General features: G+C 37.2%; 1 protein-coding gene across 4 annotated transcripts; it reads right to left on the reverse strand.

The window, feature by feature from the left end:
• Positions 1 to 2,825: 2,825 nt before the first annotated feature.
• On the reverse strand, positions 2,826 to 60,680 carry CPLANE1 (ciliogenesis and planar polarity effector 1). Of its 4 annotated transcripts, none has more exons than XM_015653608.3 (55): positions 60,258 to 60,680; positions 59,972 to 60,123; positions 59,036 to 59,171; positions 58,732 to 58,851; positions 57,710 to 57,936; positions 57,261 to 57,367; positions 55,429 to 55,585; positions 54,596 to 54,699; positions 54,272 to 54,454; positions 52,094 to 52,343; positions 50,952 to 51,104; positions 48,904 to 49,661; positions 46,391 to 46,575; positions 45,459 to 45,539; positions 44,632 to 44,796; positions 43,738 to 43,911; positions 40,646 to 40,874; positions 40,273 to 40,406; positions 38,492 to 38,709; positions 38,067 to 38,231; positions 36,902 to 37,040; positions 36,446 to 36,555; positions 35,149 to 35,310; positions 34,872 to 34,980; positions 34,210 to 34,516; positions 32,836 to 33,763; positions 31,492 to 31,655; positions 30,395 to 30,528; positions 29,816 to 29,898; positions 28,919 to 28,987; positions 26,641 to 26,723; positions 25,705 to 25,773; positions 24,037 to 24,226; positions 23,183 to 23,437; positions 22,264 to 23,010; positions 21,251 to 21,417; positions 19,921 to 20,050; positions 18,938 to 18,992; positions 17,731 to 17,835; positions 17,155 to 17,247; positions 16,376 to 16,488; positions 15,915 to 16,113; positions 15,390 to 15,631; positions 13,874 to 13,967; positions 13,075 to 13,224; positions 12,043 to 12,153; positions 11,636 to 11,666; positions 10,320 to 10,451; positions 9,381 to 9,546; positions 7,665 to 7,726; positions 7,085 to 7,240; positions 5,712 to 5,824; positions 5,294 to 5,377; positions 3,807 to 3,976; positions 2,826 to 3,401 (listed from the first exon to the last, which is right to left on the reverse strand). In XM_015653608.3, the coding sequence occupies exons 2-55, from the start codon at positions 60,050 to 60,052 to the stop codon at positions 3,261 to 3,263; spliced, it is 9,690 nt and encodes a 3,229-aa protein (XP_015509094.1). In that variant the 5' UTR covers positions 60,053 to 60,123; positions 60,258 to 60,680; the 3' UTR covers positions 2,826 to 3,260. The 4 variants fall into 4 exon arrangements, with proteins under 4 accessions (XP_015509094.1, XP_015509093.1, XP_015509091.1 ...); XM_015653607.3 differs by having other exon boundaries at positions 26,641 to 26,720; positions 34,210 to 34,519; XM_015653605.3 differs by having other exon boundaries at positions 34,210 to 34,519.
• Positions 60,681 to 62,489: the final 1,809 nt, after the last annotated feature.

A 62,489-nucleotide genomic window follows, 5' to 3' on the forward strand; every position in this document is an offset into this window, starting at 1 on the left:
GGGCTCTGGGATGGGGTTTGTGCTCAGGGCTCTGGGATGGGGTTTGTGCTCAGAGCTCTGGGATGGGGTTTGTGCTCGGTGCTCTGGGATGGGCTTGTCCTCGGGGCTGCCCAGGCACTGCTGAGCCACACTGAGCCCAGCACCAGCCAGCCCCACCTACCTCTGCAGCTGTCCCACCACTCCTCTCCCACTTTACCCCTGTGCCTGGTGTTACTCCATCCCAGGTGCAGAATACAGCACCTGGACTTGTTAAATTTCACCCCATTTAAGACTGCCCAGTGCTCCAACCTATCTAAATCCCTCTGCAAAGGCCTCTTGTCCCTCAAAAGAATCCACAGCACCTCCCAGTCTGGATCATCAGCAAATTTGCTACTGGTGCATTTACCTGCTGCATCCAGACTATTGACAAATACATTGAGCAGAACAGACACTGTAACTGAACAATGAGGATTTTGTCTGCGTCTGGCAATGTTATTCTTCACTTTTCTGATTATTTTCCCAAAGAGGCAACTTGGAAGATTTCCCACAGTGGCCACTAATCCAAAGTTAAAACAAAGTTATGTTTCTAAACATTTATTCTATGGTAAGTGTAAACAAACATTTGCTTGGGAATGTTAAGCATTTTTAGGAATCAAGGAAACCCCCGGAAAAGAAAGCCAAACGTGTCCTGGGCTGCATCCAGAGCCCCGTGGGCAGCAGGGGAGGGAGGGGATTCTGCCCCTCTGCTCTGCTCTGCTGAGACCCAGCTGGAGCATCCAGAGCTGGGGTCCCTGCACAGGAGGGACAGGGACCTGCTGGAGCCAGCACAGAGGAGGCCATAAGGATGAAGGATGGAGCACCTCTGCTCTAAGGACAGACTCAGAGAATTGGGATTGTCCAGCCTGGACAAGAGAAAACTCTAGGGAGACCTTTAGCTCCTTCCAGTACCTGAAGGGGCCCCACAAGAAAGCTGAAGAGGGATTTTTTACAAGGTTAAGTAGTGTCAGGACAAGGAGGAATGGTTTTAAACTGAAAGATAATCAACTCTGGCTAGATATAGAGAAGAAATTATTTTCTGTTCAAAGTGGTGAGTCACTGGAACAGGTGAGAGACTGTGATCAAAAGAACACCAGAAACTAACAAAAAAACCCCAAGAGATAGCAAAAATGAGGCAAGGCTGGATAAAGAAGGAAAATTTACAATTTCTTCCTTTACCAATGTTTCAAGTTCTGCAATTTGGTGCTTGAGGAAAAATCTTAAACTTCAAACTTGAACATAAGTATTAATTTCTCTTTCAGCTTTGCAAGGGAAACTTTGGCCCTCAAAAGTTAAGCAAGTAGTAAGGCAATTAAACTGTAAACCAGTTCAGATTAATAAATACATATACAGTTGTATTTCAACTACCTTTACCAGGACATTAGAGAAAACGAGCTTTTTAAAATTCGTTTCTAAAAGGTTGCAATGGCTTAACATATTTTTATTTGTTTGATCTTCATAACTTCTGTGACAGCAGACCTCCTCAAGGGTTTTTTAATGTCTATTTCAAGATTTCATCAACTTCAAATGACTATCTGCTTCTCTCAAAAAACACTCTAAATACTCTCCTGCTCTTCAGCCCTAACAGGGGCATCACAGAAAGAAATTGCAAAAAAAATTTTGTGAGTCCATGGAAGCAGTTTGGTTAAAAGATCACTCTTGATGATCCTCCCATGTGCCCCCAAGTGCATTTTCTCACTGCTGTGGCTCTGAAGGAGCAGCTCTGCCTGCCCAGGCTCTGCTGCTGCCATAGCTCAAGGCATAGTGTGAGTTCAGCACTGACATCCTGACTGGGAGGTCTTTGAACTGCCCCTCTGCCCTTGTGTTAATGATTTGTGATGCTGTGGATCTGAAGGCACGTCAAGGAAGTATTTCCTTTACCACTGTTGAAATGAAATGGACTGACAGCTTTCTCCTCCTTCTCACACATGGCTGTGGGCATAATGAGATTTCCATACTTGGCTAAACCAGTATTTTCACAGTATTTTCCCACCAGGAACAGAAAGTACTTCCTGATTATTTGTTTGCTGCAACTCAGAAGAAACACAGTTTACACTTTGGGTAAAATCACAGTTTAATGCTAGGACTAGCTCCTCACTGGCCCCTTTCATTTGAAGATGATCAAATCCAGTCCTGAGTTTTGCACTCTGATGAATCCTGTGAGAAAAGCTGATGCAGATTCTGAGGACTGCTAAAAAAAAAACATGGAAAATCTGGACCTCTGAGCCTACAAGAACTGTCAGTTCTATCCTGGCATGTGTGTAATCCTGTAACAGTCTCCCTCTGAAGCTTATTTTCTGATGTTTGCCAAGATGCATCTTCACTTGGAAACATGAAATTTTTAGGGTTTTTAACTATTACAATTTGAGGTGGGAGTAATTACCCACTGGAAATTAGTACACCTTTGACTTGCAGGAAAAATTCAGATTTCTTCACTACAAAATAAAAACTACAGCTTTTGGGAAAAAGTCACCACAGCTGCATCTGTTCAGACATAACAACTACATGATGGTCACTGAGCAGATGGAAGATTTTTCTGCAAGCCTCTGGGAGTTGCTGGAGATCTAAACAGCAGCATCCTGCAGACAGATGAACAGCAATATTGCCTTTGTTTCTCACACTGTTGCCTGACTTTCCTAACAAAAGTCTATTTTTCATTTTCATTTCTGACTATTTGTACCTCTTTCTATCAATTACTCAAACTCTTCTAAGATTTTTCCACAAGTAGGATGGGTTTAAAATATGAGAGTAGTGCACATGTACACATAGTCCTAGTGGTATACAGCAATAATTAATAGTGCTACATGTGTAAATGATTTATAGCAGAAACTAATAAAATCACTTTTATTAAACCAGTTTATCACAACACTTACATTACAAAAATAACTTCATAATAGTGTTAAATATTCAGTACAAAAGTAAAACAGTTGTACATTGCTCTTAAAATAAAGTAACATTTTTTGTGTTTAGATCTGTTTTTATGTAAAGCAGCTGACCCAGACCTGTTTAAAGACTTGGGTCTGCCTTTACCAGTGATATTTAGTTCTTCTTGACCTGAAGACATATGGAAGAAAAACTACATTTTAAGGAATTCAGCTTCATGTATGCAAGGCTGGAAACAGTCTCCATGCATTAAGAAGGAAACCAATGCAGGCCTAAAACCATTTTAAGTATAACCATTACTATTTTTAAAAAACAAAACCCAACCAGCAACTGTTTGAAAGAGCACAGTGGCTGAGAACTATTCACTTGTCTTCCACATCTGCTATCATAGCTTCAACTGCATTCCAGTCCAGCTTGCTGAGGATGCTCCCTGTGCTTTCAGAAGCATTGTCAGTGATGATGCTGCTGAGAGGAGAGAAACTCATGCCACGCACTGCAGAGGCCTGTTGGGGGAAGAGAAGATGGACTGATCATTGTGCTTCATTTGTGGACAGCAGAAGTGATCCCACTCCTTTAAAACATGTCCAAATCAAGTTATGTGCCTGATTATTCTGCAACAAATGCAATCTATTTTCCTGTTTAGGCCCTCCTTCTGGTGTCTGTTGCCTGGGCAGGCCACGTGCCTATATAGTTGTTAAAAAGAACATTCAATTTCAAGGCTCACAAGAATGACTTTGCTTAAAAAAAAAAAAATAAAATTAAACATTGGTTCTGCTGCCATTTATGTCCCTCTGGATCTATCTCACCCACATGTTTTGAATAGAGAATCACATTTCAAATAAAGTAGAAGTAAGCAAAGTGTTAAGTGGCAAGTATCAAATAGTTTATAGAATAAGTAGGTACTCTACCTGAAACATGGAGTCATCAGTTTCTTGAAGTATTCTTTGGATGTCATCAGGCACAGTCCAAGGACTCACCACGTCTCGATCAGTGTCAAGGTCAACACCTTCTGTCTGAACTGCAGTGGCAACTTGAGGAGGCTTTTGTGTTGAGCTTCTGCTGACTCTGCACTCAGCAGCTGAGGAGAAAACAGGCCAACCACAGCACTGTAATACTTATTGCACTTTTCATCTCAATCTCTTGAAATTCCTTCAAGAACAGAAGCTCCAGGTTCTAGGAACTGAAGCTGTGTGCAAATCCATGTGAAAACAGCAAGCTTTGTTATCTGTAACTGATGTGGGGTTATGGTGAGGAAAGACTTCTGGTTACTTCCAGACTCATGCTCTGGACAGCCTTCCCAGGGCAGAACACAAACTGCAACAGGACTTTATGCATGGTGCCTACAGCATCCAGGTTCTGGGATGCAGGCCCCCACAAAGAGCACATTGCTTGATTATTTGGCAGAGGACTAAACTAAATAAATTCTGAGTTTGTGCCTCTTTAGAAGACACAGAACTTTGATGAAACCCTTAGTAATGATGTGATACACTGGGAAAACAGATACCAAAAAGTGCCAGAAAATCAGAGGAAGATCAATTTGAATATAGAGTTTAAAAAAGTAAATATATGGAATGGAGAAAAATTACTTTTCCACATGAATAGAGGAGAGTCAAGAAAAGTGCCTTTCTGTTTATTATTGCTTCTCTCAATTTCCTACACTGCCAAGTGAAATATATTGACCTTTGACTGTCCAAATTATGCCAACAGTATAACTCTTGTGTAAGGCAGATTAGAATCAGGCCACAGTATTTCCTAAGTCTCAGACTGATTCACTCCTCATTCCTTGATCAGAAATTCTGCTGCTGTTAACAACTACTGTATCTGTTAAAGAATTTGATTAGGAGCAATCTTTTGTGTATCCAGACCATGGACATGGACATGTCCAGAGACAGGCATGGAAAAAAGTACCAATAAAATCTAAAAGGGGTTTATTTGTTAAGACTAGTAAAATTGTTCCAGGCTAACACTATGACAAAACGATATCTTGAATGGATATTGTACAGTGGGATAACAAAGATAACTCCTATTTTAAGGAGCTTGGAGAGTAAGCAGTAGAGAAAGGTAAGGGAGGGGCATAATTCTCATGTCCTAGTCTGCTAATTAACTTTCTCTCTGTGAGCTTGAATTTAAAGATAAAACTCAAAGCCTCTGTCCCTCATGATTTCATAGCATGTATTTCAGGAATTCACTATAATCTAGCACACTTTTTTCAGTAATCTTGAAACTGTTTAGAAGGTAAACGGAGACGATTAAATTATTTCACAAGTTTCTAATTAAAAGGATTTTTACGTGCAGAAGAAATTACGAGTTTTATTCTTCTAAACAAGTGCTGCTTCTGCATCTAATTTCCTGCCCTGTATTATGTAGCACTGTGCTATTGTTCTGTGTAACTTACAGTGTTTAGAAATAACAGGACAGTTTGTAGCATTTCTCAGCCTTCTTCTGGAGGTACTTTTCTGAAGGAGCATACAGGCATTTCCTGGAAAGACAAAATAAGCATTTCCATTTTCAAATGCAGATCAAATATACTCAAAGATGCTGAGAAATCTACAGGTTTGCTGCCTGGATTACACAGTACACTTGCTATTGCAATTTAAGCTACTTGGGATGTAAAGCGAAGTGGTAAGAAAAGGTAACTCTCATCATTTAGCAGGCCAGTGGCAGCAGAACTGCAAAAGCCTCAGGACAGGAAAGAACCTAGGATTATAAATCTGATTTTTTAGAGATATCAAAGCTCCTTCCCCCCAGAAATCCAGCAGTCAGCTGATGATCCTCTTCAGTATGTGGCTTTATTAAATACATTCTGTTCTTACCCCTGGACTGCGTTAAACCAAGAGCTGGAGTGAAACGTTGTACTTTTTGACCAAAGCCAGGTTTGGCAGCAATTCTGCTCCTTTCTGCCAAAACAGGACTGTTCAGATGCCCTCTATATTGAGACAAAAAAAACAACACAACAAAGCTTAAATATTTGCTATAGTGTACCATATACCATTTCTCCACACAAGTCAGACCTCACATGGCATATTCAGAAAAGACATAAAAGCCAGAGAAATCACATTCAACCCTTAGCTTGACTGAACCATTCAATCACTTAGCTGAGGATCAGCATCACACACTGCTTGTGGGGACAATAAGCCTCACCAGAATCCGAACTGTTTCAATCACAGTGAAGATACATCAAACAGGCTTTACAGAGAGACACTTTAGGTCCAACAAAACTCATTAGTTAGTAGTTCTTGCCACTCCTAAATGGAATCCTGCCTGATGTTCTTCAGCATGTCTGATTCTGGCTGAGCTGATGCACTTAAACTTCCCTTGGACACCACCAGCAAGCTCTGCAAGCAGTCAAGCACTGACTACATTCAGTTTAATGCTGTATCCTGCAACTGTACCTAAAAAGGTACTGTAATGAAAAAGAGAAGCAGAAATACTGAATTACAGGATTACCTGAAGTATAAAGTTCTCTCTATAAGTCTGAAAAGCATAAAATATATGTAAGAAGAAAAACTACAATGCAATATACTCCTGGACTACACATATACACACACACACGTAACATTAATGCCATCAAACTGAGTAAATATATCAATTTATAATACTCAGATGCTCTCACCTCCTCAAAAGGCAGTAAGCAAAGTGCTAAAGAAAAAAACAAGTAAAATCCTAAGTAATGAAAAAATTAGCAAGAAAGAGAACAAGTCTAGAGTTTGCACAGCAGAATAAGAACAAGCTTATTGCTTGTTGTTAGATGCTCTTCAGGTCTGTATTGCTGGTTATAGTCCAGTGAAACTCATGGAATCATTAAGGTTGCAGAGAGTCTCCAGTATCATCAAGTACAGCCTTTGATGGGATCACAACCCTGTCAACTAGATCCTGGCCCTGAGTGCTGTGTCCAGGCACACCTCCAGAGATGGTGACTCCACCACCTCCCTGGGCAGCCTGTTCCAGTGCTTAACCACCCTTTCTGTAAAGCAACTGATGTTAAAGGCTCCCTCCAAGATTTGCAGTACTGGTTTTAACAAGCCTGGAACAGGAACCCAAAAGTCCTCTGATCCCAACAAATTGTATCTTTGATTCTGCCAGCATATGACTTTTCTCTCAAGCTAATTCTGTCTAAACTTGCTACGAGATTTGGTGTGGTAAAGACATGAGTAGAACAGAGCAAGTTTAATGCTTATAGTGTTACCCTGTACTAGAGGCCACATTCCTCCTTCTGTAAGCTTGAGGCGATCTTGTGCTGGACAGTGTCCTGTGATCACCTGCCACTGTTTCAGACAACATTTCATTCATCAGGGAAAGTGCCTGTGATATTCTGATTCTGTGATGCTCAGACAACAGGGCTCTGTGGAGAAATAATATTACACATTACACTTCATGCTGTCACTCATTTCACCACAGCTGGCTTGTGAGTCCCCTAGGGGTACATGAAGAACATTTTTTTTACAAGATTTCACAGAAAACATACTCAGCCTTTTAAGAGATCATCAGCAAAATGTTAGAACATTTCTTACCAAAGGGTTTGAAAGAATGAATGAGTAAATGCTGGGGGAAGAAAACAAATGACATTTGGAAAGCAACAAATACAGTCAAAGGAAGAAAAATGTTCAGGGTTTTCCTAAATGGTAAAGCAAACATGAATTATTTATGCTTTTGCTTGAAATTTCATTAATATCTGAAGTTTCAAAAGCAATATAGTTAAAACTATCTCTACCTGTTTCTCAGGACTGGAAAACTATTTTACAAATAAGGATTTTATAGCAACTTACTTGTCTTTTTCTTCTTTCTTCTTCTGGAAGACTCTAATATCCTTTGAAGTAGGATTATGATGCTGTTTAAGAAAGTGTCAAAATCATTAATTAATTATGTACTGTGGTCTCATTCCAGTCTCTCACTCTCAAAATGTACTTACTTGACTTGAAAGTTACTGCTTAAGAAACTCGTTAGAAAAAAACAATATGAAAGCATATGGCCTACCAGGAAATTCAAGTAAGATTGCCTCTATAAGTTTTCAGTCTCAAAAATATACTGAAATCCTGTAGTCACATCTCCCATACCTCATATGCTTAAAATATTAATATTCCTAAGGAGATGACCTCATAGTCAAGCCCAAAGTTTCAAATAGCCTTGCCTCCAGTTCCCTAAAAATCAGTGATCTTCTTAATAAGTAATTTAAAAAACAGGGCAAGGTTGCACTTTGAGTTTGCTAGAGTATAATTTGAAGTCTTTAATTTTTCTTAAAAAAATATCCAAAGCAGTCCAAACCAAACGCAAACCATCCACTGAAATCTGAGAATCCCTCCTCTAATGATTTCAGGAGAAAAGCCCATAGTGAAAGCACCAAGTGTATATGGGCTCCCAGGAAAGGGGAGAAGCAAGACTCATTTTTCTTAAATCACTTCTCTTCACACGAGTGCAGAAGAGCAAACCAGTCCAGTTTGCAAAGTTTGTTTAAAACTGGGGGAAATACTTTATTTCCCACAGATCTGTTACTCCTTCTGAAAGTGAATACAGTTGAATTATTTAGTAACAGGGAGATTGTATATGTTACAGATTTTCTGCTTGGGAGTTAAATAGAGGTTCAACCTGGAAGTATTTACAGCATATATTTACAATATATGTTGAATTCAACAAGGAGAAAGTACAGGGATATATTTGGTATTGTTAGGTCTCATCTTCTGTAACTCCAGAGCTTCCTGTGACTTGGCAGGGTCTTTCCAGGTCCTGAATGCATCCAGATGGAAAATGTGCATTTTAAGACTTAATACTAATTGGAAAGTTCTTTCTGAACTGCTTTTGAATGGGTTTTTTAAAATTTCCTAGTATTTCCAACAGAAAAAATTCCAGTTCAGGTCATAAATATGTTTTTACTAATTAAATTTAAAATGTAAAAAATTCTGGGAGTAGACTGTTCACTGAAATCAGCCTTCAACAAAAAATTTTGTAAGATACTTGACATATATGGCATATTCTAGCATGTCTGCTGACCCCTTCTGATTTTTGCATGCACCTCTGTGTGGGTGAATGATAGTGACAGCTGCCCCCAGTATCCTGCCATGTTTATGAAGGATGCTGGCATCTGAACTCTGCTTTTTCAATTCTCTGGGGGTTTTTGGGAGGCATCTGGGAAGATGAAACAAGGCATAAAGACATCTTAACAACTGCTGTAGCTATCACTCCCTGAAAAACCCATCAGTGAATGCTGCAGCTGTATCCATTACAGTCAAGGACCACCTGCATTACTTTGTAATGGCCACCTGCAGCCAATGGTCCCCACTGCAGCCTGCAAAGAACACTGGTTAATTTACTTACCTGACACAACTATGGCCAGTTCCAGTAAAAAAAAAAAAAAATCATACATGTAGAAACCCAACATTACAATAGGAAAAAACCCCAACTACTCCCAGCCTCTACATTATCTAACCTGAATAATTAACACTTGTATAATAAGTACCAGTTATATTCAAGAGATCTGTTATTCTTACCGCATTCTTTCTCAGGTTGAATGGATGACGTTCTTTCTGTCTTTGTTCATCCAGTTTCTTCAAATATTCTCTCATTCTTTCCTTCTGCTTTCTTTTCATCCATGTTTGTATCTCCTTCCTCTCCTTTTCTGTTCTTTGAGAATGTCCAGAAGCAGAATCAAGAACCCTGAGGGCAGATGTAAACATGAAATAATCTAGCACATCCTGTAAATTTCAAACAATAGCAACTACATGATATAACAAAAATGTTACTAACCCTTTAAAATTCTGCAAAATTTTGCAGAATTTTACTACATAAAATCCTGGTAAACAAGTAATCCCAACGACATCTCCTAAAATTTTTCTTTTACTTGTCAGCTACATTCAGGTAATAAAACTAGAGCTTAAACTGGTGGGAACTGCATCACCAATGCAGCAGACTGGTGACCTGAACAGCTGATATCACAAATTGGAGTAGGAAACAATTGTCAGTTTGACATCTCCCAGGAAAGAACACAGCTGATTTTGTAACAGACAATCAGGAAGGTGCAGAAATCTCCAGCAAGGAGAAGAGCATGACAAGCTGGAATCTGGGGCTGGAAGTTTCTGATCTGTGCTGTGCCACTGGCAGAAATTTCTGTTCTTTCAGAACTGTTTTAGAAGATTTGAAGGTCTGAACAGAATCTGCTGTGTAACAGCAGCTGTGTTCCAGCCTATACCTAGCAGAAGATGGAGCAACCAAATGGGAAGAAAAGAATTTCAAAACCAGAATACTAGAAAACAATTAGAGCATTTGACAATAACGACCAGTAGATTTGTGGTGATTAAAAGCTCTAATACTAGTCCCATTAACATCAAACCACATACTTGCTTACGTTGTTTACAGGGTGTGAACTATGAGAATAACCAGGGTTATTAATGATTTAAGCAACACACAACAAAAAACAGCCATGGTATTACCTAGATATTTTCTTAGCCCGTGCTCTCGCAAAGCCCAGCTCCAACAGAGAGGCGTCACTTTCTCCCACATGATCATTCACAATGTCAGTAACATCACTCGGACTGGTAATCTGCAGGGGATCTTCTAAAGAGCTTGATGTTAGGTAGGGGAAAAAAAGCTGTTACTAAATTAATGTAGAATATTCCTGTAAGAACAACCCCTTTCTTTTATACTTAAAACAACAATATCCAGGCTGTTTTACATAAAGCCTTTGAACTGAATATTCTTTCTCTACATCTCCACTGGGTCAGTACACTTGAGTCAGCTTTGATGAGGACAGAAGGAGCAAGACCTGATTAACATCAGAGGGATGATCCAGAACTCAAATGCCTGAGCTCTGCTGCAGTGTGTGGACATGGCTGGCCCACATGAGGCTGAGCCTGGCAGCCAGGGGCACCCACAGGGTTTGTATTGCTGCCCTGAGGAGATCAAGTTATGGGGTGCTACCAGTTTCAATGGTATCCAGAGCTCAATGACCTTCTGAGCAAGAATCAGTGACAGCACAGCTTTACCTAAATTCTCCCCACTTCTTCCCTCTCTTCTCATCAGTTGCTCCCAGTAAAAAACAAATCTCATAGTTTAGGACTACAAGCTATCAGTGTCTGCTGAAGTTTAATACCTCACACCCATAACCCACCTTATGTAATCACACCCTAACATACTTCAGGCACAATCAGTTCCACATAAAATACTAGAACAATAGGATAATCCATTCAGTTTACTGCTATATTTCAAGCAAAGCAATAAAGATGGATATTGGAGCAGAATGGCCAGGAGGAAAGGAAACCAGCTACTCTTTTCTACAGGATCCAGAAGACTACCAGTAGCTAAAACTAAAAATATCTATGTTAGACCATTCTCTTTAATGCATAGACTCTTTCCAGTTTTGAAATCTTCAGTCTGTTGCTTTACACTTTTCATACAGTAAGACTTTAAAAACCTTCTGGTGATAGGTGGCCTTCATAGAAAACTACCTGCAGCAGCTGCATGTACTTTGCTGAAAAAGTGGCTTGCAAATAGGAGAAATAACAAATGCACACAGAGCACCATCTACATAAACAGCTCCAATACTTGTGACTAGAAAAGAGCTTTGAAAGCTTCTGCAGATTTTACACAAAGTAAATCTAAGAGGCACCACCAAAGTCAGAGCAAATGCCTGAAATTAGCTAACAAAAGGGCTTTTATTCAGTTTGAAAAGAAATGCCTCAATTTTTATTCCACCCTTACAGTCCCCTTTTTGGTAAACTGTCAATAAAACCAGTCTCAAAATACATACCTAGGACGTAGATCTCTGCATAGGTGAGAACCTGAAATAGAAACAATCCTTGTTAATAATATCTTTGCACTTGTACACACACTAATCATACATACATTAAACAGTCTGTGGGATAAAATACAGAAACACTTCAACCTCAATATGTTGACATTAAAATAAATGTTGACATTAAAAATAAATTAATATTGTACATAAGCTTAACAGCCTGTGAGACAACATGTCATTAACTGCCAGATGAGCACAGAGGCTCCAGAGAGGATTAATTAACTGTTCCTGGCTTTTGTGGGTAGTTTTTCTAGGAAGATATCGTCGCTGTTGACAGTTTTCTGCCATGACCAACTAAATGGAAATTATCTGTTTCAATTAATTATACAGTGTTTCATGGAAAATTAATGACTGACACTTACTTGAGGAATCCAGGTACTCAGAAGAAGCTTGGAACTCAGATGCAACTGAAGAGCAGTATGGTTGTCCTGGAAGGAAGAGCACTGCTTCCTCTCCTAAACTAATCTCTCCAACTCAAAAAATTATAATTGTAACTTAGTATCACCTATAGTTTTCTTAGCTTGCAAATAACAAGTTTATACTTAGAAAACTCTATTACTGTTTTCAAAATTTAACTGGGTGTGTGTACTATTTGAGATTTATTTATGCTGTATGCAGACACAGGAACAGTTTTAGAAAAACGGATTGCTGTAAGTGTGGCCATAAAATGCACATTCACATGTTTAAAGTATGTAACATTTTTGGGAGCCTGACTGCATGCAATGCAGGCAATATGCAGAGAAAACAATATAACTGCACTTTTAATCTCAGGCTACAGGTTGTTTGCAGAATGGTTTTTCCTCCTCCTTTCAATGTCACTGCAGTCTTCATAATTGCAAAAATCCATTTACCCTCAGTCTTTAAAATGATTACACCTCATTAAATAATCTTTTAGGACATGAGCAGCAGTTTCTGTACAGAGAAATAAATCAACTGATTTTGCTGATGTAGGCTGGATTTAACAGAAATGTCACCTCTCTAGACAGAGAAGGATTACAGAGATGATGAAGACATTTCAGAGGAAGCTTTGAGTGTTCTGTGATACCATAGCCATTTATATTCACTTAAGTAAGTAAATACAAGTCAGCACACTGATGAAACAGACCCAATATTGACTATTTTCTTTCAGTAACAGTGAATTTGAGTCCAAGTATAATTCACTGCTAAACTGTTTTCAAAGCTTAGTGATATGTCATGTAATAAACTTATCAGAGCTTATCAATGAAGCTACTCTAAATAATGCAATCTATAAAGACTCATGCTTGACTTTAATGAGCTCACTGGCATTACATAACATTCTGTGTAACAGCCATGACGACGTATTACAGCATGAAGAAAAGGTTTACTTATTTTTAAAAGATGCAAAGGAAAAAAATATATAACAAACATTATACCAGAACGTATAGAAGAAGCCAAGGCTGCAGAGGCAGGAGAGTGTGCATCCACTGTAGCAGATCTGGGCATAGGATATTCCAAGTTTAGGCTCTCCTTTTGATCATCTATAACATCTTCAAAAACCATGTGTGTCAAATGATGTTCTGATTCTGTGAAAAAAATAAAAATATTGTGTGGTTAGTGTAGACCAATGGAGAACCCTCACAATCCATAAACTATCACTCATACATCTTGGTTAGCTGCATTTTTAATTTATCTGTCACCTACAACAGCCTGGACCTGGATCAGCTGTGCCTCCCTACAGAAGGGCACTTCCAGGGCTGCGCTGTTTGAACCAGTCCTGCACACACAAAGAAAATGACTGGACCAGGAGCTGCTCCATGTGAGCCTAAAGGACATCCTAAATATCGTCTTACGGATGGATACAGATATAGCCATGACTTGGTTCCACCACCTGGCTTTGTATTAACTCCATAAGTGGATTAGACTATGTTCCTGGCACAGTACAGCAGCTTTAAGTAGGTACTACGTGGCTATTTGTTAAATACACAATAAATCATTCAATACATCTGCTCTGGTAAACTGTTAAACTGATGAAAGATCTTAATAAAACCAGTAGATATTACAAGTCAATATTCAGATTGGATACCTTTCATTTTATTTGTTTCTCTGGTATTTTTGGTTCATATTTCAGTAACACCTTTAAGGATTACATTAAATTGTCAGTGGTAAGTAAAAGTTATTTAAGAAGCATACTCCATGGCAAATTTATTACTCTTCTGTTAACTGGACACATACCAGCACCAATGACTCCAGCAGCTTCAGAGACTGCAGGATGAGCACCAAGGTCTGAATCAGCAGCCATTTCAAAATCTTCTATCAGCTTCACTAACTGTAAGTGAAACCCAAGAACTAGGTAATGATACTTTGATATATTTTTGAGACTTACATCACACACATTTATGCAAAGTCCACTTTAAATATATTTTTCTTGTTAGAATCTTACAAACATTTTAATGCAGTTTTCTGACTGAAAACAAAAAGGTTCAGAAATCAAAGTAGCTCAACTAGATTAATTTCTCAAGTAGACGAATTTCAATCTTCTGGATACTTACTTTAAGAAAAATACATATAAACTCTATTATTTGTTTGAATAGTTTTACTCCTACTGATAACATTATATATTAAAGTAGCTGAAGTTTTTCCTATATGTATTTTATCTAAAACCCACACATATTAAAATACTTCCATCACTTTCATAAGTCTGAAGATTCAAAGTGGAAAATGAAAACTAAAACTTAGTAACCCAGCGTTAGTCAAATTTTTTTTTTGTGTTTTACATAATTTTACTGAGTCTTAGTCTCAAAAAGAACAAATCTCCTAACTGATATGTAATACATGAGAAATTGTTATAAAAGGAATGACCAACTAGTATGAACTCAAAAAAAAAGGAAAGAAAAAAAAAAAGCCATTTTCTTCATGATTTGGCTAGATACCCACAAGTTTTAAAACCCCAGTGCTATGAAATGCTGAAACAAGTACAGGATATGTCAAGACTTTTTTCCCCTCCGGGCTTTAAAAAAATCTGACTTAAATAACAACCTTGATGAAGAATGTAAATGATTAAATAATCCACCTGAGTGTAATAACTGTGTTTAAGTGACACAATGAGGTCTTTACATTTCTGTGAATCACAGATTACCCTGAGTTAGAAGAAACCTCAGATTAGAAGACCCTTAGATTAGAAGAGATAAGATCCATCAAAGCCCAATTTTATTTTACTTCCATATAAGGATTTATAAAGATGGCAAAAATGCAAATATTTTATGAAACAAACTGGATCAGGTTCCAGAAACAGTCACACAATATTTTGCAGAGGCACAACCACTGAAGTCTTTGCCAAAAAGATCTCCTGCTACAAAAATGAAATATGTTCTGCCCATTCACTAGTAACATCACCATTCTGGTGAACATTTGGTCCATTGTAAGCAAACACGTCAGCCAACAGATTCACCAGTAAATAAAAACATTATATATATGTATATACATATATATATGTATATATATGTATATACATATATGCAAAATTTGTATTATAATATAGATAATATCGATATATAGATATAGATATATAAAAATATATATAATATTACAAATATATAATAAACATACTATATGATATGTAATATCATTCTCAATATCTCTCAACAGATACTAAGCAGATTTGAGAACACATTGTTCCAAAATGTAGCTCTTGTCTTTTGCTGAAAACTGTTTAAAATAAACTGTTTAAAAACCAATAGTTAGCACTCACCATTTTGCTATTTCTGAAATCCTGCTCCATACTTTCTACTATGTTCTGTAATGTCTGTAATTGCATATCCATTTCTTTCTGCTTTGTGGAAAAGTATTCTTTTTCAATTACTTTGGATGGAAGCCCTGAAGAAGGAAGGGTTCCTTCATCTTCATGTGCTATGTTCCAAGCTACAGTATCTGTAGCAGAATCTGAGTTATCTTTCTTTTGCAATCTGTTTGACACATTTTTCTGATGATCATCTTAAAGTTAAAAAAAAAATAGGAATGCACCAATATTACTGAATAAGCCACAAGCATTAATTATTATAAAAATTAAATATTGCAAGTAATTAGGCACAATTAAGCCATACCAAAGAGGGTGTTTCAGAAGGCAAGAATCATTACGAAAGAGGCCAAATGTATCTATGTTGACGTTTAAGACTAAAAAACCACAAGGTTAATAGGGGAAACTGCAGATTTTCTATGGGAGCATTACAACAGAAGAATATTACTTTTTCTTGGATTTAAAACTAAAATGGTTTACCTTGCTTCTGAAGTGCCCCAGGCGGAGCTGCATTAGTAACAGAAGCTGCTGTGTGATGAAGTTTTGCAGTAGGTGGAATTTGAAGCTTCTCATTCTGCTGTGCAGCAGCTATCTCTTCTGCAGACTCAGGTATCACGGGCAAATTTCTAAGGATGTCACCGTCTTCAATGTCAGTCACACTGACATATTCCCTTTTGTGCTAAACAACAAGACAATGAAGAATTATCTTCAATAATTATCTTCAGTATGTGTTTTGAATGAGCTGTTTTTAAGTGCACTGTTCACCATTTCCTGTGCTTACCTCCTTACACTTGTAGGTAAAAGGCTTTTTGTTTTGGGAACAAAGTAAATACTATCTTCCCTACCATATTACACAAGTAACTCATGCAGATACAAAGAACCCAAATTCATGAAGATAAACAGTATACTTAAAATGCATTTCAATAGATTAGATCACTAACCAAATCAGGTGCATCTGACAGAAAGGATGGTAAAGGTTTCTCATTCACTTCAGTGGGGAAACTCAGGTTTAAATACATGTCTGGCAGTAGTATCACAGAGGAACTAGGTGATTCTACAAGGAAATAATATTAGTCAGTATTATATTTACAGTAAAAGCCACAAATCCTTCAGACTATTAGGAAACAGCTCTGCATTCTCTAGAAGATAAGAAAAGCTTTGACTAAGCTGCCATCTAGATTGCTATTAATATCCAAGTCCCTCCTACTTAGGTAAAAAAATAATCTGCATCTTTACTTAATCCAAAGAAATTAGATTACTTTAGATAGAAGCCTCTAATAAAACTATCTGCAAATGAGTCATGCCATGTAGTAAAATTATCTTCAAATGGAAAAACACTGTTGAATTTCACAACTATGGAAAAATTACCATACCTTGGTAGCATAGGGAAAAAACTTGGGTACTGAAATCTATGTAATGTATTTATGGAACAATGCTACTGCAACTCAATTTCATGTGATCTGTTTTAACATCTGACTGATCAATTCATTTAGACTACATGACACTAAATCCCAAAGATTAAGTGGGCACTAAAATCAAGCAAAATCCACAAAATAAGGATGGGGTTTCAGTTCAGTCAGATTCACTTCAAGTCAAATAAATTAGCACGTTATCTACATGCTGCATTAATCTGTCTCAGGCACAAAACCCATGTTAGAACAGTAACACTTTTATAGACTTCCCAAACAACAAATGAAGTGCAGAAAGACTGCAGCTGTACCTGATGCAGGAACAGATGTGACCAACTCATTGTTTTGAACTTTGGAGACCTCATTTCCACCACTGATCCCAGGATCCTGATATGATGTAAGCACTTGATTGGAAAAAAAAAAAAAAAAAAAAGAAGATCAAAATGCATGAGTTTAAGGAAAGTAAAGATAACAATGTCATTATCTGAATGTAGGTTTTTCATTTGCCAGTTAACAATCAAAATCGTGGGAAGAGGAAAGGAAACGATTTCAGTCAAGTATGCAACATTGTCTAAAATGCATTTAGATAAAATCAAGTTAAAACAAACTTTCAGAAAAAGTCACAGCAGAACTGACACAAAGAATAAGAAGACTCTTACATAATTGTGTCAGTAATATTTTTAGTTCTAATTATTTTAACTACTGCTTTATAATTTATATTCCAATGTTTCCTGGTTTAATTCTTTTTGAAATAAGAAATGAGAGCACAAAAAACTGCCTTCCCTTTACAAACTTTCTGCATTTTGAAAACTGTCCAAATATCACAACTAATCAAGAAGCAACACCAGAAAAGGTTGGTCTCTGTAGATCACCTGTGTAGCACTTACCTGGGTTAGTATTTGTACTTGCATCTTGAGTTTCTGCTGGTTTTTTTCCTACAGAAGCCAAATAATGTAGATCTGCTGAGACAGAACTTGCTTTCTCCATTGCATCTAAAATGTGATAATATAAAACAGGTGTCTATTAATGATATAAAAATTAGACATCTTTGAAAGCAATGATACTAACTCACAACTATGAGCTTCAGCATTTTCTTATTTGTATTTCTAACAGGTAATTTTAATTCTTCTCTAAGCATGCCTCATAAATGATTTCAAGAAAAGTTCATGCTATCAACTTTATGTGAATATACAACTCTCATTTATAATGTTACACTGAATTAAATCAAGATTCAGTTTAGATATGTGATTTTAAATCAAATATTTTAGTATGCTGAGCAGTAACAGTTTGCTTCACATTCTAACAGGAGAAGAGGAATAATTTTGACATGTATGTCTTCATTTCTTTATTCTTTCCAGAGTTTGTATTTCTTTAAGGCCAAATCTCATAGAATGAATTGCATTTTGTCCCATGACAGAACTGAGTATTTTCATGAATTAATATATTATAAGGAAATATTTCCATAGGCATGGTTTTCACATTGCAAGCTAGAAACACTGCATGCATTGAGTTTCTTTTACAAGAACTCTAAATGTTTGTGTAATTAAAATATGCAGGCAAAAAATATTCGAAAAATATCTTTTTAAAATAAATAAAAAATTTAGGATTTGAAATGTTCACAGAATTATTTTGATTAATCACATGAACAGAAATCACTGTCAACCGCAGCTAATTAAATTAACATGACATACTGTTATTATTTCATTTACTCAATTGTTTATAAACATGAATACAAGACTATCACTTATTTTGAAGAAAAATTAAAATACTTCTAAAACTTTTGGGAAAACTATTCTGAATCTTCAGATAATTCAAACAAGATCTTAAATTTTCTTGCATCTCTCTCCATATCAATCCCCTAAAAATACAAGTATCTCCCAAAAATTCTGGACACCTGTTGAACATCCTGAAAGGCCTGGGGAAAGAACACATAAGTCAGCAAGCTCTATTGTCCACAGACCATATTATCCTATTTTTAAACATGCTGATGATTGGAGAGTTTTGCTGTGAATCCTAATAGACTAATGCCCCTTGTTTTGTTTTTTTTTTTTTTTTTAGTTGAGCACTCAAAGCTTTAAAAAGACTTGCACTTGCCCATTGAGATGAAAAAATCATCTTGAACATAAGATGTCGATTTCGGTCTGTGATCCTAATATAAAGGAAAAAAAGAATCATCTTTAAAAACAGTTCCAGTGAAGATTAAAGTCTTTCTTGGTGATGTTAACTATCCAATATACCTCATATGAGTAAACATTTGGAGAAAAAAAAGAAGTAATTGTCACTTGCTTTTCTCAATCCCTTTTTTAATTCCTCTGATCCATTCCAACTTAGTGGAATTTACTGACTATATAACATTCTCTCGTGTACTTTGGAGTGACATGCAGTAACACAAATTTCTTATTCCTCTTTGAGTCTATCCTACCCCTGCCATACTCTGACTAAAATCTCCAGGTCTGGTGAGGGTCTCCAGCTGCTGTGATACAGTGAGGTCTCAGAGGAAGTATGGTATGGACCAGAAACAGAGCTCTGGGTAGTGATCCAGCATTAAATTGATAGTGTTGTAGCTTGAAATTTGGTACTTGAAGGATAACCCTAAAAAGATATTAAAAATGCCTAATCAAAACACAGCCTGATGAAGGCTTTCTTTTTTCAGTGTCTGGGCTGAGATGGAACTGAGATCCCAATGCTCCACATCCTTACTCTTATACTGTCATCAGTCCAGCCTTGCATGGAAAGAGTAATGCCTGGGTCACTTGTCCTATCATTACTACTAGGAAAAATATGTATTTTTTTCATTTTTAACATTTTTGTTTGTATTTACAAATCTACATACAGACTTATATACTATCGAAACAGACAAGTTCATGTTCCAGGACATAAAAAAACAATCTTGGAATCCTTCATAAAAATCAATCTCCTGTTAACAGGAAATGCAAGTATATGAAATAAAAATATGCATACTGTTTCTAGGCTAGAAAGGCTGGAAGAGCTATTATTGTTTGGTTTATAGTTTCCTGCTTCTTTCTTTTCTGCTAATACTTGAATGGAAAAGGATTAAATAAAAAAAAATTCTATACCCCAGTCTCTGATTCAGTAACCACAGCTGTGTCACTAATATTGATGATGGAGTCATCTGGACGGAAGGACACACTCGGTTTCTTCTTATCCTCCTTCTCTTTCAGTTGTTTCTTACTACGCCTCTTTTTACTGTCAACATATTAATTACAGATAAAGAGTAAGAAGTGCTCTGAAATAATAACAATACCTATCATCATTGTTTTCTAGGAAGGATTACTATTAAGAAATAAACACTGAAGCAAAGACTGGAAAAGATAAACAGGTGCTGCATAAAGATCTGTTCAAACCACAATTTCTGCCTGCTTGAAATCTACATGAAAATGTTATAGGAACCCATAAAAATACCAACCATCACACTAAAATCAATTAATTGTCTAATAAGCTATTTATATTAAATATTACAAACCACATAATTTTTCACATCTATATCTTGTGTATAATTAATAATTACTACACAAAATGCTTATAAAGAATCTGTAAGAAGCAAACTTCAATTTCATAGCAGTTTTCAAATTACTAGATGACAAATATATTCCACAAGAGCAACTGTAGCTTCTTCTTAATATATGACAAGTAGATTGTGTGACAGCAACTTTAGCTTTAAGCACTGAAGTCAACAGCTACTATTAAAATGTATTCTAAACTCTAGCTACAGTTACTTGTGTGGCAAATTTTCACTATAAGAGTGAAAAACTATTCTTGAGCCTCTGCTCCAAAATGACATAATTAATAGCACTGTAACTGAAAGAAACCAAGTATTCTATTCCAGAACATTCTATTAGCATTCTATGAGAACTGAACAAAGATATGTAAGCAGCTTAAACAGTTTTAACTGTCAGTGCAATTAACATCAAATAGATTAAACTCTGTAAGTTATAAATCACATACCTAGCAAAAATCCCAGCTTCAGTAGGAATTCTATTAAACACTGTCTGTATTAAAAACAGCCTACATAAATTATACTTAAAGAGCATATAATCATTTCCTTCTTGAAGATCAGTGACCATATGCAACCCAGACAGCAGTCAAATATTCACTGTGTAAGGAGCAAAGCATTTCCTAAAGAATGTATAGCAAACAGTCAGAAGACAGTAAGACTTTAAAACACAGACAGTGGAATGAAAAATATCCTCTTGAATCTTCTCCCTATCAATCTCCTAAAAGCAAGAGCTCCTCATGCCCTAGTGATACACCTCTGTTGTGTCCTTACTAACATTTCCTATTTTGTTCCCTGCTGTGAGAATACATTCCTTCTGATGTCAAAGCTAGAAGGTACAGGTTACCAGTGAATCTGTCAAAATCAAGTTCCACTTTAAAAATTTAGCTTGCCTTTTTCTACTGTTCTGCACATCTCTAAGTTCAAATGGCTCAACATCAGTTCTTAGTAGATGGATAGCTTTGGTTTGGCCTTGTCCAAAGGAAGTACTGGGCACAGAATGATGCTTGTGGCGTTGCTCAAATGCAAGGAGATCTTGAAATGGGATGAGTTTTGGTGCCTAAGAGAGTTCAGAGAAAGAGAAAGAAGACAGAAAACAGGAAGGGGGATCCCAGTCAGATTGGATGAAAAAAGTAAGTCCAGTTTGGATTTCAGTTACACAAACAAAGCTCCTGTAGCATTTTGTACAGAATATGGAAATGGAATTTTAATAGCATTGGACCAGAACAATCTGTACATGTGTAAACTATTTTCTAAAAATTAATTAAAAGGTATGAATTTTTTCCACAGAGCTTATTTCACTAACATCTGCATTTCTTATGTATGTAGGTCAGGGTTAAGTTAGGAACCATTTAATGTAGACAACAACTGAAGAAGCACCGTTCAAGGAAAACCATTTCCATTCTTCTCAACTAGGATATGCAAGCTTGTAAGTCTCTAGGAAATAACATTTTTCAAAACATCAGATATTCAGCATCCATAAGATTTTCTTACCAAGCCTTTTACCATTCCATTTCTGCCCTGCAAAAAAGGATTTTTCACCGCATTCTATTTCTCTAAATAATTCTATTATAATCTCTGGGAAAAAATCCTATTTTTTTTACCATACAAATATTGTCCAGCATTTTAGATAGTAAATTCTTTACACTCATTGCCAGTGGGCTGAACATTGATGAACTATGTAATGTATAATCAATCTAATGTAGTTAAAACACTTTCAGGCTTGCAGTCAGCCTCATAGTGACATGTCAAAAAGCAGGTAGCCTTAGTTCTAGATGCCTCCTGGCACCTGTGCTGAACAATTCCAAATTCCACAGTCTGTAAACATTAACTTGTGATGAGTAAGAAACCATGAAACTGATAAAAACACTACAACTGAGAAAAATATATTATTAAAATCCAGTACCTTCTTTTTCTGAGGTAAATTAATCTGAAGTAGTGATATTCCTGCATCCTGTAGTGTTTCTCTGGAGTCGCCATCCTTTTTTGGAGGTTTAATAGGTATTAAAGTAGCAGTGACTGGCTGCCTTACAGCTGGTGGAACTCTAGGTATTGGATCAAGCTGCAAGTGCAACAGTGGAAAAGCGGCCAGATTCTGAGTTGTTGGTGCTTTGAACACACTCACATTTGCAGGGAGTGGTGCCTGAGGTGAATCTTCTTGCTGTCCTTCACACTGATCTGAATGCAGATGCTTGGGAGGCCCCTTATGCACTATTTCTGCCCATCTCTCCTTTTCCTCATGCATTCGTCTTGGAATCTCAGGGCTGTATCTACTTCTGTGGAAATCTTCTGCCTTACTCTTTCTTGGTCTGTATGATGACTGATGGTTCCATACGGAATCTGATGAACTCCAAGCTACTTGTGGTACTGGGGATGGTCTGGAAAATGCTAATGACATTTCTGTTGGATGTAAAAATGCTGGTTTGACATGATAATTTGATTCAAGCTTAAGCAAAGGAAATCCATTTGAGTAACTAATTTTTTTTTCAATAGGGATAAGCTTCATTTTTTTCTGGATGCCTGAGGAAGGAGCTAGGAGATGAAGTGGTTTCGTAGGCACTGAAGAATGCAAATCTTGGGATGGTGACATTAATCCCATTTCTTTGCAGTTTATTTCAAATAATGTTAAAGACGTACTTGTATCCAGATGATTCTAAATGAGAAAAGCAAACAAACCAGCATTTACATATCAACCATGCACTAAACATGCACAAAAATAGTTCTGTCTATACCAATCACAATGAACACATTCTCTAACTCATCAGGATAGATAACATACCAGATATACTGAGCAGTCTTTATAAAACACACTTTGATGTACCTACTTTTATTTGGCGATCGTTGCTTTCATCTTCTACACTCTTCCTTGGCTGAACAACAGAGCTCTCTTGACCAGTTTTTCCTTTTTCTTGAGTAGGCACTTGTGATTCTGGAGAAGTATTGTTTTTAGCAGTGTGTGCAAGCTGGCTCCCTGCCAGGTGAACGGATTGATGCTGTTGTAACATTTGTTGTATATTTGGCACATTGGTAAAGGATGACTGCACCATTTGCATTAAACTCATGAAGTTAATCTGCTGTAGCTGAATACACACAGGAACAAAGTTAACAATACCAGTAACTTTTAACAGAAATCTCAGCAAAAATGTCTAGGCTATCTTACAGCTGTTCCCTATCAGGTGACAAAACAAACAACATCCCAATCATGACTCAATTATTCAATTTATTTAATTCATTTGTATAATTGTTTACTGTACTGTACTTTCTTGTAAGATAAAATAAATACCTGCCACAGACAGGTTATGCCAAAGCAAGACAAATGTCTTCACTTTTTTGTGACATTTCAATAAATGTAAGGTTACCTAAAACTGGCTCAATGTACTACCACCAGTTAAATCCTAGTACAGCTGAGAAGTTATTACAGCATCAGATTTTTTCCAAGTGTGAACTATTAAAGGGCATCCACTTATGTGAGCTAAAACACACTCAAACATCTACTATTATATCACTCATTTTCTTGAAATAAAAAGCAAGAGTTAAGCCTAAAATAAGTTTCACAGTGGAACTAGAAATCTCTTTCAAGGACAACCTCATATAGAAGGTCTTTAAAAGAGTAATTATTTCTATTTTTTTAACAATATAGTTGGTACCATGAAAACTAAAAATAATTAGATGCTCTCACCTGAACTAATTTAAACATTTCATCTTGCAGCATCTGCTTGACAGTTTCTGACGTGTTTGGTTTCTCTTCTCTAGGGACTTCTTCCTTGACTTCTTGCTTCTTTGCACAAACAGAAGTACGGGAGGCAAGACTCGACATAGTTGACACAGCAGTCCGAGAAGGCTGAGAATCACTTACAGACATGTCTGCACTAAAGAAAAAAAAGAACTATGAAAAATATTCAGAATTCAAAACACCTATAAAAGACTGTCTTAAATTAATCCAGAAAAATTTTAAAGATACTTGTCTATTTTAAAAATGTAATTAATTTGTAGGAACAACTTAATAATTAACACTGCACAATCTTGACCAGAGAACTTGTAGGATATATTTCCCGACACTTCTTAAAATACCAAATGAAAAACAGTAGTAAAGATGTAAGTTCTATCTGATTTTGTAGCCACAAAGTGTACCTAAAATAATATTCTCACCAGAGATACAGGTAGTAAATGATGATTTGACAAAAAGGACAGAAAGAAGGCCTGGTTAGTCATAAAGTCAAACAGCTGATGGAAAATGAAGAGGAACATTCTCTCTCTGAAGAGGCAGAAGGTAGATTCACCTTGACTTAAAGTAATGGGCCTTTAGATATTTGGGCTTAAAAAGTAAAAAGATTTCAGATTAAGGAAAATAATTTTAAATTGGAGTAATATGTACAAAACATTACATCTTCCCAGTGATAACAAGATCTTTCAGTAGGTAAAGAATATTAAGTACATGAATTCCTTACATGAAGAAGAGAGGGTTAGGATTTACATTCAGCTATAAAGAAACTGAAGGATTTTACTTATACCAACAGAAATTGACCCAAAAGACATTCCTCTGTTTAACAAAAATGCTGACTTTGCTATGGATACAGACAACCCCTGGAGAACTTTTCAAAATTTTACAGGATGGCCTCCAAGCATGTGAACAAGCAGAAGCATAGAGCAATGCCTAATGAGTAACAGTTTTAGATACATAATAGGTGTGAAGGGGCATATGAAGGCAATTAGAATGTCCAAGCATGGACTGAAATGCCAAAAGTTTAAGTAAAATTTGTTTTGAAAATAGTTGGCAGGAGAAGTTCAAGAAGGGAAAGAGATTAGAGACACATGAATATGGAACCCAAAGGTATGTGTAGTTCATATTTTCCTCTAAAGTGAAAAAAGCCTCATAGAGGACTCTTTTAGAACCTGAGGCTGACTCCTAACTGCTTTTCCCAATTCCAATGTTCCCTTTATTTTGTATATATTTTTGTAAATCTATCAGTTGACACAGGATAGATGCATTTTAATAATTAAAATGCATATATAAGTTTAAATATTATTGTTCAGGTGTTCTATATAATCAAATATCTTCCATAGGAATATTATATAATGAATTCTGTCCAGAACCAGAAAACAAAACTGTCACATCTCTTTGAAATCTGGTAGCTCTGAATTAACATTTGAGTCATGTGATATTCCAGACAACACTTGAGAGTGTATGATCCAGAAGGATTATAGCACAAAAACATATAGGAAAAGCTACTTAGTTTGCAGGTACAATACACTCTACGTGCAAATATTCTGCAGTCAAATCTACACATCATATTACTTCAAACCAAAATATTATTTTATTACATGAAACAGAATAGGTTTATCTTACCTAGGAACTTCTGCATCTTGTTTTAAAGAGAATGAGTGGGAAAGGGTGCTAGTAACAACCTCAGTCATACTATAAAGAGAGAAAAAATTAGTATTGTAAATACTACAATAATTTGTTATGGTGACTGTTTCCATTTTATATACATGTATATGTATAAATATATACATAACCACTTGAAAAAGTATTTTAATTAGTATGTGATAAAATACCTGAAACCCACCTGATCAAAGCTACAAAGATCTGCATTGCTTCGATTACTGCATTACACTGCAATCTGAGCTGGTAAATATTGACATTCATGTTTCGTCTCCCCTAGCAATCAGAAACTGACTCAAACAAAAGCACAGAAAAAGTTCTGGCTACTCCAGAAAGATAGCAGGCAAAAAAAGAGGTTGAGTCTGGTAGACAAAGGAAGAGAAAATCCAATTTCAACTAATACTGTTAATATCACTATAGTCTGCATCTCTGGAAGAGAAAAAACAAAGCCATAATAAATTCTTGAGGGGCATTTTACACTCAGTTAAAACAAAAATATGTAATTCTAAAAAGTAGAGGATTTCAAGTTTTTCTAAAAGTAATTTTGAAGTTTTTCATAAACATTATGCATACATAGGGACATTTATTTATATGCTATCGTAATAAGATTTTCCATTTTTCCAGTTATTGTCTTTCTCCTAGATAAAATACACCTTCCCACAAACCATGCTTATTTTATTATATGATTACTAAAATAATGACTCTTCAAGCCAGCCCTTCATATATGTGAAATGCCTGTATGTGAAAAAGGAGATGACTGAAACTGTTTGAAACTATGACTTTGTTGCTATAAGCAACAACAGGAACCCCTGAGACATCACTGGGTACAATCATTAAAAAGACTACTTCAGATTTTTACACAAAGTTAAAAGAGGAATTTAAAAAAACCAAGTCACTTACATATTCTGTTCAGCCTTTTCTTCCTTTATTTCATCTACATTTTGATCTTCTTGAGCACTATCTATAGCTGAAATGGCAACCTGCTGAATATAAGAAGATGTATCTGAACTTGCAAATTTTTCTATGCCTCCTGCTTCAATAAAATAGAAGTTTTTTAGCCTGTGGCAAATGCATTTTTGATTAATCATCCAATTAAAACAATCTGACTAAAAATAATCAAATTTACGTACTTATCAGAAGACAGTTACAGATCAGCAACAAAGACATGCAACAATGCACCTCAGCATCTTTCTTTTTCTTAAAACAGTCTCATTATTATGAGATTTTAGTTCCAAATTCATATTCATGTAGTACCCTGGTTATATATTCTACTAATCTCACACCCCCTAGGTAAAGATGAAAATGTGGAAACAATCCCATTATATACAATCTATCTACAAACAAGGAAGAATTAAACAAATGTAGGATTTTACACATGCCATAGATTCAGTATAGTAAAATGTATTTAAAAAAACTGAAGACCAAAATACATAGTATAATAGCCCTGCCCTTAGCCACTTTCAAAGAAAAGATTCCTATAATCAAAAATTATGCATGAAAAATGAAGGCTCATTTATAAATCCACAGTGAGTTTACAGACAAAAGCAAAATAAATATCTTGATATATTTGATTTTTTTTTAATAAATTCCATTTTATGTATATATAATTACATCTACTATATAAACATATATGAAAGCATACACACATTTTCAAAAGTGCTCAGAGCAGATCTCACTTGACTACCTTTGAATTGTTACTTTTATTATTAAGCAAGGAAGAAGATTCACCAACCCTAAGCAATTCAGTCCTCAAGTTCATCAAATATTTGATGAATTCAGGGTACTTCGAACACAGTATTCGTAACAATTCAACGTTTCCAAGATCCTGTTGCGTCAGGAGAAATGATGGAGCTGAGCAAGGCAGCCAGACCTGCTCCCTGTGTTACAACCAGCACAACTATGGAAAGCTGATGGGTGGTAGTAGGAGACAACTCTCTTCTGAGAGGTAACAAGGCATCCATTGGCAGACCCGACACACCCTCTAGAGAGGTGCTGCTTCCCTGGGGCTCCTGTCAGTGACGTCTCTGAGAGAAAACCAAGTCCTGTACAGTGAACTACTAACTGTTACTGTTGTTTCACACAGGTGCCAGTGACACATCTACTAGCAGGCTGAGAAGGGAGTGGCAGTGACAGCTCTGGAGTGCACAGTCAGTCCTTCCAGGCAAAAGGAAGGGGTTTGAAAGGGTTTGAATCTGGCAAATCAACAAATGGTTACAGGACTGGTGCCACACCCAGGGGAATGGCTTCTTCAGCCATGGGACTTGCTTTGAGAATCAGGTCAGCCAACAGCTATGATGGGGTTTATCTACCAGAGAAGGGGAAGAGCACCTTCAGTCGTAGTCTTGGCAAGGGGGAAGAGGGCTTTAAACTAAAGTTGCCAGGTGAGGGGCAATTTTTTGCCAGGGTCAGAAAGAGGTATCTTGAGAGGAACTGCATGTCAGCAGAGCACCTGAAGAGCTGCACAAAGGAATTACAATTACTCTTGCTAGTAACTCAGCCTCATTGGAGGCCTCCATGCAAGCATATATAGCACAGGGAATAAAAGAGTTGGAGACATGCACATCTGCCAGGTACAATCTTACTGGCATTACAGACATGTGGTGTGACAGCTCTGATGATTGGAGTGTTGCAATGGGTGGATGCAGGCTCTTTAGGAAGCACAGGCAGGAGAGACAAGGAGTGGGCTGTCACCCTCTGTATCAGTGCTGGAGTGCACGGAGCTATGCCTGGAGATGGATGAGCAGCTCACCAAGAGTTTATGTCTCAGGTTTACAGGGAGAGCAGGGACAAGTGACATTACAGTGGAGGTCTGATAAAAGACTGCCCAACTAGGAAGATGAAGCAGATGAGGTCCTCTATATGCAGATAAGAACAACCTCATGTTTACAAGCCCTGGTCCTCACAGAGAACTTCAACAACCCCAGTAGCTGTTGGAGGGACAACACAGCAGGGCACAGGCAATCCTGGAGGTTCTGGAAGGCACTGATGATAACTTCCTTCCACATGTGACAGACCAGCCAGCAAGGAGAGGTACTATGGTGGACCTCATTCTGACCAACAAGAAGGAGCTGCTGATGGGGAATGTGAAGCTCAAGGGCAGCCTTAGGTGAAGCAACCATGAATGTTGGAGTTTGAGCTCCTCAGGGCCGTGAGGAGAGCACACAGAAAGCTCACTGACCTTCACTTCAGGAGAGCAGACTTTAACCTCTTCAGGGATCTGCGTGGTAGAGTCCCATGGGATAGCACCCTGGAAGGAAGAAGGGCACAAGAAAGCTGGTTAATATTCAACCATCACCTCCCAACCTCAGAAAGGATGCAACCCAAAAAAGAGGAAGTTAGGCAAAAATGCCAGAAGGCTTGCATGGATGAACAAGGAGCTCCTGGACAAAGTCAAACACAAAAATGAAAGCTTACAGAGGGTCGAAACAAGGACAGGGTGAAGAATACTGAGAGACTGTCCAAGCCAAACATATACTGAGCTGCATCCAAAGCAGCTTGGCTAGCATACAGAGGGAGGCAATTCTCCCCACTACAGAAGACTATAGAAGACTCAGTGGAGCACTGAGAATATTCAGCTCTGTGTCCCCCAATATAAGAAGGACACAGACCTGCTAAAGCAAGTCTAGAACAAAGAGTGTTCAGGGCTCTGGAGCACCCTTCCCACGAGGAAAGGCTGACAGGGTTGGGGTTGTTCAGCATGAAGAACAGACAGCTCTAGGGAGACCTCAGAGCAGTCTTTCAGTACCTAAAGGAGCCTACAGGAAAGCTGGAGACGGACCTTTTACAAGAGCACATAGTAACAGGAGAGGGGGGAATTACTTCTGTCTAAAAAAGGGTGGATTTAGATTAGATTTTACGAAGGATTTGTGAGGAGATGAAGCACTGGAATAGGTTGCCCAGAGAAGCTGTCAAAGTCCATTAAAGTGTTCAAGACCAATTTGAGTGGGGCCCTGGATAATCAGGTCAAGTGGAAGGTGTCACTGCCCATGGCAGGGGTTTTGGAATGAGATGATCTTTAAGGTCCCTTCCAAACCCAAATGTTTCTGTGATCTCTGACGATTCTGTGGTAACTCACCTGTTCTCTTTGATGTTCTACAGGTCTTATCTTGATGGAGCTACTGGAGCTCTTAGAAGTTTCATATGGCTTCTCAAAGAACTCTACAAAATAATCACAATTACTCTAAATTAGAAAACTACATAGATAATAGTACTGTTACCTGATTTCTAACAGCAGGTCACATAATCCACTTTTTCTCTAGTGAGGAGTGAGGAGTTCAGAGCTGTTTCAGTAAATTCAGTTTGTGTTCTTATTAGTGTTGATGCATGCACCCAGAGAGATAGGTAGAAAAATCCCCAGCTTATGTAAAGGGTATGATTATGATAATTTATGCATACTCAGCTCTTAAAATGTTAACATACTGTTCTATATCTATAGAAAAATAGTGACATAGTGAAAAAGTCATTGGAATGTCTTGATAAAACCATTTTATATAATTCAGTTATAATACAAATTCGATAAAATAATTCCAATAGAACAATGAAGACATTTGTAATTTTTGATTAAATAAACGGAGGGATATAAAATTGTGTTCATGCAAAACTCCTATTGCTTTATGTCAGACAACACTAAAAGGATATACCATTTAAAACAAACCTTGTTCTGATGTTACATCCAACTCCTGTTGAACAAATGGTCTCACTTCATTCAGGTCTTCAGTTATATGAGGCACAGAATTATTTCCATGACTACTTTCCTTCTTATGGAAATATTTTGACTTTGCAGATGCTCTGGTAATAGGGATTAGACAACAATTAACAACATAAGTATCTAGTTCATTTAAAGCATGCTGATTTTTTCGGACTGCAGGCTAGTGCCTAACTGTAAAATAAACACTGTTGTGATATAATCAATATTCATTTAGGTTTTCTCTCTGATTATGACTTAAACCAAGCTTAATTTTTTTTTGCATAGCTGTGATATTTTAGTGTCATTAATGGTACACTCTTTCAGATGGGCTGTTTCCAGACAAACTGTGCTATGTCTTCAAAATCATCTGTTAAGGTTACATTTATCTCCTTCACAGGAACTTCATTCATTAAAAAGTAGAAAATTGTCAGAGAAGATGTACAATCATGTCTCAAAACACTCAAGATTATTTTCAGAATACTAGATATCTATATAAGTCACTCTCTAAATTCTAATACTAGAGATTTATTTTTTTCTTTATCACAATGTAAGATGAAATGCCACTGAGGAATTCAGGTTAAGGATTCTGTATTCTTCACGACAGTGTAGAATATATTACCAAATAAAATATTTACTGCTTTTTCCATCTATTTTTTTGATATAGACATATACATAGCTAGGTTACAAATCCAGTGGAAAATAAACTAACATTCTGAACCACTCAAATGAAAGAAAATGACACTGAAGAAAGAGGAAGTTATCTGAATTCTTTGAGAAAACCATGACACCCATTGTATTGGAAATCTAGATTCTATTTCCACATCACTAAGTTTATAAACAACCATGTACAATTCACTTAATATGCAACAGCTACATTATTTTCTATCTAATATATATGAGATTATGGAGAATATTTAATTTGCTTCATGTAACTGTAGTCAATATGCCCAAGTTTTCACACAACATTAAACATGTATATAACACACAACAACATTAGATTTCTTCATGATACTCAGGAGAGGAAAAATGACCGACTAGAGTTCTTAGGGAAAAAAAAAAATTACCCCAAATCACTTTCACAAAGATTATCATAGACTTGTACAATCTGGATATCAAGAGGAGAACTGGCCATTGTGGAAGAGCTTTCAGCCATACTACATTCTTCCTCTGTTCTAGACTGGGCTTCTGATAGAGATGCAATTTCTTTCAGATATTGATCATCTGGACGCTATTAATAGAAATAATGAAAATCAAAAATCACTAGTTAAAAAAAAAAAGACACCAGGTACTTTAAAAAGAACCACAATGCTTTCACATAGAATGATTATACTTAATTCATATACTTTTCTTTATTATAGAGCCAAGAAATCCTGGATTTACAACTGCCTGTAAGACATGAGTTTTTCCCTTTTTGCATTAAGTGAAGCAATGGTCCTCTGAATTATCCAAAGGAAATACAAGAAAGATTTCTCAGTGTCAACTGAGTTTGGATTGTCAAAGACAATATATGACAATATAATCAAGACAAATACATAGGGTAAGATTTGGTCTTGTCCAGATAATACAGAACTCTCAAATTACCACTGAGAACAGTATAAAAGGCAAAAAGACATACATAACCTTGTAGTTAGATGCATGAGCAGAATTTGTAAGTTGTAAATAAAATACTTGTCCAAAACACAGAAAATACGACCCAAAAGTAAGGAAAAAAACTCTTTTGAAATTGGAGAAATGCCTTCTCAAAAAAAGTCCCACAACCCTCTTCCCCTAAAGCCTTTCTGAATCTATGTACTATTAATTAAAGAAGCTAAGTGATCCAGTTGTCTCTAAAGTATAAACTAAAGCAATATGTACCATATTCCTCTGGTAAATGTCTTCCTTTATATGTCCTTCCTGACACATATAGTCAGAATTTCTGTAATAGTGCTAGTAATTTTTCACCGATCTTTAACCAGTTAAAATACTCCAGTCAGAATTTATCTGTACTGTGCCCAAAGAAAAATGAACTTAAACTCTTGCAAGAGGAACTATTTCTTTATTCTTTGCCTTGCTTTGCCATATTCTATCTCCAGCAGTCTGTTTTTTCAAAGATGATGCCTAAAGCTAGACATAGTGGCCAACTGTATAAGAAATTTGTGCAAAAAACACGGTATCTGGATAAATGACCTATCTTTTCAACTTCCAAAGAGAACTTTCATCTCCAACTCAAATATTTTTTCTGAGAGAATTTCAGTGTTTCTGGAATTTTTCTCTTTTCTCATCAGCTCTTAAAGGTTATTAATCAATATTCCATGTTTTACTGAGAACAGAACTCTGAGGTAGTTTAATGAGGTAAAATATGTATGTGATTTTTCCTTATTGGCATAACTCACACATTTCAGTGACGCTTGTCCCATCCTTTTTCTTACCTTACATTTTTCACTCCTTGTTTGAGTTCTGTCTCCATATAACTGTTCTAACAACCAAAAAGATGTAAGGACAGCTGCTGCTGATGTTTTCACATGTATCATTGGGAGAGTCTCTTCTAAGGAATCTCGTTTATTGGAACCACAGAGCAGCCTTTTGTCGGACCATCTGATCATCCACTCCAGCAATTTTGAAATACTGCTCAATTTGCCCATCAATTCTATAGGCAGTTCTTCTGCTGGTACAATATCAGCTACATCCAGAGTTTTGTAAACATACTTAGAAATTGCCTGAGTTTGCAAGGTAGAGGAAGTATGGCTAGGAAAGGTCTGGCTTGCTAGTGGAACAGTGACTCCTTGACTGTCAGTCTGAGCTCTGTATATTGACTTGTATTTTAAACCAAATAAGCCTTCTTTAAGTCCTTTTGGTAGGTTACACACAGAAGGTTCTGTGGTCTGTCCAACGGAGTGTACAACTGTTGGTTTTTCCAAAATATTTTTGTTTTCATTACAGCCAGACACTTTTTCAAGTGATGCCAGGGTGACAGTATAGCAAGACCCTGCTCTAAACACACTTTGACTTCTAGTTTTGCTTTTTCGGCGTTTTAGTGTTGTGTGAATATCAAAAAAGAGAGAGTTCAATTCATGTTTTTGAAGTGCCCCAGAAAAGCTACTGAGAAATGGAATTCCAAGGCCACTATACTTTATCAGGTCTCTCTCAAGAACATAACTCAAAAAGAGTTCTAAAAATCTAACATATTCATCATCATCACGTTCAAATTCCCATGCCCCAACTATAGGCAAATTACATTGATTAAGCATGTCTCTCCTACACACTTTGTCTTTATGTTTTGTTTTATAGTTAGGAGCTTTTATCTTGTGTGTGGTATTTTTGCTACCTATTTCCTTTTGTTGTTGGAGTTCATTTTCCCTGAAAGACAATAAATGTAAGTACCATTAATACCCAAATCCTTTTTAAGAAGAATTACACGCAACATTAGCTCCTTATCTTCCACTGAAGTTAAAAATAGCGAACAAACCCAAATTTATATTAGTACAAAGTGTATGTGGAAAATTAATAAAATTTAAAACCCATATACAGAAACTAAGCAGTAATATATATGAATGTAGGCATAGCTGATAGTAACTTACACTTCAATAATATATTAGGCTCATACTAACTGATATAACATTGGCAGTTCTAAGATTTGGGAAATCTGTAATTCTTCGCTTGATAAATCACCCATAGTGACAATTTTTAACCTGCTTGGTGAAGAGATTACTTGATAGCAGGAGACAGCTCTTTCTTGTTTTCTCTCCCCTGCCCCCCCTGCCCCCAGTTCAAATCAAAAGCTTTCTGCTGCCATTTTTTCATACCTTGGGAATGAAGGTGCTTGAGCTCTTGTTCCTTCAGTAAGCAAAGCATCAGAATGTGTGTCTGCCGTGTCTGCATCACTATACACCTGAGGATTCCCATAATCAGTAAGTGTGCTTGTGCTTAGACTTGTGCCTAGTGAGAATCTGTCATAACTGTGTTTCTCATCCTCTGATGCTCCCTCTTCTACTGGCTCCCAAATATTAATTTCTACAAGGCCTATGTTCTTTACTACATATCTCAAGGCCTTTTTCCTCACTTCTTCAGCAGTCTGTATAACAGCAGACATCATTTCTTCACTTTCAGGACCTACTGAAAGAAAAAAAAAACGAGTTTTCAATCTCAGTTTTAGTTTAGTTTAGTCTCTCAAATTGAGACATGAATTGTATTTCAATTAAAAACACAAATTAGAGCCATTTATAAATTCAACAAGAAACTGTGATAAATTGAAGAACCATAAACATTTTGAAAGCCACGATACCCTGTGACTGGTATAGAAATATCAGAAAGAAACCACAAAATTTCTCTCAAGACTCAAAGCTGTCCAACTAACAATTACAATAATTGTTTTACATGGGGTAAGAAAGAAAATATTGTCACAAGCTGGTAACTAGGATAAAAAACAAAGCTTGTTTAAAACTTCTTGAAGAATGGTGAATATTACCTTTAACAGTACTGTGTCTGAGTCGCTGCTGAAGTCCATGATATTTATCTCTTAGTGAAACTCTTATATCTTCAGGATTAGGAAATGCTTTCACAAAAATCTCTGCCACCTACACAGAAAAAAGTGTATTTTCCAGTAGCTATTATACAAGTAGGTGCCTTTTCACACAGAAATTACACCGTGAGAAAATCTAACTAAAATTTAACTTGGTTTTCCAGGGAGGAGAAATACTTGTCATAATCTCTATTGCTTTTATTCTAGTTTTAATGTCTTTTACCTTTTTTACTGGTGGCATTTCTCCAAGCAGACTCAAAATTACATCTTGAACTAATTCTTCAGTATTCATAAATCTGCAGAAAGGAAGCATTCGACAAGCCCACTCCACTGCATTCAGACAATGCTCAATGATGTAGGCATCATATCTGTTCTTACTCGGATCCTACAAAAAACACCAGAAACATTATTGTATGAACAATATATTTCAGCAAAATTATTCATACATTGCATGTAGTAATGCTTCTCTCCTAGCCACAAAGAATAAAAATCTCTAGCTTATCTGCCATGCAGAGTAGTGTATGAGGGCAGGAAACAGATCAGCGTTGTAATGGACTATAAAGCACATTAAAAAAAAAAAAAAGAGAGAAAAAAAGAGAGCTTTTTAAAACCAGCTTCAGAAATAATTTTATTAGCACTCTGCTGAAGAGTTTGTTTGCAGTTACAATTAAAACTAGAGGGTTTGCCTAAGCTGTGAAATAAGTAATTCTGCTTTGACTTCAGGTGATCACGAATCCTTTCTTGTGAGCAAAATAATTAAGCCTTGCAAGAGGCTTTTAAGACGGACCAGTTTATTTTGAAAAGTATTTTCTATCTCATTTGTCATTGTCACACAAAGTAGAGAAAGATCAGAATATTAAACCATTTCAAACAGAGCCATCCTGTTTATCTTGAAACTGAGTTTTCCTGGTGAAGAAAAATCTTGGACTTGTTACAGAATACATGACAAATATGCTAGTAGTTTCCTCTTTTTCTTCCTGGACCTCTGACATCAATTGATGAAGGTGTAAATAGAGAAAACATGATTAAATTTTATTTTTTTTGTTACTTTTTCTGACAACCATGTATATTTAGCACACCATAAACCCCATTTTTTGTATATATTCAGAAAATATTCAAAATATCTTCATGTAATGGGGAAGAAAACAAACCAGAAAGCAAATTCTTAGGTCAACAAGTAGAGAAGGTATGGCTCTCCTGGCAGGTCTTCTGACTCAAACACCAAGCAAAAGCCTAACAAAAATACTGTCAGGAAAATGGAGATCACATGCACAGAACACTACTCCATAGCATCAAATACATAATTTACATTGTAAACACTGTGCTCATTTTGTTCTTTTAAGCAAACAGAAGTTCTCACAGAAATACAGAGCAGACCTTTAGAATTCTTCTGATAGCTTCATGAAATCAAGATGTATCTCTACTGTATTAGTAATATACAATTTGTATATACAATATATTAGTAATATATTAGTATATACATTATATTAGTATATACAATATATTAGTAATACAATTACCTTGATATTATTAATATTTTCCCTTGCAGTTTGGTACCGCCTACAGCTGTCAGATAATTTTTCACGAACATGAAACATCCAACATAATGCACAGAACTCTCGGAACCAACCTACAATACAAACATGCGATGTGAGACTCTATTTAAATAAATTAAATATAACAGCCTGAGATTTTTTGGTATTGCTCAGGAGCTAGAGCCCCTTAGTCCCACATAGTGCTCATGTTCTTTCACATCTGTCAGGTCTGTAACATGACCCACCCCCCCATCCCCAAACTTGAAGAGCACATTTTAGGAAAAGAGTTTTGATAACTAACACAAAAGCTGGAAATTAAATGTGTTCATGACACATTGCAATGTACTATTTCAAGCTAATAAGAGCTAATTTGCCACCTGTGGATTTTCACTAGTGTTCTTTTTTCCAGCTCTAAATTATTTTATTTTACTGCATACTGACCCAAAATTTTACAGGTAATGCCATCAAACTTATGGGCTCCAGAAGATGTAGAGCCATGGAGAACAGTGCAGAAATTGCAGTAGCGAAGCAAAGTCTCTGGGAATGGACTTAGCAAAGGAAGAGAGCCTTTCATCCGAATCTATTAAAATAGGTAAAAAACCAATCAAAATAGAAATAAAAAACAGTATCACTACTAAATGCACAGCCTCTCAGTCACCAGAATACTGCCAAGATCAGTACAACTCCCTTGAAGCTTGTTTTCCATTTTTTTCAGATCACTATTCTGAAAATTCATTTGAAGGAATATGTTTAATATTCCTTCAAATGGCTATGGCACAAAAAACGCTTTTGTTTGAATGCTACTCATGATTACCATGAAATACAAGAGTAACACAAAGCGTAAGAAGAACTAAGATCACAATCAAAAAATCCAGACTGATTCAACGCAGTCCAGGTTGCTGTCACCAAGGCTGACTAGATTTGCCCCCGGTTTCAGCTGCTATGTCTGACCAGCTCCTCATGCCAACATTAGGCATGTGACCATGCAAACAGAAGTCAATACTTTCCAGTCAGACCAGTTCCTGATCTCAATCACTGAATTAATACTGGTTCAGGGGGGTTGCAGGAAGGGAGAGCTGCACACTCCCTTCTGTACCAACTCAACCTTCTTTAAGTAGCTATGTTACAATGACCAAAGAAATGACTGATTTTACACAAAAACTTTAAATCTATTTATTCCAAACTTGCTTCTATGCAAAAAAATTGCACAAATGTAAAATGAGATCTTACAAGTTCTGTGCACTAAGATGATCCTTTCACCTGAAGTGATCTCTGTTACATATTCAGTCCTGAGTGATTTGGACCATATTTCCAGCTAACAGCTATAACTCCCAATTAAAGTCTGTTTTTTTCTTTCAATAGAAAACAAATGAATTTGTATGTTACCAAGTAAGTACAGAAAGACACCCAAAAGAAAACACTTTATGAATTAGATACCCTATATCTTTAAGCTCTGTTTTCCTAAAAAATGAACATGACGTGTAAAACTAGAAGGTGACACGTACAAAACATGACATCAAAGACAAGGTGAGACTCCTGCAACTGCAGCTCATCAGTAATATTTACAACTGATAAACAAGTTAAAAATATAAAGTTAAATGCTTACTTTCTGCATAACTTTTCTAGCCCACTTCAACTGTGTAATATACCACTGTGCTGCAGAGCAAGAACAATGAGCAGCCCGGAAGAGCAAGATAATTCGCTGAAGAATTCCAGACACTTTCTGACGGACTTCTTTCTCTGTTTTTAAAAGAATGTCATCGCTGCCTTCCTGAAAATGTAAAGAGAAACAAAATCCAAAATGAGAAAAGACATATAACTGTTGTTAATGGTCCTAATCCCTTTTTCTTTATAGCATAGATCATTTACGGAAAAAAACACAGCGGTACACGTACTTTCTCATCACTGCTGTGCTGCTTATGTAAATGAGCACATATGGAAGAAAACAGAAAAATGCACTCAAAGGAACCAGAATAAAGCTCATAAAGATTCATATGTACATTCAAATAAATACACAAGAAACACACTTACTTCACTGAGAGAAGCTGGTTGAGGACAGTACAATGGTGGGGCTGGAAGACAGAGCCCAACTGGAACCAAACCATAAAACTTTCTGCAAAGGTCCTTCGCAGAATCCATCAAAAGCTGAAATGTCTCTGAGAGAATATCAACGTCTGCCATAACAGCTGCTTTTAGTAGTTCCTGTATTGAACTGTAAAGAAAATCTGCATCTTCCTCTTCAATGGGATCTATAAAATATTAACCCCAGGAACTGATAAATTAATTGAATCAATATATGGATCTTCATGGTCTTATATTGTCTGAATTTGCATTCATATATTACAATGATAGGTCTTACCTACTTGCTGTAAGGTAAGATCTTCTACATTTAAAAACTAGTATTCAACTACCAATTTCAAGTTTTACCCCATTACCATGAAGTCTATTACCTTTCTAGTTAGAGAACTCAACTTTTTCACCAGGCACTTGCTTGGCATAACATGCTGGCAAATCATTGTTACCAAGAAGGCATAAACAGGTACACTATTAATAATGACTAAAGCAACTCTTTCATCATTAAGTACATTTACCTGCTGATAAGAACTTGAAATGCTTACAGACAAAAAGAGAATAAAATATAGAGATTGTGCCAGTAAACTTTCTGTAGAATGTAAAGAAAGACAGGTTGATCTAGCTAACAGTGTGAATTTCAGAAGGTAAGTTAGGAGCTCACAGTATCCACAGGGACCAGTGAAGACCTGGTCAACAGCCAGAGACACAACTGATAAACCTGCTTGTGTGTCTTCATGTCTTCTAGGAGCAAGATGGGGGGAGACCAAGGAAGCCATGACCATATGCCACAAAGACAGTGTGTATATAAGTATGTATCTGTCTCTAAAGGTCAGGCACTTGGACAGACTGAGGAGCTCAGACCAGCTCTCTGCTGTATCCTGACAGGACTTTATACACCAGGCCTGCCGCTGTGCTGGTGCATGAACAGTGTGGTGGGGCGGAGGGAGGAGAGTGCTTGGAGTGGGTTTGTACCAGAAGACAGAGAGGAGATGGGGCTTTGGGGTCTCACATACACAGACATGAGCAACCTGTGACACTCAGCAACTGGGTCTGCTGGCCATCTACTCAGCTAATGGTCCTGCTACTGGCCCAGCTACTGGAGTGAAACACACTGTACAAGCAGGTATCTATGTGCAGACCTTCACCCTGACCAACAGGAGAGGGAAAGGTGATAGCGTTGTTGGTGCTGCTTGTGTATGGTGAGCAGGTCTGTGTGTTATATTATATATTATGTTATAGGTATGTTCATGTGTGGCCGTGTATATAGGTGCTGTGTATATGTGCTTGTGTACATGCCTACTGGGAATACAGTCTCAGCCTTGCTAGCTGCTGGACCTGGGGAGCCACTTTATCAGAAAGGAAAAGGCAAAACCAAACACCTCCTTGTAGCTGATTTCAAGTGTGATGATACTTCCCATACTGTTAATACAGTAATATTTTTTGTTTGTTTATTGCAATGAAGATTCAGTTTTCTTCCAAAGATGTTTGTATCAAGTCAAATAGTCAAATAAAGATTTGGACAATACAAATGAGAAGACAAGATTGATAACATATTCCATTTCTAGAATGATCAAAGCCAAAACACACGCCTTCATAAAATTGAAGTGCTTGAATATATTATAACTGTAATACACACACTGAAGAAGGCAAAGCAATTTTCTTTCTCAGACAGTGTGTAACACTGAATATGTAGTCAAATAACATGAAAAATAACCACAATTATTTCTCCTTTGAAGTACCTGTGAATTTCTTGTGTTTAATGTGTCCTGAAGTTTCAGAAGTTACTGGCTGTCCTAACAAAGACTGTAACTTTTCCTGAAAAGTCTGCATTGGTAATAAGCTTAATGGCAGGTGACATTCTGGTTCTTTCATTCTGAAAGTATAACAAGAAACTGCTCATGAATAACAATGTAATATCCATACATAATCTGATGAAGGTCTGTTAAACGAATATCTATGCCAAAATAACTAATCATAATACCGTAAGTTCTACACCTACTAGGAGTCTGGGAATATGAATTTCTGAGGCAATACATAGGGTTTGTAACAATAAGCTTTATGGAAATAACTATATAACAAAATATAGCATACTAACTCCAACTGTAAATTTACCTTGAGAGCTCATCAGAGTTCTGATAATACAGCTGGTAGGCCAGAGCAATTGAAACGGAGAGCTTCCAGTCCCCAAGTGTGTGTGCTAACCACACAGCTTCTGGAATGAGTCCACCAATAAAGAACAAATCAAGAGCATATTCAGCTGTCCACACAGATGAAAGGTTCTGGTCCCTGACAGCTCTGGTAACCAAACAGTGTTGCAGTGGAATGACACGAGAAGATAAGTCTGTGACACAAAAAGCACATTTTAGAGTTTACACAAATCCTCATGCTATCAGATCAATAATCTACAATACATTTGTTCACACTCCTTGTGGATTAGTATCGGTGTGCAATTGCTTTTATTATTAATTTACTTTTACTAGAAGTACACTATAGAAGTATATCTGCAGCAGCAGATGCAGCTCACACAATGGTATAAGAGTGTGTTTAAAACAGGCTATTTCCTGCTTAATAATGCAGGATATGAAAGCAAGTGCAAAACTTGTGGTTTTTTGTTGTTTTTTTTTTTACTTTAAATATTTCATCTCACTGATGGACCATGTGCAAATTTTTTTAATATCTGTAGGATATACCAGAGGGTATACCTGAGATAAATGGAAACTCCTAGAGTTTTCCTAGTGTACCCACATTGTTTGTACATACTGGGATTATTGCAGAAGACAGAATGTTAAAATGCATTTTTGAGAAAGAGCAGAACATAATATTCTGTGATTCTTTGATTTTGGGAGAGTACAGAGAGACAAACTTCAGACAAATTTAGTATCTCCTTCTTTGTTTAGATTTAGATTTGTTTTTCTAGGTTTTGCTTCCTGGTTCTCCTGAAGAGGTGCTGATCAACATGAATTCTAAGGAGTTATTTGCTTCTCTCACAGTTTCTGTTTTGCTCAGACAATGGCATTACTTAGGAGATATTCACAGTACTCCAGCTTGTGCCAATGTAATTTTATCCCAATTGTCTCACCATATGCATTGATCTTTGCCTGATCAAGTATTAAAATCAAGGTTTTATTTTGTAGGTTTTATCTTAAAAGCTGTCCAAATAAACTATTCAAAAGACCATGAAGAAAAAAGTAGATACCAGTGCATGCTGTAGTACAGAAACATTAAAAATACTCAATGTATTCAAATACACTAGAGAAAACCCCATCAATCAAAATAAGTAAATATTGTGAAAAAATATGTGGCATTATAACATCAACTTACTGGTACAGTACTTAATATGCTTCCAAACAAATCTTTATTCCCACAAACATTTGAAAAAGAAGCTCTGAAAATAAAAATTTCCTAACAAAGGAAATCTTTAAACAGAATCTCTCAAACCACTCACTGTGATAAACAGTAATTCTCAGAAAAACAGCTGAGAAGGACTTAAACTACTAACAAGTACTACTTGTGCTCAAGACCAAGCAACTTAGCATTTCCACCTGCTTTGACAATATGGTATCTGAAGCATTTGGATTTAGATTCCAAGACCCTGACTATCAGATAAGCAAATAATGCTTTCCTCTAGCTTTTCAGCTGGGGTCACACCAAATCACAGATTCAATTCAACTACTTCTTCAGCACTGCTGGTGTCTCACTTCTGGGAGGATCAAAGTCAGTCAGAGCAGATCTTCAGGCAAAATTGTGACAAAGTATGATAAAAAGGCTGAGATACCTAATGGCTTCCCTTCCTCAGTCTTTAATAGTAAGACCAGTTTTCTGAATAACAAGCCCTTTAAGAAGACATGAATGGGGAACATAATGAAGACCCCAGTTGAAGGGAAAATGGTCAGCAACCTGATACACCACTTAAGACACACACAATTGGGCTGGATAGGATCTACCATGTACTGAGCCAGCTTCCATCATTACCCATGGTCCTGGCTCACCAGGGAGGTTCCAGCTGACTGGAGGCTGGCAAAAGGGACACCCATCTGCTGGAAGAGCTGAAAGAATGGTTTGGAGAACTACAGACCTGTCAGCCTGACTGTGGTGCATGGGAAAGTCATGGATCATCTTGAGAGTCACCATGAGACATGTAAAGGACAACCAGGATCAGTCCCAGACAGCAGGAACTCAAAAAAGGCAGGTCCTGCTTGACCAGCCTGGTCTCCTTCTATGACAGGATACAGGAAGGCTCTGCAAAGGGTTCTGCATTGACAGACTGAGGACAATTGCATGGTATTTAACAAGGCCAAGTGTCAGGTCTGCACTTAAGTCACAACAAACCCCTGGCTACACTACAGGCTGGGGGAAGAGCCTGGGAAGCCATCCAGTAGAAAAGGATTTGGGCATGCTGCTTGACAGTGGCTGAACATGAGCCAGTGTGTGTGCCCAGGTGGCCAAGGCCATCCTGGCTTATATCAGGCATAGTGTGGCCAGCAGGACTTGGGTAGTGATTGTCCCTCTGTACTCAGCAGTACAGAATGCTTTGGTCAGTTCAGGGCCTCTCAGTACAAGAAAGACATTGAGGGGCTGGAGTGAGTCCAGAGAAGGGCAACAAGGCTGGGGAAGGGTCTGGAGCACAACTCCTGCAAGGAACAGCTGAGGGAGCTGGGGATGTTTAGGCTGGAGAAGAGGCTCGGAGGAGACTTTAATCACTACAACTCCTTGAAGGCAGGCAGGCTGTAGCCAGGTTGGGATCCATCTTTTCTCCCAAGTGCCAAGTGATAGAAGAGGAAATAGCTTCAAGTTGTACTAGAGGAGGTTTAGACTGGATATCAGGAAAAACGACTTCTCTACAAGGGTTGTCAAGCATTGGACCTGGCTGCCTGGGGAAGTGGGCTGAATCTCCATTGCTGTAGGTATTTAAAAGATGTCTAGCTGTGGTGTTTAGGAACATGGTTTTGTGATGGGCTTGGCAATGTTAATGGTTGGACACAGTGATCTTACAGGTATTTTCCAACCTAAATGAGCCTATTTGTTGGAACAAAAATTGTACCAGCTACACTTTTTTGTGACATCTTTATGGTTTTTCTTTTCCTGTCTCCTAACTCTACTGAAAAGCTAACTTGATCATCAAGCTAAAGTATAACAGACATCATTGATACATGTGAAAAAAATGGTAAGATTTAAGCAACTAGAACTGCTTGTACAGGAAATACCTTGTTTGATGTGTAGTGGATGAAGGATGTCAACACTGTGAGGGGGAAAGATATAGAGCAGCTGCTTTGTGAAATAAGCAGCCATGAATCGTGCCATGGATCGAATCACAGCCATGGCAGTGTCAGTATGAATGCTGGTTACTATCCATAGTTCATGCTGAAAATATTTGATATCTGAAAAAGAAAATAAAATTATAACATTATGAGAAAAAATATTTTAAATGTGAATGCTAAAATTATTTAATCACAGGTTATAAAACAATTTTTTAAAACAAGCAAACTTACATAGTTCCTTGACAAGCTTGCAGAACTTACAGAGCCTAAGCTTTTACATAATTACACATTATACTAATATGAGAATACTTTTATACTAGGTTTTTAATCACTGGAGATGGACTTTAGTATCTAAATTTAGACCTGCATTGAATCAAAAAAATGCTTGTGGAAACTAAGAAATTCAGATTTCAGACTTAGATTTTGTAAAAAAAAAAATTTACAAGCATCTGCAAAAACATCCCACTGTCAAATTAGGACTGATGACCAAACTAAAATCTGCTATTTTTTCATATTGTCTCATAAAAAAAGTTTAATTAATATAAAATCGAATCTCATAATTTCCCCCATATTTTTCTTATTCAAAGTTTATCTTGGAGAACATTTGAGTCTAAAAATATTTAGCAGGTGACTAGTAGACAATGAGAGTTGTCTAAACATATATTCCAACAAGTGCAGCATAAATATCATCTGAGGATCAGAAAAAGTCATTGAAAACAGTATAAAGCGGAAAGTGTCTAAAGCTGTCAGGTGTGCATGTGAAGGCACAGAAATTAGAGACACTAGGTTATTCAAACAGTGCCAGCATACCTTATCACACTTTTAGGCAATGTAACATACCAGAAAAATTTTCCATCTGACTTGTGGAGAGCCGTGATCGCCTCAAAATCTCTCTTACCAGATGATCACAGAGTCCCTGAGCTTCACACAGGTTATACTGATACAGGTGACAAAACAATATTGCAAGACAGTATCTACGCTGAAGAAAATATGCTCTTTTTCCTCCTGTTTTAAAATATTAAAAAAAGGTAGAAGTCCAAGTGGAAGAGAAACAAACACAAAAAACAGATGCAGCAAGTGAAAGTACCAGTTCTTTCCTCTCCAGAAACACATCTCCTTAAACAACACACTTTGATGAGTAGAAATCAGGAGCAGTTACTTTAAAATATGATCCTTCTATAAAGCCTCTAAGTCCCTAGTAAGTTAATGTTCATCCACAACATCTTTATTTCTAGAGATATGGCAGTTTTCAAAACAATACTATGCCATAACTGTTAAGTCACAGACAGACAGGAGAGCTTAAGGAAGACTACACTTCAAAGAAAGAATGCCTGAACCACAGTGGAGTTGCTTAGACATCCGCCAAGCCTCTAATATCCCGAATTTTTTTCCTCAATGAAGTATTCCTCATTCTAATAATCAGCAGAACATATGATGTCTGGAAAGAGAGTCTAGCATATCTGTTTCAAATCAACTCTTACAAAACCTCCTGAAACAAGTTTTATTTTGCTACTTTCCAAATACTAATTATTTTACTTTTACAGCTACTAAAGAAGTTGATTTTTGTTCATCTGTTTTCCCTGCCTCTTTTTGAAGGGCAAACAGAGTCACAAATGCAAAATGATTATACAACTTACCCCTCCACTCTCTAAGATTTTATCCCTTACCTTTTGTCTTGAGTTCACAAAGAGATCTTTTCCAAATATCCACAGATTCTGTGTATGAGCCTAAAAGGAACTGCTCCTCACCTACAAAAGTCACATATTGACAAATTAAAAGCTCTACATAGTTAGTTTTATATTTACTAATACATATGCTCTTATTCCAGCATCAAAGATTTACTGAAAGCAGAATGAAGTATGTGACCCCCCCAGTAAACTTCTATTCTCACAATTAAGAGAGAAGATGTCTTTGAATACTCCTTTCAAGGACAGGTAATGTATGAGCTCTCCTCCAGGAGGAGCTAATGTATTATATGGAGTGCTCTAGAAAGAGGAGTAAGAATTGTCATTTAAGGGAGAGAGATCAAGAATATGGCATTGTGAAGGAAGACATAAATGGGAAGCTGAGCTGAGCAGTGTAGAAGTCAAAAGGAAGGTAAAATACAGGACAATAAAATGTGAGAAATTAGGCTACAACTTGGAAAATAAATATGTTAGATTACCAAGTACCTTAGGTTACACTAATTTAGATGTTTAGTTGAAGCCAGCTACATTCAACAAGCTCCTGTCTACAATATTCATATGGAGTGAACTAGCTTTTTACACAAAAATCCAGTAAGAGATACATTGTGACGCCCATTTACTTCAGAAGAAACAACACAGGAGATCAGAATTTAAATCTTTCATTCAGATTCTTTAGGACACAACTCAAAGCAAACTGAAGTTAATTCAGCCTTTTTATTTAGTTTAATAAACTCTAAAGATTATAATACAATCTACAGACAGAATTGTTCTAATACCAGGACATGAAATATTTAAGACAGAATTATGAATTTTAAGAGAAGTCCTAATGTTCCCTTTTTAAAAATCTAGTAGTCAATTACTGATTGTTAAGTTGGACCTAATTTTCCCAGTTTACAATTAACACTTTTACTAACCAGATATAGAATTAATCTTCAGATGTTGTTCTAATGTCATTCCTGAAGACTGGATGGTTGCTTGAATATGACTTAAAAGCAATGAGACAACAGAAGCCTCTTCCTCATTCTTGTTCATTTTCCTTTTCAGCTGCACCTGATACCAAACCACTTTCTTATACAATAGTTGCCATAGTACAGTCAACCTGTATTTCAAGAAGTATAATATTATGAAATTAAGCAAGAATTAACAGAGTTGCTTACATCAATTTCCTACATTCTTTTATTTTGCATGATGCACCTGAAAATTAAGTTGTATCAGCTACTTTCTTGATTTCAGTGAGGGGAAAAAATTTGCCTCATTTTTGACTAACAAACATTAATTCTTCTGTATTTGCCTAAGTACAGCAATCTACTTTAAGAACCTCAGCACCCCCAAAATTAATCCCCTTGTTAGCTGAACAACAGGGAAATGAAATAATCTCAGAGAAACCTCAGAACAGGTATTAGTATCTTAATAACAAGACTGATTAAACAACAATTAAAGCATAACACGGAAAAGCAAAGACAAGAAAACAAGATCGCAGAGTGTGGTTTTAGGACAGGCAACTTCCTGTTGCCTAGCACAGTCGTGTTAGATGTACCAGCTCAGATACACAGTAAGCTTAACAATCAATACATGTTGTTATAGACTTGAAAAAGCTTGCATAAAACTGCAACAATCTGTAACTCGAAGTACTGCATTCATAATTAACACATTGAGTCAGTCACCCGCACAGTGCTCAGCACCTGGAGCACAATTAATCAAAAATATGGATTGTCTTCTCTGAGACAACTGAAACCTGCATATCAGATTTCCAGTGAAGGTAGTATATTTAAAGATTATTGTAGAAGTACATTTCAGTGTAGTAGGAATTAATTCATAAATTATAATGCTACTTAGGTTCTAAATGTCTGGAAAGAAGAAGCCTGCTCATGTGAATAACACACTTTGATTCACTGGAGTTTTGCAGCACAGAAATACTCCAGTGATAACAGCACAATTTCCCAAAAGTTGGACAGCACACTTCAGTCAAGTTTATGGGTATGGAAGAAATAGGTCTGACAGTTTAGTAAGTTTCCACAAATGGATTTTTCTTATTGCTCTAAGACACCACAACCATAATGAATAAAAACTTTGCTGACTAAATTGACACCGTTGATATACTGCATATGAGCAGACTCCTGATCCATAGAGTTTGCAACTAGGAAATGCACAAGAGACAGTTAAAGCATCTAAAGTTTCAATATCTGGATTGATGCTGCACTACCAGGCCTGGTGTCAGCTGTCAATCCATCTCCAAACTGATTTACAGTGATAGTTTAGTCACCATAACCATAGTATATTCAACTATAGGTCTGAGTCTTAGTCTGTATGTTTTAACTGTTTATCATGCCTTTTCATTGAGTAAAAGGCAGGAAAAAAGCCAAAAGGGTATTTCATTACACTTCTATCTCTTACAATTTTTGTTCCATCATACAGAACCACTTAGGTTGGAAAATACTTATAAGATCACTGTGTCCAACCATTAACATTGCCAAGCCCACTTCTAAACCATGTCCCTAAATACCACAGCTACATATCTTTTAAATACCTACAGGAATGGAGATTCAGCCCACTTCCCCAGGCAGCCAGGTCCAATGATTGACAACCCTTTCAGATAGTGTGTGGACCAGAGTTGGACACAGGACTTGATGTGCTACCTCACCAGTGCCAGGAACAGAACAGTCACTTCTCTAGTCCTGCTGCCAGGATTCCATTGGCCTTTTTTGGCCACCTGGGCCCACACTGGCTCATGTACAGCTGCTGTTGACCATCTTCCCCAGGTCCTTTTCTGCTGGGCAGCTTTCTAGCCACTCTACCCCAGCCTGCAGTGCTGCATGAGGTTGTTGTGACCTAAGGGCAGGACCTGCTACTTGGCCTTGCTGAACCTCACACCGCTGGCTTCGGCCTATCAATGCAGCCAGTCCAGATCTCCCTGCAGAGCCTTTCTGCCTTCCAGCAGATCATCCCTCCATCCAGCTTAGTGTTGTTTGTGAACTTAGTGTTATTTGAGTGAAGATGCTCTCAATCCCCTGATCTCAAACCCAGATGATTGATAAAGATATTAATCAGGGCTGGCCCCAGTATTGAGCACTAGGGAACACCAAAGTGACTGGCTGCAGCAGGATGTACCTCCATTCACCACCACTTCCTAGGCCCAGCCATCAGCTATTAATCCATCTTAACCCAGAAAAGAGTGCTTCTTCCAAGCCACGAGCAGCCAATTTCTCCAAGAGAAAGTTGTGGGAAACTATGTCAAAGGTTTTACTAAAGTCTAGGTAGACCATATCCATAATCTCCACAGCCTTTCCCTCATCCATCAAGTAGACCACCTGTGACAGAAGACCATGTTGGTCATGCAGGATGTGCCTTCCATAAACCTGTGCTGGTTGGGCCTGATCACCTGGTTTTGTTTTCCCTTTTTTTTTCCCCATGCAAAGCTTATTCATACCTTTTTTCTGTTTTTGCATCATGGTTTACTTGAGGACATTCTCTAAGCAGAGATTTCAGTGAGCTGAACTGCTGAGTAGTATCATCATCAAGAACTAAGAAAACAGGCACAGTGAGGGAGTCAAGTTCCACAAGAATATTACTGTCAGGAGATGCAAAAAAATTCTCATACTGTAGTACACACACTCTGCTTAGGGTGTGAGAAACCATTTTCAAAAGACAGAAGCATGCCAAAAGGTTTTTTGAGAACAACTGATCCTGCTGCTGTATAAACATCAGTTTTAAAGTTTCTGAAGTCAGTTTTGCCACATGCCCAGTCACACTGGCTCTTGAATGCCAGTGTAAGACAGTCAAACACTGCTGAAAATATTTCAGGACACAATGCACCCATTGAGTATTCTTCACAGATTTGTTTAGAGATGCATCCTGGTTTAGCGAAGTACATTTCACAAACTGAACAATGCTGAAAAAATGGATAATGCAGTTCACTGTGTAATTCAGTAATTCATCCTTCTCTTCCATGTTTTTTGAAATCCCAATCTGCCATGCACCAAGGAGGTTTTTCTGAATGGAATACAGTTCCAATGATGATTTCTCTTTCTCTTCAATATCATCTTCTACATGGATGGTATCAAACATTGATGCGAATTCTAAGCAGCCTTCATCAGCTTTACCAACAAATGAATAGATTCTTTGGTTATAGAAGCTGGAAGGGCTATTGTAAAACTGCTTTTCATTGTCTGATTCTTCTTCATGGTCCTAAATCAGACAAGCAAAAAATCAGTGGTTTAATTCAAGTTTATATAGAGAGGGAGAAGGTGAGAGAGAGAGAGAGAGAGAGAGAGAGAGAGCGAGAGAGCGAGAGCACGAGAGCTCATAGACTGCAAAAAATCACTATTTAGTCAGTCTCATAAATGAAAAGTTCCTGTTAATTATCTTGCTTAAATGCTGGTATGTTTAATGAACTGCAGTTTCATCTCAATCTCAAATTAAATGTCATTATTTGCAAAACAGTTGGGCAGACAGAAATTAAATTACCTAACAACAAAACTACACTGCCAATACAGCAGTAGCTTTTATACCAGAAAGTAAAACCCCATCCTTCATTAAGCCCAGAGTACAATACAGAGATTTTTGTCAGATACCTGTAAGATATAAAAGGTATTCAACAAAGCTCAAAAGCTTCAAAGAACAAACCAGAACTCAAAAGCATGAAATGAAGCTGGGAAAGGCTGTTCCGTAACTATGATCACAGGGCCACTCTTCCTTATGACAAACACGGATTTTGGAACTGATTAAAGAATCCTCTAAAACTCAGGATAAAGGAAAATATCTTATTTACTAAGACTATTACTAAGGTAGTCTACAGCCCAAGTATATCTAATAGCCAATGTTACCTTTTTTTTATAAAGTGAAGCCAAAGTATTAGGTTTCCAGGCAAACCTTAGAGCACCTTTCATTACATAATGGAGATTACAAAAGGGCAGGAGAGAGACTTTTTTACATGGACATGTAGTGATAGGACAAGAGACAATGGTTTTAAACTGAGAGAGAGCAGGCTTAGACAAGATATTAGGCAGAAATTCTTCACATTCAAAGTGCTGAGACTCTGCAATGGGTTGCCCAGAGAAATATGATCTATGCATGAAGTGTCCAAGGCCAGGGGCTTTGAGCAGTTTGGTCTAATGAAAGGTGTCCCTGACCCTGGCAGGGGGTTGGAACTGGGTGATCCTCAAGGTCTCTTCCAACACAAACAATTCTATGTATTGAAACACAATAAACTGATATATATGTATATTGATAGATAGTCTTCAAAAATAAATAAATGCTGAAAGAAATAACTTGCTTAAAAAAAAAATCAATTTGAGAAAATAAGCATATTCCTCATGCCTATGAAGTAAATGGGAGTACTGAATTATTTTTAAAACACTGGTTAGAATAAATAAATCTATTACTATTTTTTTTTAAACCCCCACTGTTATTTCCATTTAGAATACCTTAAATTGACACCGTTTCACAATAGTAAGTGGAAAATATGTTATTAAGTACCAGTAAATCCATGGTTTTCTCATTCAATTCTGTTGTATCATCCTTCAGGAATCTTGGAATAGTGGAAAAGACAGAACTTTGATTTTGAACTTGTTTTAAAAGACCAGCTTTTAAAGACAACAGTGATCGGAAGTACCAAGATCTCCCTTTACACTAAAAGAAATAACAGTAACAGAAAACATATTATCAGTTTCTACTAAGACAGACACTTTCTAAACGAGTCAAGGAAATTGGTTACTGATGTTAAAAAGCTTCAGTTCAAAAGTCCCAGACAGACATTGAGAACAGGTCAGAAATCATCTGTTGCACAGAAAAAAACTACTATTAGACCATGCTTCAGGGAAACAGAATTCTTTCACACCAGACAACTTTAGTTTACTTCATAGTGAAAGAATCTGCTCTCTTGGTGCCTGAAAAAGCCCTAGAAATTTTCTAGTATGTAGGGTTTTTCTGCATTTCTACTATTAACATATCTCTTTAAATCTTCAAATCCTTGCTTACTGTTCTAGTTTATGCAGGAATACCATGATAACTCACTCCTCCAAAAATCAGAAGAGAAACTTAATTAGAAGAAAAGCTGCATTCTATCAGCAAATGCAAATATTCTGAAGCAAGTATCTGTAATATCCTACATAGTCAGCAACAGCTGTAACCTCTTCCTTCCATGGCTTTCCTTCTCCCAGACTTAGCTCCACTCAGAGCTGACAGAAAATTAAACAAATGCTTTAACTATGTTTTAATTACCACCCTTGAGTGAAGACCTAGTGGATAAATGCATGCAGTACCATAGGGACTAAGTCATAGAGGATTTACAGAATTCTTTGTGTATCGTTCTGAAAGAGTGAGTTGATGAGAGTAGCATAATGCCTGTCAACGTCCCCAGTCAACTCTACAGATACAAAACCCTGTTTATTTACAGATCCAGAAAAATAATACAGTGACAGTTCAAACTGTCCACTTACTATACTTTACTGAAGTATCACCCAGACACCAAAGGAATAAAATTTCAAGAAATCTGTATTCACTGTTTGCAGATCAATATGGTTACTTAAACAACTTCATAATACAAAGGTACTCGGTCTAGAATTTACACCTTTTCATGAAAATGAAATTTGAACCTACAAAATAGTTCATAACCCTACCTTGAAGTTCAGCAAATTCCGACGGATGTTTTCAAGCTGTTGGGTTGAATCAAGCAAGAGGGATCTCATAAATCCTGATGGTGAAAAGTTGTTAGGAAATCTTAGCAGTGTTATCATGTATCCATCAGAGACAATGAGGAAGGGTAGTCTTGAATGTGAAGCAACAGAGAATCTCTGTCTCATGAGGTCACGTTCAGAATCTGAAGAACCAAGAGACTGGCTGGAATCTTGACAACAAGAGTGGTGCTGTCTAAAATAGAAATACATCAAAAATTAAGAAGAAACTATCATATGTAATAATAATGAAAAGAATAATTTTAGAACATGCAATCTACTATCCAAATCCTAAGGAAGTGTCTAGCAGGATGAGCACCCTGGATAACACTATTTATACTTGCAAAAGTATTTTGCTACAACAGCAACTTCTTTTAATTTAAATAAATTAAAACTAGCTTTCAGTACCCATTTGTTGGGAAGGTAGAATTAGAAAGAAATTATAAATATGACTTTGTAGCTAGAAAGGCTAAGGAAGAAATACAAATGATAGCACAGTTTGAATAATTCAAAGAAACTGGGCTAGTATGCCAGAACACATTCTTTCCTGCAATAAAACTAAGCTGAGACCCCTCATCCCAGCCTTATAAGGAAAAGTCTGAAGGACCCTGAGATAACTAAAAATATGCAAAAATAGCGATTTCTATAGGTTGTACACAAATGTTACTATATTAGTATACTTAGAAAGATTGGTTAGTAAAGGAATAGAATATTCAAAGGTATAAGTTATATAAGTAGTAGTATAAAAGAGCTCGGTCTCTCTTTTTCCGGCTCTCTCACTTCTGTTATGTTCTGTAACTCTCTTTCGTAGAAATCTTAAGACTTAAACTCATGTATTCGTATCTTACCCTCTTTTGTATTGCTCTCCCTGAGCCCGCCTTGAGCTCTCTCTGTTGGCTCATAGTAGGCTCTCTCTCTCTCTCTCTACCCCACGCCCTGAAATAAACTTCTAACACCTAACTCGATTATAGAGGTCTTTGCCGTGTCTCTGACCGTCCCCAGAAAGCGTCTCCTACACCCATTTATTATTTCATCATTAATAACTGTATTTTTTCATAATTAGATGCTACATTTCTATATCATGTTTTCTCATCTAGCTCTTATTTGGTATGACTAATGCTTGAAGATAAAATTTAAAGGGTTAGGCTATGGAAGCCATATATAAAAGACAAAAATCCCTTGAAAATCTGTATCTTATGATTTCAGCATCAGTTCAGATATTCAACAGAAAAATTTTATAATCATACAATACCTCTCTTCCAAAAGTGTCTTTCTTATACAGAAATCCCTCCTTATTGAGTTTCAGAAAACTGTGTTATAGATGTATTCTAATATTAGCCACATAACACATTGTTTGTGTTTATTCTAAAAAAACTGGCTGCATATTTTAATATATCATCATGATTCATGCATTCTAATACATTTTAGCTTCTGATTTTTCAAACAGATAATGGTAAGAAGGTAGTATATTGCTTTGAATGTCTTCAAAAGCTGTTATATTTACACACTATCTCATTTAAGTCATGCAAAGTTAATAAGATTTAGAAAAAAAAAGTCTGGATTCTATTTTGTTTTCTCTATTTAGATTGTATCACTTTCAGTTTATGCTGAAGTCTGTTATCAAAAATCCTTCTACTCTCTCATGCACCTAGCAGCATAATATCAGACTTTAGACCTGGAAAATCCCAAAACAACATTTTAAAAACTAATTACTTTCTGTCCATGCAAATATGTTATTTACAGTATCTTACATCAGGTTCCATACACAATATTAAGCAATGAACAAAGAAATAGCATTGGATTAAAATAAACTTGCACTTTCAGAACTTTTCTAAGTTCTTGTATTATAAAAACATGCTAATTTTTACTGATAAATTCAAACGCTTTTAGGAAAACAAATCACTCTATGTATACTTACATTGTCAGAATGTCAATTTTCATCACGACAAATGCATTATAAGAAATAGAAGAGAACTATGAATGAGAAACAGATATTGGAAAGACACATGAAAAGCAAACGAGTGAATTTGAAAGATAACATTTATGCAAAATTATAATAAATATGACAGAAAGTAAGGTAAGACCACAAGACAGAAATGCATAAACCTTTTTAAGCCCTTTTACCTGTATGTTATTAGTGGATGAAATGGAATAAACTGTGCTGGTCCAAATTCTACAGAGCATCCAGAAGCAATTAAGGTCAGCAATTCCCCCATACATGTCAATAAAACCAAACATCCACGTTTTAACATGCAAGCCAAGAAAAGGCTATCAGGAGTCCAACTCATATCGCCAACCCAGTAAGATCTAAATTGGGCAGGTAAAAAAATATTTTTTCTTGTCAAACTTCTGCATCAGTGGGTTAGGATCGTTATAAAATAAACAAACAAACCACAACACAAAACCAAAAGATCCACAATAGCAGCAGAAATAGCACCAATTACTGACCTGATGAACCTGGATGGGGTCATGTTATTCTTGCTACTACAACCTTTAAGGCTACCCAAAACAGTTACAAAATTCAATGTGTTTAAAAACAAAACCTGAGTTGCCTAGAAAGAAAAAACACAAGCATCATAAATGTTTTTATCAAAATGTCATTACTGTAAAAGAAAGTTTACTGCTAACTTACACGTTATATCTGGTGAACTGGTAACATTATACATGGAAGTAACATTGCATTTCAGTATTTATTACTATTTGAACATTTATTGAATTCTACCTGTTGTTCCACACCTGTAATTCAATATTCTTTTTAATGGAACTTCTTCTAAAACACTCAATATAAGTTCACTCTTTTTTAGTCTTTCTGGTAATTAACAACTTGAGCTTTGAAGAACTGCATCATCCAAACCCAGTACATCAAAAACACTGGCCCATATTCCCTGTCATCATTAGCATTATAAAGTACACTAAAATTTGACCTCTGAGATATTAATAGGAATAACATGAAGTGGGAACTTCATCTGTTAGGCTGAGGCTTGACTAAGAATCACACAGAATTTTTGCAGGTACAATACAGTAACTGAAATTAATTTATTTTTTATTACAGCTTAGAAATGACAGAGGATCTTACACCAACTTCTAGGTGAACACCACACATAAACAATTATGAGTTATAGCAAAAGCTATGGATGTATCCATTACATTTATTCATGTAAATATAATTTCATATCCCCTTATGAGTGCTGACAAATCATCTTAAAATTGTGTTTTTAAATCTTTGTTACCACTTCATTAAAGCAGAACTGTTAGCTTAAATGATGCACTGTCATACATACCTTTGGATCAGTTTGATTTACAGCTACTGCAAGCAGAAGTCCATCTCTTGCAAAAGCACATAGCAGAGCTCCTCTTGACTTCACAGACACACACTGAGGAACCATATTAACAAGAGAACAAGTCTGCTGTACCCACTGGATCTGGTATGGCAAAGAACTGAACACCAACCAAAAGACAACAAAACCAAGTGGTTACTCCATTTTGTAGAATCAGATTATTCCTATATAGTAAAACACCATGCAAGACAAAAGCATATAAAACACAAGCTATTAAAAAAAAACCCTGTTTTTCTTCAAATGCCTTAAAAAATAAAAATATTTTGTACTTAAACAAGTTTAAAAACTATGTCTGAGCACTAAGAATTATTTTTATGGGATTTATAAGTTTAGATCATACAAACATATACAAATACATACAATGATCAATGACATATTAATTGAGGCACTTGCATTCTAGCCAGAACACCTTCCTCAGACCTTGTAACACCGTCTACCACAGGAATACTCAGAATTTCAACAGTACTTGGCTTTGAACAAAAAGTTTGTGGATAACCATTATTGGAAGGATTCAGTGACATGTTCAATTATGATTCCAGTAACCTGATCTAGCAGAATGATCTAGTGCCCATGGCAGGGAGGTTGGGCTACATGACCTTCACATGTCCCTTTCAATCCAAACCACTGTCATCCTAAAAAGATTCAAAACATGATAGAAAACACAAGAAATATTCTGTCTTGAAGTATGCCATCTAACTGACAGGAAAAAACCCCACATTTATATGAAAAAATTAATTAAACAACAGCAAGCAATGAAACTAAGCATGATCTAGCATAAGAAAATACGAGGAAGATGTCTGAGAAATGTAGCTACAATTCCAGGCTGCAATTGCTATAGTGTGGATAGCAAGCCAGCTAGATACACACATACATATGCATTTCTGCACTGGGTATATTATGCTCTATTTTTTACATAGTACCAGAAAGGAATTACCATGCCACTGATAAACTGAAGGTTAGGTAAAGGAGGACATCATTACTTATCAAAAGGACATATAACAAAAGCGGTTGTACCACATCATGTGCTGGGCAAAATTTTAGCAACCTATTCAAATAACACCTGCAGAGGGCATATCCATTTAAATTCATAGATATGTGTGTCACCCAGGAAAAAGAATGGACTATCCATGTGCTCCAGATTATTACTCAACTGCATTTTTAGGTGGTTGTATCAGTATAACTATTTCAGTACTTGGTCCCAACATAGATAAAGAAATCATAGATAAACAACTTCCACATAAATCAAAACAAATGAAAAGGGCAACAGAAAACCAATATAATATGCAAATACACAAAATAAAGAAGAGGAAGAGGTAGCCAGGGCATTCATGGCTGCACAGTACAAGAAATATAAGAAAATGTAAGACATATAAGCAACGTAAGAAAAACCAAGAAAAGTACATTCTATCATCATCGTGCAAAAAAAACTAACTAAAATACATGTGTGTGCCAACAGGCTCATGTATACATAGCTATCCACAGAGAATGATAAATACACCCAGTTGTATCTAGGTGTAAGCTAATAATGAAGTATGGAATATGTAAATAAATGCTGTTGTACTAGACACATTTTACAAGGGACACGTAAAGGGGAGAATAACGGCTTTAAAATGACAGAAAGCATACTATAAACATCCAAATGTAAACATAAGTAGGTGCTTATAACCATAGGAACATCCATGGAAATGTGTTCAGTTGCATCTCTGAATTCCAGCTCTAAAAAACAACTAAAACATTCCTGATGCTGTTGTAACTTCAGGTGTCTTTGAACTTACCTAACATTTTTAAAGGTATTTTCATGCCATCGAAGAATCAAAAATGTAAGCATCAAACACTCGCCAGAGTAAAATACAAAAGAACACAAACAGCAATCGCCCAGTACCTGTAAAAAAAGAGAAAATTATCAAAACCCCAAAAAGCTTGTCCCACACAAATTTCTCTTTAATTACCTATATATTTAGATCAATAGCTATTACAATTCAGATTAAATAACAGAATGTTGTCATTCAGAAACGTAAAGGCTGGCAAAAATATAAGTGGGGCAGAAACTCAGATCTGATCCAGTATGGCTATTCTTATGTTAACATCAAATGCAATATGAACCAAATTATTAAGACTATGCAAAATGCCAAAGAGGCAGACATTGCTTTGAAAATTCACTGTAGCTTTTGTGGCTCTAATTTAAGTAAGAAATAAAATGATTGCTTTAAGGTTTATTTTTTACCTCATTTTGTATGAAAGCAGCATCCATTCCAATTTCTTTTTCTTCAGTAGAAGGCAATACGACTGATTCATCAGATAAAATTTGTGTCCAGTGTCCAGGAGAGTTTTTATCAGAGGCTGTATTTTCATATTCTGAGCTCTCCCACAAAAAGACACATGCTGTAGGAGTAATTAACAGTACCTTTCTGCCATCTCCAGATACATACAAGGACAACCTCATTGAACACTCTGGAGAAACAAAAAACCAAAAAAAACACAACAATGTGCCAGGATAACTTCTGTTCCTTTGTTAGACATAAAAATAATAGAAAAAGGAAATTTCTAATCTATAACAAGAAATGCAAGCTGCTGTGTTAAGTATCTTTAATTTCCAGCTTCATCACTGACAGCAGACCTTGGGCAGCAGTAAAGTCAGATGGATGTTCACCTCTATGCATCCTATGAATTATCTCTCCCACAAAACTATTAGAGATGTTTTTCCTGAGATTACCTAAGTGCTCTAGTATGGATTACTTTTAGCTCCTAAATATACTACTGATCTTCCCTGAAATGACAGAATTTCTTGCACAACACTTAAGTTTAGAAGCTGGTATCAATGATGCTATCCAATATAAGACAATATTTGATACTTAAGTTCCCAAATATGTGACTGTATTTTATTCTTTCCAGCTAGCATTTGTCATAAAAGCCCACTTAGACAATAAGCTTCAAATTATACATATACTGTTTACATCAAATGTATGTCTGCCCTATTTCATAACCTAGTCAGGAATGTTTTACAGTAAAAAATTAACCATTAAAAACTACACTTACAGTATCTGAAACTGAACTATTTGCACAGGATTACTAAATGAAAAACCTGTACCACTCAAATGACATTTGCGAAAGTTTACCTAGCATACAAATGATACAAATGCAAAACGATGGGAGAATACAGTTTTTATTCACTTAATAACTTTTAAAGAAAGGAAAACAACTTTCCCTTTATTCCATTTTTTCACAGGATGAATTGAAAAAACCTACCTTGTGCTGCTGCTACTACTTTCTTGGACTCTTCGATGGCTGGTACAATTTTCAAGCAGTCCTGATCTTTATTCCAAAGAAAGAGCTCTCCTGTTGTAAGTATTCCTGCCAACCAAGCAGCTGTGTTCATTGGGGGAGAGAAGTTTTGAAGGGTATTACTGTGAAGTACTTAAAATTGCTTCTCTTCCATCTTAGCCACATTTTTAACTGAATTGGCAGAGCCTTTAGATATCTGCCTTTCCAGACTGTTACAAATACAAACAAAATAACCTGAGCTTATAATGCATAAGGTATTATACTTAACCATTTCCTGACGTTGTTAAGACAACCACATTTTTCAACAATGACTGCAGCGAAGGGATTTTCTTCTTCGTCTTCCCTGACACCAGGTTAATTTCATTTATATGTTTACCATCTAGAAGAAAAACAGCTTCTTTTTCCTATTGAAAGAATAAAAGAGCATTTAATTTTTCAAGATATTGTTTTCTACCCAGGCCTACAGAATAATGCAGAGATAAAAAATGCTAGGGGAAAAATAACTTTAAAAAATACAATAAGGCAGCAATTACCATATTAATTTAATTCTTTGGCATATTTGCTTTACAGTACATTACATGTAGCATGGACTTACAGTTATGATGAATATGATTCACAAGTTTCAAAATACCAAACTGAGATTACAGTCATTATTAAAAAGTTATTCAATGTACCTCTGTTAAACTACCTCCTAAAATTGACAAAAATTGGACTTTAACTATCTATTGTGGTGTTTAATTTAGTGAGATATTTGCCAGTGACTTCAACAGAAAAAAAAAAAAAAAAAGAAGAAGAAGAATCAGCCCCAAATTGCTACATAGTTCAATTAAAATCATTGAACAAAAAAATTTAGTGCGATTTTATCAAAGTGTAAGAAAGTATGTCTTTCAAGAGATGCACGATGAAACAGGGGAAAAAGAATCATTCACATTTCAATGTACTGTAAAAAAGGTTATGAAAAACTAGAACCATCAACACAACGATCTATCTATGGTGTGGGTCCTTCGCGGTCGGAAAAAAAAATAGCTCTGCAATGTTTCTCTGAGAAATTTTTAATCTCCAGCTCATATCAGTAAGATAGAAGTCATTTATTTTATAACTCTTAAGGTCACTCAGAGTACATCCTGAGGTTGTTTTTACACCCCCCTAAAACAAATAGAAGTGCAAAGTATTATGCAATTAAAACTCAGTTTATTACACTTACCTGTCCAACCCACGATACGCGAGGCCACGGTTTTCTCTGCTTGATACATGTAGAGATGAGCACATCTAGCTTAATCTCCATTCCTACTAAGCCTCTAGGTAACCATTATACAGAAAAACAAACAGTGGCTTTCTCACACATTTATAGAGAAACTGAAAAAAGAAAAAAATAAATAGACCATAAATTTTTGTTAGCTGGGGGTAGGTGCAGAGGAGAGGAATTCAGACGCAAAGTCCTGACTATCTCCAGCAGCTTCCTGCTAAACACACAGAGGACTGATGCTTACCCGTACTTCCAAACTGTATTTTCCTCCGGGCAGCACACGGTAGATGTGCTGCTGAACGGTGCAGATCACGCTCGCTCAGAACGAGTTGAGAGAGGAAAGGTGGAAGTACATTGCTGAGAACTCCAAAAATGCACAAGACCAGGAAAACGTCCTGCAGCCTCGTCCGGCGGAAGACCAGGAACCCCAGGGCAGGGGCGCCGGCCTGGCGCGGGGCCAGCCGCTCACCCCAGTGCGGGGAGCGAGGGGCGGCACAGGCTTCCCCCGCCGCCGCCGGCGCCACCCGCGGCAACCCGCGCTGTCTGCGCCCGGCTCAAGGCGGAGATGGCCCCCGGGGCGGACTCCTCCCCCGGGGCAAGAGCAGCGGAAGGGGCTGCGCGCCCAGACCGCTGCTCGCTCGGCGGAGTCGGGGCGCTGAGGGAGCCGAGCCCAGCACCGCCCCCCCCGCGCCGCCGCAGCCGCCGGGCCGGCGCAGAGCGCAGCCGCAGCCCCGCCCCACGGCTCCCGGCCTTGAGGGCGGATCTTCCTGTGCGGGCCCGGGCGGGCTCGGAGCGCGGTCTCCGAGCATGAGGGCTTCGCGAGCCGGGTGGTGGCAGTCTCGCTCGCCGCCCAGAAAGCCGCGTGCATCTTGGGCTGTATTCAAAGCAGTGTGGTCAGAAGGATGCAGGGGGTTTGGCCTCTGCTGTGCTCTGGTGATACCCCCACCTGGAGCGCTGCATCTAGCGCTGGGGTCCCCAGCACGGAAAGGCATTTGACCAGTTGGAGAGGATCCAAAGGAGTGCTGCAATATCAAAAGCAGGAACACCTGTCCTATGAAGACAGGCTGAGAGAGCTGGACTTGTTCAGCCTGGAGAAACTAATGCAGAAACCTCATTGAGGCAAACTTGTACTTAACGAGGGCTTATAAAAAAGAGGAATATGGGACTTTTTGCAAGGGTGTAGGGGAATAGGCTTAAACTAAAATATAAAATATTTACATTAGAGGTTAGAAATAAATTCTTTGGGGGTGGGGAGGGCACTGGCACAGGTAGGCCACAGGAGTTGAAGATGCCCCATCCCTAGTAACACTGAAGGCCAGGTTGGATGGGGCTCTGAGCAGCTTGGTCTAGATGAAGGTGTCCCTGCATATGGCAGAAGGGTTGAACTATTTGAACTCTAACATCCCTTCCAACTCAGACCATTTTAGTGTTCTGTGAAGTCTCATGTGTCAAGAAAACTGACTGTAGACTTGATGGTCAACATGACTCCCTCAGTGTGGAAAGGCAGACACCATGGATTGCCAGCTCAGAGGCAACAGCACACCCTGCTGTGGCTCCATGGGGGATAATCTGCATCAGCATCAGTATTTGGGGATGAACGGCATGAGTAACAGCTGGAGACATAGCTATAAGAGATCAGCATTCTCTAAACAATACAGGAATTACTGGAATTTAGATTGTCCTGGTTTCAGCTGAGATGAAATTACCTTTCTTCCAAGGAGCTGGTACAGTGCTGCTTTTGATTTAGCAGAACAACGTTCTGTAACATACTGATGCTTCAGTTGTTGCACCATAGTACTTCATATAACAAGAGGGGGTTGGGCAGGAGGAACCCTCCACTGCTCAGGGACAGGCTAGGCACCAGTCTACCCATGATGAGCAGTTGCGTTATGCTTTACTTGTGGCTCTTTGTTTTATTCCTCTCTTTTTTGTTACTATTTAGCTTTTTTTTAATTATTAAACAGTTATGTCAACCTGTGGATTTTTTTCCAATTTCCCCTATCCTATGGAAGCGGGTGTAGGAGTGAGAAGTATGATACTTGCTAGATGGGACTAAACCATGACAAGGTGAAATACAAGTAGGGTAAGCTGCCAATGTATATTTCATCACCTTGAAGGAATGGCCTTGATTCCCTTAAAGCAGTTATTGTTTGAAACTCACCTTTGTTCCTACCTTCTGCCACCTTTCCCTAATCACAATCTTGATTGAAAGTTACAAAAGGAAAAAAAAAAAGTAAAAAAATGCAAAGATACGCATTGTTAATTGTCGCTGCCCGCTCGGCCCTTCACGCCTCGGCTAGCTCGTGCCAAGCGCCAGCGGCAGGAGTGGGGAACCAGGTGAGCACTGTGTGGCTCAACCTGGAACCTCTAGAGCTCCTCTGGGCTAGGGCTCTATGACAAGCAGGGCGACTCGAGGTGTGGCAAAGGGAGAGAGAGTGCTCGGAGTCCTCCAACTTCCCAGGAACAAGTTTATTCT

The sequence above is a fragment of the Parus major genome, chromosome Z, assembly GCF_001522545.3.
Source record: "Parus major isolate Abel chromosome Z, Parus_major1.1, whole genome shotgun sequence".
Taxonomy (NCBI): Eukaryota; Metazoa; Chordata; class Aves; order Passeriformes; family Paridae; genus Parus; species Parus major.

Bases quoted from the DNA above. Each gene is read 5' to 3' on its own strand.
- CPLANE1 (XM_015653605.3), bottom strand. From the start codon at position 60,052: ATGGAGATTAAGCTAGATGTGCTCATCTCTACATGTATCAAGCAGAGA. The intron at 23,011-23,182 runs GTAGGTACATCA...TTTCTCATTTAG, and splicing joins GCAACGATCGCCAAATAAAA to AATCATCTGGATACAAGTAC. The intron at 3,402-3,806 runs GTAGAGTACCTA...TTCCCCCAACAG, and splicing joins CTGATGACTCCATGTTTCAG to GCCTCTGCAGTGCGTGGCAT.